The sequence below is a fragment of the Silene latifolia genome, chromosome 7 (genome assembly GCF_048544455.1).
Source record: "Silene latifolia isolate original U9 population chromosome 7, ASM4854445v1, whole genome shotgun sequence".
NCBI classification, from domain to species: Eukaryota; Viridiplantae; Streptophyta; class Magnoliopsida; order Caryophyllales; family Caryophyllaceae; genus Silene; species Silene latifolia.
In genome coordinates, this window is record NC_133532.1 from 1,250,272 (window position 1) to 1,322,360 (window position 72,089).

The 72,089-nt window shown below is 43.7% G+C and overlaps 1 non-coding gene across 1 annotated transcript; it reads right to left on the reverse strand.

The window, feature by feature from the left end:
* Positions 1 to 39,009: 39,009 nt before the first annotated feature.
* On the reverse strand, positions 39,010 to 39,116 carry LOC141593436 (small nucleolar RNA R71). Its single transcript, XR_012521518.1, has one exon. It is a non-coding gene; the product is annotated as a small nucleolar RNA R71 (small nucleolar RNA).
* Positions 39,117 to 72,089: the final 32,973 nt, after the last annotated feature.

Here is a 72,089-nt window from a genome sequence, read left to right on the forward strand (position 1 = left end):
AGCGCTCTTCACGCCATCTATTACATAAGCAAGACTCTCGACCCTTCCCAAGTGAACTATGATACAACCGAGAAGGAGCTTCTTGCCATTGTCTATGCTTTGGATAAATTCCGTTCCTACTTGCTTGGATCCAAGGTGATTGTATTTTCGGATCACCGTGCTCTCCGACATCTCTTGATAAAGAAGGAGGCAAAACCAAGATTGTTGAGATGGATTTTTCTTCTTCAAGAATTTGACATGGAAATAAGAGACAAGAAAGGAGCCGAGAATGTAGTGGCGGATCATTTGTCAAGGATCCGGTTTCATGATGAAAATGGAGAAACCCCGATCAACGACTCATTTCCCGACGATATTTTGATGGCTATTCAAATACAACTTGAAAGGCACATCACCCCATGGTTTGCCGATTATGCTAATTATATTGTTGGAAAGGTACTCCCTCCAAATTTGAACCACAACCAAAGGAAGAGATTCCTATTCGAAGTGAAGAGGTACTTTTGGGATGACCCAAACCTCTACAAGGAGTGTAGTGATGGGCTCTACCGGAGATGCATCCCTCAATGGGAAATGCAAGGGATCTTGGAAGGATGTCACTCATCACCTTACGGTGGGCACCATGGAGCAAGGAGAACCATTTCAAAAATTCTTCAATCGGGCTTCTATTGGCCTACAAAGTTTCAAGATACGAGAGAATTCATTATTCATTGCGATGCTTGTCAAAGAACGGGGAATATCGCTTGGAGGAACGAAATGCCACAAAGGGGCATTCTAGAGGTGGAGATCTTCGATGTTTGGGGAATCGACTACCAAGGTCCCTTTGTGACATCCAATGGGAATAAGTACATCCTTGTGACCGTAGACTACGTCTCAAAATGGGTGGAGGCAATTGCCACCCCAAATGATGATGCAAAAACGGTCACCAAGCTCTTCAAGAAGATAATCTTCCCAAGATTTGGAGTTCCTAGAGCAATCATTAGTGATGGAGGAACGCATTTCCATGAGAAGAAACTTGCATCTCTTTTGACCAAATATGGTGTACAACATAGAACCGGCTTGGGATATCATCCTCAAACAAGCGGTCAAGTTGAGATTTCAAATAGAGAGATCAAGCAAATCCTTGAGAAAGTTGTGAACAAGACTCGGAAAGATTGGAGCACAAAGCTTGATGATGCTCTTTGGGCTTATAGGACGGCCTATAAGACTCCCATAGGAGCCTCCCCTTACAAGCTTGTCTATGGAAAAGCATGTCATTTGCCAATCGAATTGGAGTACAAAGCTTATTGGGCAATCCGAGCACTTAATCTTGATCTCAAATTGAGCGGTCGAAAGAGGATGATTCAAATTCAAGAGTTGGAGGAATTCCGACTACAATCATATGAGAATGCAAAGATTTACAAAGAAAGAACAAAATTGCTTCATGATAAGAGAATTAGACAAAAGGCCTTGCATAAAGGAGACAAAGTCCTTCTATTCAATTCCCGCTACCGACTTTTTCCGGGAAAATTGAACTCTAGATGGATGGGTCCCTATGTGATAACCGAAGTTGGAAAATATGGAGATTTCGAACTCAAGGCGGAAGATCGAAGCAAGTTCAAGGTAAATGGTCAAAGGTTGAAGCCATACTATGAGGGAGCGTTTGTTGGAGTAGTCGAGGTCACCTACCTCGGGCCTCCTCACCCTTGAAAGGACCATCTAAGGGAGAGTTTGGTGGAGTCCTCCCTAAACCACCACTTGTAAATATACTAACCCTCTGACTTGTATTTATTGTTTTATTGCATTTCTTTTAATAATTTGCATGAACTCTTTTCATGAGCATAAGTGAGGGAGGGTTACTAATGAATTTTGAATGAAGGAAGGAACCAATTTTCAAGTGTGGGGACGCATATAAGAGAGGAGAGAAAGTCAAGGGATGAACTCACAGCTGGAACCCGTGCGTTTTCCCTGGAATCCGACCGTCTTGCTGGAATCCGGGCGGCCTGAGGAGAATCCGTCCGTCCTGCTACGCTGAGAATTTGAAAACTATTGGACTGAAGGTGAATCCGAGCATCCCAGAAGGAAAAACGCCCGTCCTGAAGAAACCGGCCGGCTTTGCAGAAAGACGCCCGTCTTTCTACCTGTGCATTTCAAGGAAAATCGCTATAAAGGAATCCGTCCGTCTTCAGAAGAAAACGCCCGTCCCGATGAAAAAGAATCCGAGCGTCTCAAGCTCGGGACGCCCGTCTTTGAGGCGTCAACTTTTGGAAATTTAGCTGTGACAGAATCCGGGCGTAATACCCCGAATCCGCCCGTCCCGAGAAGCATGAATCCGAGCGTCTTCTGCTCGAATCCGCTCGTCCTCCCACGGTGTTTTGACCCGACTTCTCCTAATTAAATTACACCCCACCACACATTCAGTGACACATCACTACTCCTTCCACTTTCATTATAAAACCCACCCCCTTATGACTCCCATACATATCCAAATCACTCTCTTAACCCACAAAATCAAAAAGCCCCAATTTTCTAGGGTTTCCAAAGGCAACACTCAATCAACAAGGAGCATCTTTATTCCTTCACAAATCAAAAGAATTCAACTCTATAATCAAGGAATGGCACCAAGGAGATCCTCTTTTAGGAATGGAAGGAGACCAAGGATGAGGGGAAGTTCTTCCACCTCCCATGTCAACACATTAAGAAGGGAGCATGAAGATATTGTCGATCTCACAAGGCTTGATGACTTCTCAAATGTGGAATTTGTCAATGATGTGCAAAGATTAGTCTTCCACCGGCTTCTAAGTAAGAACATTCTTCCCACTAAGTTTTTATGTCATGATACCTTGAGGAAACTTAGGATTTATCACCAAGTAGAAGCTCTCTTTGAAGTATTTGGTCTCTCTACCCTTTTTCACATGTATGAACCAACTTATCGATCTCTTGTGCTTGAGTTTTTGAGCTTTTTGAAGATTGCAACCTTGAACAAAACAATTTACATAGAGTTTAGGCTAGAAAATGTTTCAAGGATGATGACCCTTGTAGAATTCGCAAATGTGTTCGGACTCGATGTTTCGCCTACCCGAACATCGAAGCCAAAGAAATACAGTGTTGAGCCTTTGTGGAGGGCCATGACCGGCCGGGATTTCGTACACAACAAGGAATGCCTCGCTTTTCATATTCAAAATACGATCTTGAGACTTACTTATCGATTCCTCTCGGGCACTCTCTTTGCTCGCCGAGATCCGGCGATCGTGAACCAATTAGACCTTGTGTTTATGGAATCCTACCTCAATATTCAAGGAAGAAATGTGTACCACCTCAATGCACCTCTAGTGCTAGTCGAGAAATGGGCAAAGTTTAGGAATGGTGACGATGATGGAATGAAACACATTGTGAATGGAGGACTCATTACTAGGCTTGCGAAGCATTTCAACCCAAGATTCAATGAGAATAATGAGTAGGCTCCTCTTTTGGGAAACACGAGGATAAATGAAGATCTTCTTCTCATTCAACATCATTGGATAACCCTTGAGGGGGTTGACAAGCGCATCAAGTGGATAACGAAAGGATGTGATCCGATTTTTCTTCCAATGAATGGCTTACCACGAATTTCTCCGAGAAGAGGACATTTGTCTCCAATCCCATCCTACCTCATCCCTCCAAATCCAACCCAACCAAGGCAAGCACCACCACCTCAAAATCCACCACCACAACAACAAGAACAACAAACTCAAGATGAGAAGATCAAAGTGCCTCCCTACCCATTTCCTTACCAACCGTACAACCATCCAAATCCCTTCATCCTCCCCCGTGACAACTTTGTCACGGGAATCTTACAAGATTTACACTACCGTCAATACGAAACCTCCATGGACACTTACTATGCCCTCTACCCTCAATATCACGAGATGGTACGAAGAGGACGGATTAGTGAGGAAGGAGCATTTCCCTCATGGGCTCAATTGGATTTGCTCTTCCCCAATTCGGAGAGAGCTAATAAAGGAGCAAACGGAAGACAAGAGGAGGGAAGCAACAATTCTTGTGGAGGAGACACGGTGGAGCTTGAAAGTGAAGAAGACGAATTCATGGACCCAAGTTTGAGTGATGCATCAAAGGAGATATGGGACAGCGATGTAGAGGGAGATGATGCCGATGTCTAGAAGACTACTTCATAGCTAGGTGGAGGGGGCAAGAGGCACCCACCTAAGTTTAAGTGAAGTTTTCTCATCTCCCCTCTTTATTTTTCAAAGTTTCATGAAAAGAAGTTTGTGTCTTGTTAACTTGTACTTTATTAATCTTTATCATTGTTGGAGTAGTCCTAGCACCATTAAGGACTCACACCTCGGTACTTTTTGAGGTGTTCTCATTTTATTGTTCCCACTTTCAAAATCCAAAATGACAAATTAGTTTCATGCATTGCATAGTGTGTGCATGAACTACACCCATCCTTGGACATTAGCAATAATGTCTAGATCGGTTTGGGGAAGTTAATGCATACACAACGGGAGGTAATCCAAATTATCCTCTCCGGCATAAACAAAAATCATGCATCATGTAGTATAGACTAGTGTAGATTGCATTTAGTGTAGAAATCATGCATCATGTTTGCATAATTTCCCATCATTTTGGCCATTGAGGACAATGCCCATATTAGTGTGGGGATGGGGAATTCTAACTTAACTTTTATTCAAAAATCCAAAAAATCGAAAAATTTCGAAAAACCATAAAAATTTAAAAATTGAAAAACCCAAAAACATGTTTATTCCTTTTATAGTTATATATATTGTATATATTGTGTTTGTTCTATCCTTGTTCACATTGATTGACTACGCCACATCCGAGACATGAGGATCATGAAGACCGCATGGTATGATCTTTCCAATCTCCTTTTTCCTCTTTATGTTAATGACTATGTGGCTTTATTTTGATTAATGCGGTATAACAATGTGAACTTAGGACTTGCATTTAGTTTATATGCCATATTAGTTGATAGAATCACTTGCATTAGGATGTATATATTAGTTGCATCATTGCATGTAGTTGCATTTAGACAAAAAGTTTTGAAAAATGACTAATTGAGAACTTTGACAAGAGCAACTAAGCCATTACAAATACTTTTTCAACTTAAGACTTTGCCTACTAGAATGGTTGTAAAACACCCTAGATAGTGTTATACTTGTGTCTTTTGACCCATGACCCAAAGCCTAGTCAAGGGTTTGCATGTGAGTCACCTATCCAACCCCGTGATGCGATGTGGACTTGGTTAACTTGTCTAGGTGACCTTGATTGACCTTGTGGTAAGGCAACCCAAAAATATTTTCTATCAATAAGCTTGAAGTGCTCATTTCAAAGAATTTTGTCATGTGGAAGTAATTTAATGCCAAGGAAACCTCAAATGTTATGAAATGTTGAAATGTTGAGAAATTTAATTATTTTGATGGAGGCGTACCACATCGATGTGCTTTGGAGCGGGATCCATTGAATTGGGCCCCCACATGGTTGTGAATTCGGCCGCCCAGAGACAGAGTGACTATCACCCCAAAAAGCTATTGTCTAGAGGTTAACCGGTTGCCTAATAAGCGATTGGCGAAAGCAAAAGACACTAGCCCGGAAGGGACAAACCCCATCTTAAATTTTTGAAATGTGAAAGTGAAATGAGGACAATTTTGAATACTAGTCATATCCACCCTTTGTGTATAAAGATTTGAGCATTTCATTCCCAAAAAGCCTTTTGTCAAGCCACTTTGTCGAGCTTTGGACGATCCATGACCTTTACTTTTGTAGAGAATTCGAGACTTGTCATGTCATATGCTACTAGCATCATAGGGATCATCATTCCACCACCATCCGATCGCTCTTGACGAAAGCATTTGGAAATTGAGGACGAAAGTAGTCTAGTTTAACACCATTTGGAGGTGATTTAGTGCCATCCTCTTAGCCTTAGTAATTTGTTGAACTAGTATTTGTGAAGGATTACATGCTCTTAAATTTGTTCTCTTTTAGTTGCCTCCGCCACTTGATGAGGAAGTGGCTATTCCTTTTGTAGATGCATCCATTATTTGATTTTGTGTGCTTAATGTTTGGATGTGTCGCCATTTTGGCAAGACCCACCTTGCCTTAAAAGAAGGCATCCTACCTCATGGTTGTCTTGTTGTGAGTTGAAGGAGCGGAGTGAGACCCGCTAATTGTCTCATATTGGCTATGTTATTAGGTTAGTTTAAATAATGGTCCTAGTCTTTATCACCTCTTTACTCGGGACGAGCAAAGGTCCGGTTTGGGGATATTTGATGTGACCATAATTAGCACATATTTAGCCCCCGAATTAGCCTTGTTCCCATGCTTTTTAGTGCATATTTGGGTCATTTATTGTCTTTAGTTCTTTGTTTTGCATATTCTTTGAGATTTTGATCCCTTGGTAGGAAAGGAGTGCAAATCTTACATTTTCATGGCAAAACGAAACTAAATTGATTGAATTCAATGACCAAGCATCAAGGAGAGACAAGATTAGAAGGCCTTTGTACATATGATAGTAGATGAGCAATGTTGAAGAAAGGATCCTTGAGTTCCCAAGGAAATCCCCAAGGAATTTATGAAGAAAAGGGAAGAAAAGAAGAAGAAATGTTGCTGAGGTACAATCCGTGCGGATTGTCTACAATCCGGCCGTCTCCCCAAGCACAATCCGAGCGGATTCCTCCAAAGACGCTCGGATTAGAAGCCACCAGAATCCGCCCGGATTCACCTGAAGCCGCCCGTGTTCCACCGCCAGAATCCGCCCGTCCCGACTCCAAAACGCACGGATTCCTGTATAACGCAATTTCGTCTTCTCCAAGCTACAAAGAAAGAAGCCCTTCCTTCGAAAAATACCGGCTCCTCCTTGCTCAATCTAAAAAGTGTAATTACTAGTTTAGCCCTCAGTTAACCCTAATGCATCCACCTAATTTCCACTATAAATACCCCATTAGTCTAATTAGAAGAGCATGTTCTTCTTATCAATAATTAGAGTAGTTAATAACAATCAAATCTCTCTTTAGTATTGTAATCAACAATTAATCAAGTTCTAATACAAGTTTTATTTCCTTAATCTCTCTTTTGTTCATCCTTTATTTTGGGTAATTGAAGATTATTTGGGTTATTATTGGGAGATTGACAACCTCTCAATCAAGCATCAAGTACTTCTTTTATCTTTGCTTTATTATTGGAATCATTAGTAGGTATAATTCTCTTAATCCCTCTTTAATTATTGTTAATTACTTTCATTTATTCATCATGTTTCCTTTTGTTGGTATGATTGACAACCTTGCTAGCATGATCAACATGATAATGAGTGAGTAGTCTCTTAGCTAGGGTTAATGGGTGATTAGGGGAAACCAACATGGGGAATGATTCATGCTTAAATTAATATGCTTTCATGGTTTATTTGCTTGCTTGTTTTGATCTCAACTCTTGCACATGTTATGTTTGATGAAATGCTAAGCCTATGCATCCTTGCATTTACTACCATCTCCTATCTTTTCAATGAGACTTGTAAGACATAAACCAACTCGAGTCTCATTAGACCATGCATGTTGTTGAGTAGGGAAGACTAAGTCGACTTGTAGGTGTTGTATAATCTAATCGATTCGGCTCCGGGACCCAAACTTTCCTAGGATTGTAAGATATAACCCAACTCAATCCATCACAACAATAATTGCTTGCTTATAATTTGAGAACATGTTTGTATGATCAATTCCCATGATTCCCCTATGACCCCATGACACCCTAGTGCTTCTTATCAATTGTTTACAACCCTTTTAATTCATCTTGCTTGTTTATTTCCATTGCTATTTAGTTTAGTGACCTTCTACATCAACCCAAATTGTGACACCCCTAAGACACCACTAGTTTCAATAGAAATCTCATCTCAATTCCCGTCCCTTTGGATCCGACCTTTACTTGCCTCTTAACTAATTGTAGAGTTGTTTGTGAAGCTATAAATTGTGTTTTGATTCGGACGTGACCCAACGACCACATCTATTTAATTGTGAACACGAAACGGACCGATCACTTCTCTAGGTACATCACTCTGAATCCTACTGTCGATGCTACGTTGAAAGGGTATCTAGCAGGATTGTCAACTACCAACGTGGGGTGACAAGGCACATGGCACTCCAACATGCCTAACTTATTTTCTCCACAAGGAGCACCCTCACCAGGCGGACTGTGGAACATATGAAAGGGAGCCTGGTTGACAGCTAAACACGCTTACCCAGCTACCCCTGATACCACCCCCTGGATGTAGCTCGCACTAATCACAATTAATTAGGGCCCCAACATGCATGCTCATATATGGAACGTAGGGATCTCAGCGCTACTAGAATCCTGCAGCGTCCCATTGGTCCTAGAACGACTATAAACTTGCCTAAATTACGCCCCTGTTGGCTTTAAACGTGATGAACACACCTTGCGTCATGAACAAGGTTAAGTAGTCCAAAATCGCAAAGATACGCCTAAATCGGCCATTAGGTCGACACGGCTTAGCTTAGTTACGGATCGGCCTCTTGGTGACCAGATCGTTTAAATCAGCCTCTCAGGTTGACACGGCCACTCCTCCTTACATTGCGGCATATGTCTAAATCAGCCATCTGGCTGAAATGACAGCTAGCTAAGTCAGAAAGTCAGCCTCTTCAGGATGACAGGACTCGCCTAAATCAGCCACCAGGCTGACACGACAACTTTCTAAACAAAGGAAACCTAAGAAACTAGCACACAGGATATAAACTAAAACCTTTCCAAACTACGGCAAGGGATGTTCCCAAAATATGGCCAAAGTACGGCCCCTGAGTTTAACCGCCACCTTGGCGGAACAACCAAAAGAGTTTAAAAAACTTACAAGTCTGCCACCTCTGGGCCAGACTACCAAAAAAGTCCATTTAACATAAAAAATACTTAGTTATCGGTCACATTAATGACCTCCACTTCTGGCATCTCCTCTGCCTGCTGACCCTCTGTTTCAGGTACCGCACCAGCTTGCACACCCTCAGCTGCGATAGCATCCAGAGCTCACGGCGACATCTTGAGGCATTTCAAAGATCTCCACCGGCGAAATGCTCGGCCAAATAAGCGGAGAATTCACCTCCCCAACTTCGGGCATCAATGCACACTCGGATCGGGTTGGGTGGGGTAGAGCATCTCCACTGTCTCTCCTCCTCCTCTATAGCTTGGCTGGGTGGGAGCCTCCTCAAGAGCAGCACGCATCCCGCTGATGTTTCCCCGCCAGGTAGCATAGGCGACGACATTGGTGACCAGGGAGATCAGCTCACTGATATTCTCATCAGAACGCTTGAGGGAGTCAGAGAAGGTGCTGCACACCCCGTGAGTACGTGCCAGCTGATCAGCCCCTTTCTTCAGCTTCTTCTTGATAACAACAAGCTCAGCCTTCAATTCCACCACTCGCTCCTTCAGATCAGATCGCTGCTGTGCCAAGTCGGCAACTGTCCCTTTTAGCTCTTGGTTTTTGGCGTTGGTGGCACGACTGGTGGTCTGCACTATGTTGATCATCTTCCTATTTTAAAGAGCAGACTGCAGGGTCTGGGGCAGGAAAAGTCAGAAGATAGCAAGAGAAGTCAAAGGTTGAAATTTAGAACAGGTAGAAGATGAAGATTGTTCACCGTGAAGGCATTGTGCACATCGTTTTCAGCCATCTCCTCTGGAGAGAATTCTGAGAAAGCCTCTTTCAGAGGTGGGAAAAGCAGCTGGTCGATCTCTGGCCAGTACGACACCTTATTAACATTCCCAAAACTAACTGGGAAGTGAGCAATAGTGCCTCCACTAGCTGAGGCACGAGGACTGGCAGGAGGAGTAGGCGGATGGCGAGACAACGGGTCAACCTCTAAGGGCTCAGGCCTAGCAGAACTGGAGTATGTAGGAGGGGTCTGGAAAGAGGCAGCAGGAGCATTCTTCTTGGAGGCGGATGCCATGTCAGAACTGGCAGAAGATCTCATTCTTTTTGCGCTCTAGAGGATGATTTATAAAGGATCATATTTTGAACCTGCAAGCAGATATAATCTCAGGCGTCAAGGCAATTAAAGCGTTAGTAAACGCTGCATGAAAACTGGAACAATTGTGGGAAGCTTACCAGAAGACATGCTGTGAGCTGACTAAAGAGGGTTGGAGGAGGTATCAGGTGAAAAACCAGGAAGCAGGTCAGGGAACTTTCTCTCGGATTCAGAGATATAGAATAACTTGCTGTAGGCAGGGGTCTTGGCACCAATGCGAGTCAGGTCGCAGGGCCTGCACGAGGACGATTAAGTAAGCTAGTAAGCAGTGAGATAAATAAATCAGGTGACAGGGAGGCTACTTACTCGAAGTTATGACCCATTTCTCGATAATGTAATCAGCAGGCGGCTGGATGGAGTCCTTCCTCACAAAGAAGAAGTCCTCAAACCATTTCTCATCTCGGGATTTGGACACATGCCTGAAGGGAGCCTCTCCACGGCCCCGGAGTGAGAATTGGCCCCTACCCAGAGACCTGATGTTGTACATATGGGCCAGATCGCCCAGGGAGATGGAATTACCGATGTTTTGACCAGCAGCCAAAGAGTAAAGGAGAACCCTCCAGACAGTGGCAGAGATTTGTGCCATGGCAAAGTTATTCGTAAAGATGAAGTCTTGGATGAGTTTGGAAAAAGGGAAATGCAGGCCATATCTAAACGGGTACAGATAAAAACAAACCCATTCGGGACGAAGGGCATCAACTTTCTGACCCGGTTCAGGGATGGTGATATCCACCCCATCACCAAGACCAAGCAAACCCTTGATCATGGGAATGTCAGCAGGAGTCAAGATGGAGTCACAGTCGTGGGGGTAAGTGAAGAGTCCCCGAGAAGGAAAGACTGGGTCAGGGTTGTGGTCGGCAGGAGCGGAAGTCGATGACGATTTTCGAATTTTACCCATAGTGAAGAAAGGGAAAATGAAAATTAAGAAGCAAAAGGGGAAGAATACCTGGAGGAACAGTGGAACAGTGGAGCCGGCGAGGTGAGAGAAGAGGAAGGTTGAGGGTTTAGAGAGAGGGAGAGTTTTTGGAAATAATTTGAAATTAATGGAAGTGAAAGGTAGAGGTTGAGGTTATAAAGGAAGAGAGAGGGAGTAGGGTGCGAGAAAAGAGGAGGTGGGCGGCTGAAATGATGAGGTTGCATGAAAGGGAGTGTAAATGACGGCTTAGGGTTTTAGCGTTCGATTGCGTAAAATTCCTTGCTCGACACCTCGAAGCGTACTTCACAAGAAATTTGGGGCAAACTGTTTGGGCCAAAAATCACCCAATAAAGGAAGGCCCACTTAATAAATAAATGGATCTAATGAGAAGGAGGGGAGCCCACGGTTGGAATAAGCGCGAAGAAGAGGAATGAGCCGGCATGCTCGCTGGAGAAGACTGGAGCCCGTTGAAGGACGCGCCTGGAATTAGGAAAGGGGGAGTCAGGGAGAAGTTAGGGAGAAGTCAGGGAGATCAGGGAGAATTGAGGGAGAGGACCAAACATGGAAAGAGTTATTATAGAAGTTATATTCCCTTTCCATAATCAAGGTAGGACATACCTAGGGTTCTTACCCTAGATATAGCCGTGGAAGCAATCAACAGAAGGACACACACACACATCCACATTCTCATCAAGATATCAACTCATTCATCCGAGATCTCATCAACATGGTACCTCGTGTTAGCGAGACTAGCATTACGATACAATTGTAATCATCCTCCCATTCAAGCATAGTACAATATTTGGCAGGGTACCGTCCCTCCCGCGGTTGTTCTCACATTGGGTTTTCCGCGTCACTAAATCTTATGTGTTAATTTATATTTCGTACTTTATTTACTTATTCAAGCATCATCATACAAACAATCACTCAATTAACCAACGAGTAAGACCACATTGACGCGAATCAATCAATTCGGTAAAAAATACCTAAACAATACACTTATGTGTTACCCAGGGTGAAACCTGAACGAGGTTAGGGAATAGTTTATACGAGGTTGTCGGTTTTGATTACTTGACCTTCTTAGGCCGTTTTATTCGGCCTTTCTAGTCTTAACCCAACCTATTCGACCAATCGTCCCGTATGGACGGTCCAAATTCTTATCTAGGCCTAAAGATGGATAGCGATTGACGTCAACCATACCACGATGCTTACTCATATTTGTATCAAGGGCTTTCACTACTCGAGGGAATGGACTAGGGACCGACCTTACTCATGTTTGGCATGGACCTCTCCACAGACCAGGGTTTGATTGCTTGGTATGGCAACTCACCTTTTTAAGCCAAAACCCTTTAAATGCACTCAACATACCGTTATAATGTCTGTACGAATGTATGTATCATATATGTGATCATCGTTTTGTAAATAAAACCATGACGAAATTTTGTAAAATAAAATCCTTTTCAAAATGTAAACATTTTCAAAGATGGCCTAACGCAGCGCAAAATAAAGCCGAAACGTTGTCCAAATACCGAGTCAAAATTGAGGCCTCAAACCCATTTTAAACCTCACTTCTAGTCAGCACTCCTACAACTACACTACAGTTGTCTAGGACCAACATTTTAAAACTTGTCATTTTCAAACCTCACTTGACACAGTGGCACAACACCCACTTTACGAGTCAAGTCCTTTTTTTGAGTAAGTGTGCTAAAATGGTCGATCGTGTTTTGATTCGTCGTCGATCTCTTATACTCAGTTCCAAAATGGTGGGAACTAGTCATGGAAGCGTTAATGGTCAGTCTGAACAACCCGGAAATGGTAATGATCAAATCCTGGCTGTGCTCATTCGTCTCCAAACATGCCAAGACCAAGCTTATGCTCGCCTCGACACCATCGAAGGTCGTATTGTCGCTGTAGAAGCTAGACTTTCTCCTGAAGAGAATGACATTCCCGACATGGTCATACATGATAACCTTCCACCCTTTCTTAGACAACCGGAAGTCAATCTTCCACCAGGTCCTATTGAAGTTGGAAAGCGACTCCAATATTTGGAGGAACAACTAATTTACCTCAAGAGGGATGACATCTACAGGGAAAACAATCGCAAGTATGAGGCAGTAAATGCTCAACTACCAACTAACTTCAACATGACTGACATCCCGAAATTTAAAGGGCATGAAATCCCGTTGAACCATATTCGTGCTTTCAAGGATTACATGTCTATCAAAGGCATCAAGCCAGAGATGTTCCTATGGATCTTTTCTCTCTCGATACTATCCCTAAACAATGGTTATACTCCTTGGAACACAAGAAGATTGCTACCTGGGATGATGCTACAATTGAATTGACCAAACAGTACGCAGATAATGCTGAAATTCAAGTCAATATGCGCACTCTAGAGGTTCTTACCCAAAATGAGAAGGAAGGATTCACCGACTTCCTAAGTAGATGGAGAAAGACTAGCACACAACTTGTCGAACACCCAGACGAGGCTACTCTTGTTGAAAGGTTCGTGGACAAATTAAGACCAATCTATGCGAACCACCTAAGATACCAAAACATAAAGTCCTTCAAAGACTTAACTGTATTAGGCACAAGAATTGAAGACGACGTCCGCAAAGGGCTCTTGTCCAAAACAATAGGTCGCGTATATAAAGGCACAACGAGTCGTTCTTATGGCTCTTCTAGCAAGATCGACGAGGTAAACCTTGTCAAATCATCTACCAAGAAGAATAACCCACAAAGGAAGTTTACCAATGTTGGTGACTCATATTCCAACGCTCTAAAAATACTGATGAAACAGGGTAAGCTCCAACCTATAGGACCTACACCTGACCCAGAGAAGAAGTCTAAATTCTGATATGAGAATGCCTACTACGAGTACCATAGAGGCAAAGGGCGTGATACAGAGAAATGTTTCAAATTAAAACATGCCATTCAAGATATGATTGAGGATGGGTGCCTGCCTATACCTCCTGCAAGTAAGCCTAACAATACTCAGAATCCTCTTGGAATTCTGATGATCACAGATGAGGAATCTACCTTGGATTGCTCACACCTCATATCTCCAGCTAAAGATGAGGTCAATGCACTAGAAAATGAAGAGATTTATTCCACCATCTCCCCTACTAATGATGATTTCATCGCATGGGCAAAGAGTGTGAGTAAACAAGTTTCAGAGCTAGAAGCTATAGTGGCATCCCTATGCAATCCAAGCACTATACCTAGGGAAAACATACAAGTGGTTCCAACCATATCTCAAGAATCCACAATGGAATAAGTGATCGCAGTGATCGACGATTAGTCGAGCAAATAATCAACCTAGAGGCTGACATCATAAGTCTAAGAGAGCTCAGTATCGTCAATGGAGTTTGGGAGGATGATGATGAAGATATTTATCTCACATAACACCCTATAGTCAAGGCTAGTGAAGATCAAGATGTGGACCATCTTACTCGCTCAGGACGTCCATATCAAAATGTCACTCAAACAAATGGTCCAGTTACTACTAATACCAATGTCATCACACCAAATAATAACGAAGATACCTCTCCTGACCATTTATTGAAGCAACTTCAAAAGACAAAGGCTGATCTTTCAGTCTGGCAATTAGTTGCAAGTTCATTTCCTTATCACCAGGCTTTACTGCAAGCATTGGCTAAATTGAATGTGGCATCTAACTCTACACCTGACGACATCGTCAACCTAGTCTTTCAAGACCCAGTCAAACTAAGCAACCCAGTTACTTTCTCAGATGAAGACTTGCCTCCCTTTGGCGTCACCCATAACCTTGCTCTATACATCACAGTCACATGCTTGAAGAAGAATGTACCAATGACTTTGGTGGATGATGGCTCCGCATTCAATGTCATACCACTAAAAACAGCATACAAGCTAGGCATGAATGAATCAGACTGGACTCCTACTAACTAAGGCATTCGCGCATACGATGGGACGCGGCGTAAAGTAATGGGGCTAGTTAATCTCAGTGTGGCCACAGGGCCAACTGAGCGAAAGGTTAATTTTTAGATAGTGGACATAGAGGCGTCCTTCAATACACTTTTGGGTAGGCCCTGGATTCACTGTTCCAAAGCAGTGACATCAACCTTACACCAGAAGATCAAGATCCCTCTAAATGGCAAGGTAGTAACGATCACTTCGTCGCCTATTAAGGCCGTGATAGAGAATATATCAAGCAACCAAGTGATTGCAGACCCAGCGTATAAGCTTGGAGGATTTCAAATCATAAACCTTGTATAGAGCGAGCTGGCTCCCTTATGCTTTAATTCATACTCCAACTTAGTGGTCAACCATATAATAAAATCCCAGGGATACTTCCCAGAGATGCCATTAAACCCCATCAGGAAGAATACCTTTGCACCTTTTAAGGAAGGAGAATCCCAAAGGATACCACTAGGCTTGGGGTACAAACCCACGAAAGCCAAAACCCTTGAAATGCTTACTCAAGTGCGAAATCGCAAAAATAAGGGAGTCCAAATGCAACCCTATCTCCCCACACTAAATGGCTACTTCGTCAGAGAGGGGGGCTGTGAAAATATTTATGCATTTCCCGAACCTTAGAAGTACAAAGGCATTCAACTTGCTGGAATCGAGGTCTTCCATGATTGCTACTTCATTTCTCCAATAACGGTTCCTACGTCAAAAGTCGTCAGACACCTTGTCTCGACGAACAGGCTGTTAGCCTCCTGTTTGGAGAAGATCAATTCGTCAGGGTAGCACAGGAAGAGATCATTACCATAATACTTCAAGACGACCATTTCAACCCTACAACATTGATCACCGACACCAACTCAAATCAACAGAAAGGATGGAGAAAGTCGATCAAATGGACCAACAATCAAGGAAAACTCTTCAAGGTCACTACTGGAGAAGGAGAGATGTTCAAACAAGAACCCGAGGACGATGAATTCGAGTTAGAGTCGGAATCAGAGTCGGAGTCGGAACCTAAGTCTAGAGAAGTCGCTAGAGAGTCTCCTCCTATCGTCACTCCCCACCCCTCTATTTCTCCTAGCATAGCGTCACCTAGTAACAGTAGCTTGGGTCATGTCCCAGCAACTGTCCCTTTACCGCCACTGACTACCGCACAGATGAGTTCTTTGTTTCAGCTGTTTTTAAATTTTAATATGAATAAATCGGATTCTGGTTACTCCTTGTGTTATTCTGAATGCAATTCTATTTACGATGATAATGAGGATGATCCTGACCCAGATTCAATCGAATTACCTCCCCACATAGTCAAAGAAACACTAGAAGAGGGGAAAGGGGCACCTGTTGTTTAGGTATTTTTTTACCGAATTGATTGATTCGGGTCATTGTGGTCTTACTCGTTGGTTAATTGAGTGATTGTTTGTATGATGATGCTTGAATAAGGAAATAAAGTACGAAATATAAATTAACACGTAAGATTTGGTGACGGGGAAAACCCAATGTGGGAACAACCGCGGGAGAGACGGTACCCTGCCAAATATTGTACTATGCTTGAATGGGAGGATGATTACAATCGTATCGTAATGCTAGTCTCGCTAACACGAGGTACCGCGTTGATGAGATCTCGGATGAATGAGTTGATATCTTGATAAGAATGTGGATGTGTGTGTGTCTCCTTTCTGTTGATTGCTTCCACGACTATTTATAGGGTAAGAATCCTAGGTATGTCCTACCTTGATTATGGAAAGGGAATATAACTTCTATAATAACTCTTTCCATGTTTTGTCCTGTCCCTTAATTCTCCCTGATCTCCCTGACTTCTCCCTGACTCCCCCTTTCCTAATTCCAGACGCCTCCTTCAACGGGCTCCAGTCTTCTCCAGCGAGCATGCCGGCCCATTCCCCTTCTTCGCGCTTATTCCAACTGTGGGATCCCCTCCTTCTCATTAGATCCATTTATTTATTAAGTGGGCCTTCCTTTATTAGGTGATTTTTGGCCCAAACAGTTTGCCCCAAATTTCTTGTGAAGTACGCTTCGAGGTGTCGAGCAAGGAATTTTACGTCATCGAACGCTAAAACCCTAAGCCGTCATTTACACTCCCTTTCATGCAACCCCATCATTTCAACCGCCCACCTCCTCTTTTCTCGCACCCTACTCCCTCTCTCTTCCTTTATAACCTCAACCTCCACCTTTCACTTCCATTAATTTCAAATTATTTCCAAAAACTATCCCTCTCTCTAAACCCTCAACCTTCCTCTTCTCTCACCTCGCCTGCTCCACTATTCCACTGTTCCTCCAGGTATTCTTCCCCTTTTTCTGCTTAATTTTCATTTTCTCTTTCTTCATTATGGGTAAAATTCGACAATCGTCATCGACTTCCGCTCCTACCGACCGCAACCCTGACCCAGTCTTTACTTCTCGGTGACTCTTCACTTACCCCCACGACAGTGACTCCGTCTTGACTCCTGCTGACATTCCCATGATCAAGGGTTTGCTTGGTCTTGGTGATGGGGTGGATATCACCATCCCTGAACCGGGTCAGAAAGCTGATGCCCTTCGTCCCGGATGGGTTTGTTTTTAACTGTACCCGTTTAGATATGGCCTGCGTTTCCATTTTCCCAAACTCATCCAAGACTTCATCTTTACGAATAACTTTGCCATGGGACAAATCTCTGCCACTGTCTGGAGGGTTATCCTTTACTCTTTGGCTGCTGGTCAAAACACCGGTAATTCCATCTCCCTGGGCGATCTGGCCCATATGTACAACATCAGGTCTCTGGGTAGGGGCCAATTCTCACTCCGAGGCCGTGGAGAGGCTCTCTTCAGGCATGTGTCCAAATCCCGAGATGAGAAATGGTTTAAGGACTTCTTCTTCGTGAGGAAGGACTCCATCCAGCCGCCTGCTGATTACAACTTCGAGAAATGGGTCATAACTTCGAGTAAGTAGCCTCCCTGTCACCTGATTTATTTATCTCACTGCTTACTAGCTTACTTAATCGTCCTCGTGCAGGCCCTGCGACCTGACTCGCATTGGTGCAAAGACCCCTGCCTGCAGCAAGTTATTATGTATCTCTGAATCCGAGAGAAAGTTCCCTGACCTGCTTCCTGGTTTTTCACCTGCTACCTCCTCCAACCCTCTTCAGTCAGCTCACAGCATGTCTTCTGGTAAGCTTCCCACAATTGTTCCAGTTTTCATGCAGCTTTTACTAACGCTTTAATTGCCTTGACGCCTGAGATTATATCTGCTTGCAGGTTTAAAAGCTGATCCTTTAGAAATCATCCTCCAAAGCACAAAAAGAAAGAGATCGTCTACCAGTCCTGACATGGCATCCGCCTCCATGAAGAGTGCTCCTGCTGCCTCTTTCCAGACCCCTCCTACGTACTCCTGTTCTGCTAGGCCTGAGCCCTTAGAGGTTGACCCGTTGTCTCGCCATCCGCCTACTCCTCCTGCCAGTCCTCATGCCTCAGCTAGTGGAGGCATTATTACTCACTTCCCAGAAGGTTTTGGGAATGTTGATAAGGCGTCGTACTGGCCAGAGATCGACCAGCTGCTTTTCCCTCCTCTAAAAGAGGCTTTCTCAGAATTCTCTGCAGAGGAGATGGCTGAAAACGATGTGCACAGTGCCTTCACGGTGAGCAATCTTCATCTTCTACCTGTTCTAAATTTTAACCTTTGACTTCTCTTGCTATCTTCTGACTTTTCCTGCCCTAGACCTTGCAGTCTGCTCTTTACAATAGGAAGATGATCAACATAGTGCAGATCACCAGTCGTGCCACCAACGCCAAAAACCAAGAGCTGAAAGGGACAGTTGCCGACTTGGCACAGCAGCGATCTGATCTGAAGAAGCGCGTGGTGGAATTGAAGGCTGAGCTTGCTGTTACAAAGAAGAAGCTGAAGAAAGGGGCTGATCAACTAGCACGTACTCAGGAGGTGTGCAGCACCTTCTTTGACTCCCTCAAGCGTTCTGATGAGAAGATTAATAAGCTGATCTCCCTGTTCACCAATGTCTTTGCGTATGCTACCTGGCGGGGAAAAATCAGCGGGATGCGTGCTGCTCTTGAGGAGGCTCCCACTTAGCAAGCTATAGAGGAGGAGGAGAGACAGCTGGAGATGCTCTACCCCACCCAACCTGATCTGAGTGCATTGATGCCTGAAGTTGGGGAGGTGAATTCTCCTGCACTGGCTGAGAAAGCTGCTCGTGGAGACGCTGAAATGCCCCAAGATGCTGCTGACGGAGCTCTGGATGCTTTGGCAGCTGAGGGTGTGCAAGCTGGTGCGGTACCTAAAACAGAGGGTCAGCAGGCAGAGGAGATGCCAGAAGTGGAGGTCATTAATGTGACTTACAGTTAAGTATTTTTTGTGTTTAACGGACTTTTTTGGTAGTCTGGCCCAAAGGTGGCAGACTTGTAAGTTTTTTAAACTCTTTTGGTTGTTCCGCCAAGTTGGCGGTTAAACTCGGGGGCCGTACTTTGGCCATATTTTGGGAACATCCCTTGCCGCAGTTTGGCAAGGTTTTAGTTTATATCCTGTGTGCTTGTTTCTTAGGTTTCCTTAGTTTAGGAAGTTGTCGTGTCAGCCTGCTGGCTGATTTAGGCGAGTCCTGTCATCCTGAAGAGGCTGACTTTCTAACTCGACTAGTCGTTTCACTGATGGCTGATTTAGGCATATGCCGCAATGTAAGGAGGAGTGGCCGTGTCAACCTAAGAGGTGATTTAGACCGATCTGTCGGCTGAAGAGGCTGATCCAGACTAAGCTAGATGCCGTGTCAGCTTGATGGCTGATTTAGGCGTATGCTGCAGTTTTGGACTACTTAACCTTGTTCATGACGCAAGGTGTGTTCATCACATTTAAAGCCAACAGGGGCGTAATTTAGGCAAGTTTATCGCCATTCTAGGACCAATGGGACGCTGCAGGATTCTGGTAGCGTAGAGATCCCTACGTTCCATATATGTGCATGCATGCTGGGGCCCTGATTATTTGCGATTAGTGCGAGCTACGTCCAGGGGGTGGTATCAAGGGTAGCTGGGTAAGCGTGTTTAACCGTCAACCAGGCTCCCTTTCGTATGTTGCACAGTCTGCCTGGTAAGGGTGCTCATTATGGAGAAAATAGGTTAGGCATATTGGAGTGCCATGTGCCTTGTCACCCCGCGTTGGCAGTTGACAGTCCTGCTAGATACCCTTTCAACGTACCATAGACACTAGGATTCAGAGTGATGTACCTAGAGATGTCTGAAAATAGGAAAATCTATTAAAATGATGTGAAGTACCTGTCGCCATCTCATAGGGTACCAGAGCAATTGTGGTCCCAGGACGCTGCCAGACCACACCATCTAATAGCAGTTTAATATCTTAAAATAGTTAGAGACACCATAAATAGGAGTGAAATTGGCAGTATGCCTACTACCGGATTTTTATTTTTATTTCAAAATGATTTGGCTTTTCATAGTACATCATCCTGAAGGCTAAAATCTACTTATTATTAAAAGTAATATCTCTTCAGGTGAAGTATGTTCCATGGGCGTTGTATGATTTGACCGTCCATAGTCATCAGTCTGTATGCACCATGGCCAACAACTCCTTCTACCTGGTATGGTCCTTCCCATTTGTAGGCGAATTTGTCTGCCTTTCAATTTTTAGTGTTTTGAAACACCTCTCGGAGAACCAGGTCTCCTACCTCCAGGAGCCTGACTTTCACATTCTTGTTGTAACTCCTGGCCACTGACAGCTTGTAGGCAGCCAGACGTATTTTTGCGCTTGCTCGCAGCTCGTCAACTCTGTCCAGGCTTCTGACCATCTCTGCATTGTTTAGTTCCCCTGTCATACGTCCATACCTGTGGGTGGGAACTAGAACTTCTGATGGAATGACTGCTTCTGCGCCAAACACCAGGCTGAAGGGTGTTTGACCTATTACTATCTTTGGCGTCGTTCTATCTGACCATAATACTAGTGGCAATTCATTTGCCCACTTTCCTCCTAACTCCTGTAACCTCCTTCTCAGATTATCCAAGATGATTTTGTTGCTAGACTCAGCTTGCCCGTTGGAATTTGGAGTCCTGGGTGCTGACTTTTTTAGGGTGATGTTCCACCTAGCACAGTATCCCTCGGTATCGTTGGAGATGAATTGTGAGCCATTGTCACATATGATTTATGATGGGATACCAAACCTGCAAATAATGTTTCGTTTTATAAACGAAATAACTTGTTTGTCCTTTAGTTCTGTGAATGCTTATGCCTCTATCCACTTGGAGAAGTAATCTGTCATCTCCAGCATCCATGTTCTGTTCCCCGTGGCTCTTGGCAGAGGTCATACAATGTCCATGCCCCATGCCATGACTGGCCAGGGAGAAATGATGGGGTGCAAGGGTTCTGCTGGCTGATGGATCATTGGTGCTGAGCGCTGGCAGGCGTCACACTTGCGCGCATATTCTGCTTCATCTGCCTTCATCGTGGGCCGGAAGTATGAATCTGGAGGCCTTCACTCTGAAAGCTCTCACTTCCTTCTTGTCATCTGGTAGCTTGTTATAGCGCAGCCAATCTAGGTAAGGTTTGCGCCAGTCGTCTGCCTGATCGGCTACTTGGTCTGGTGTCCGCCTGTTTGGCTGAGAGCTTTCACCTTCCTTTGTAACTGCTCGGATTTCTTTATCGCTTTGTGGATCCTCCAGTTCACCTCTGTCTATTTCGTCCGCCTTCTGAATAGACGGTTCCAACATGTGTGCTATTGGAATACTGGATAGCTCTGTTGGTTTAAATGTTGCCCCCAGGGTTGCTAGGGCGTCTGTTTCCACGTTCTGATCTCTAGGGATCTGTTTAAGCTTGCAAGTTTCGAATTTATGTTTTAACTCCTTTGCCACTTTTAGGTATGCAATCATCTTCGAATCTCTGGCTATAAACTCGTCATTCACGTGGTTGACTATTAATAGAGAGTCACCGTATATGAGCAGGTGCCTGACCCCTAACTCCAAAGCTAGCTTCATTCCTAATATCAAGGCCTCATATTCTGTTTCATTGTTGGTTGCCTTGAATTCACATCTCACTGCTTGTGCTATCAGGTCTCCCTGTGGTGACCGCATGATTTATCCTACGCCTGCCCCCCTTTGGTTGGAGGCTCCGTCAATATGCATCCGCGGACTTACGCCTCCTTGCTTCCTTCTAAGGTGAGGATCTCTTTATCTCGCTAAATTCGGATGGCGGGATCAAGTCGACACGAAGTCGGCCAATGCTTGTGATTTGATTGCTGTTCTGGGGTCATATTTGATGTCGTACCCACTGAGGTGTATAGACCATTTCGACATTCTGCCTGACAGTTCAGGCTTCCTCATGATAGCTTTTAGTGGGTAATTGGTCACGACATGTACAATGTGGGACTCAAAATAGGGGCGCAGTTTGCGAGATGCCACTACCAATGCTAGTCCTAACTTTTCAAGGTTTGTGTACCTGGTCTCTGCCGGTAGCAGAGACTTGCTCACGTAGTATACTGGCTTCTGCTCCCTTTCTTGCTCTCTAACCAGGACAACACCCACTGCTACCTCTGTGACGGCTAGGTATAGGAATAGTGGTTCTCCTGGCTCCCGCTTCGACAAAGGCGGCGGGCGGGTGAGGTAATGCTTCACTCTCTAAAGGCTTGCTCGTGCTCGTAGGTCCATTCAAACTTCGGCTTTTCCTTAGTACGTCGTAAAATGCTGCATTTATCGAAGATCTTGAAATGAACCCTGTTCAGTGGTCGCTACCTTCCCGCTAGTCTTTGAACATCCTTGGGCTTCTCGGGTGACTCCAGTGCAAGATGGCTTTGATCTGCTCGATGCTGGCCTCTATACCTCTTTGAGTTACGATATAGCCCAGGAATTTGCCAGAAGATACTCCGAAGGTGCATTTAGATGGATTTAGCTTCATCTTGTATTCCCTGAGGGTGCTGAATGTTTCTGCCAGATGCCGCATGTGATCTTTGGCCTTCTCTAATTTCACTACCATGTCATCAATATACACCTCCATTGTTCTTCCTATCTGTTCTTTGAACATTCTGTTAACAAGCCTTTGATATGTGGAGCCTGCATTCTTTATGCCGAATGGCAGGACGTTGTAGCAATATATTCCTCTTTCAGACATAAATGCCATCTTCTCTTGATCTGCAGGATCCATCTTTATCTGATTGTATCCACTCCATGCGTCCAGGAATGTTAACATCTCATGTCCAGCTATTGCGTCCACCATTGCATCAATATGAGACAACGGGAATGGATCTTTAGGGCATGCTTTGTTGAGATCGGTTAAGTCCACACATACTCTCCACTTCCCATTCTTCTTAGGCACCACCACTACGTTGGACAACAATTCTGGATATTTCACTTCTCTTATTTTCTTCGCTGCCAGCAGGCTATCTACTTCCTGGTTGATTACCTTATTTCTCTCTGCTGCACTTCTCTATTGGACGGGCTTACACTTTGGGTCCACACTAAGCTTATGTGTTATGATGGACGGATCTATTCCTGTCATGTCATCATGTGACCATGCAAAACAATCCATGTTATCCTCTAGGAACTTGACTAGCTGTTGTCTTAAGCTTCCTGTACATCCTGCTCCAATGAGCACGGTTCGTTCTGGATGCAGCTTATCCAGGTTGATTTGATCCAGCTCTTCTGCTGGAGGTTCGATGTATTCGTCCTGGATAGGCTGCTTATGTAATTTCTATGCGGGGGGGCTGGCAGTGCACTTGAGTGCCTTCTTATAGCAGCCTCTAGCTTCCTCCTGATCGCCTCTTATCGTTTCTACTCCCCATGGGGTGGGGAATTTTATGCAATGGTGGTATGTTGAGGGGACTGTCTTCATTTGGTGCAACCATGGTCTTCCCAAGATGACGTTGTAAGTAGAGGGGCCATCTATAACCAGGTACCTGACTTGCTTGTTGACTCCCCCCACATAGGTTGGGATGACTATCTCTCCTAGCGAGCTGGCTGTTTCCCCACTGAAGCCTACTAGCGGAATAGTCTTCTTCTGCAAATACTGCTCGCTGAATCCCTATTTTCTATAGTTTTTAGCATGATCAAGTTGACCGAGCTTCCTGTATCTACCAAGACTTTTCTAACTGTGCGATTGGCCATTGATAAGGTTATAATAAGTGCGTCATGATGTTCTCGCTCATCGTATGCATCTCCTTCATCAAAGCCGACTGCTGGCAGGTCACTGTGAGAAATTCTGCACGAGTTGGCTGGCCTATCTCCTTTGGTCTCTGTAGCATGTCTCTTAGCTGCTGAATATGTCAGCCCGCTCAAGTCTGAGCCGCATGTTATCACGTTTATAATTTTGGCGCATGTGAGTGGGTCTGCCAGTTTGGCGGAGCCTACCTTATCTTCCTGCTTGCCCCCACGTGGTAATAGGTGGCTCAGCTTCCCCTGTTCGTACAGGCGCTTGATCTCTCTTCGTAATGTGTAGCAATCCTCAGTGTTGTGCCCAATATCCCGGTGGAATTCACACTTCTTCTTGTTGTCCTTCCTCCATGCTTGCTCTCCTACTGGTGGGTTGGGCCACCTGACTCCATCTCCCATCTCCCTGAGTGCCTTCAAGATTCCTCTGATTCCTGTGGTGAATCCGTATTCGCGCCGAGTGGGAGTAGCCGATTTTCTTCGATTCTGTGACTCCCCTCCCGTATGGTCCGTACCTCTCATCCTTCTTCTTTGGTGGTTTGCTTTCTTCCCGATTTCTCCACGGTGAGGTAATCGGAGATACTAGGCGTGCTTAGCAAGTCGCTCGCTAAGACATCTTCCTCCAACTTTGATTACGCGGCAGCTTCTTCTCCTCTGTCTTGCTTGAAACTATGGCATGAATGCATGGTTAACTGCTTGTATAGGTCGGAGTCGCGGTGAAGGCCTCTTCTGAAGGCTTCTACTACTGTTGAGACATCACATTCTCGTACTGCCACCTTCTCATTGTTGAATCTAGTATTGTATTCTCCAATGCTCTCTCCCGCCCTACGGACGATTCTCGTATAGGTCTCCTGCGTGCTTCGTGGCTTTCTGCGCTTGCGAATCTGTGAGTAAATGCGTTCACCAATTCAGCAAATGTAGATATCGACCTATTGGGCAGGCTCACAAACCATCGAAGTGCCAGTCCTGTTAGGGTAGACCCGAATCCTTTGCACATGCAAGCCTCCTTGACTTGCCCTATAGCTGTTACCGTCATAATTTTCTGCTTGTACTGGCTGATATGATCAAAGGGATGTGCCGTGCCGTCGAAGAGAGGCATATTTGGATTTGTGAATCCCTTTGGCATGGCTGTGATGGATATCGTGTCCACGAATGGTGAGTCGGCGTAACTGTCTAGAGCTGCTTTCTCGAGCGGGGGTGGTAGCCACAGGACCACGCCATCATCTCCTTTAGTTCAATCTTCGATTGGTTATCTTGGTGAATCGGGGTCCGCTAGTCAGCTGCCTGCATATTTCCTCCTGATTCGGGTTCTTGACGGCTCTGATAGGCTCCGACAGCCAGGGGGGTAGTAGCAACGATGGTCCCCTGCTGCCAGTTCATTTGCTGGTTTGACTCGGATCTCGCTACGGTGTGCTCAAATTGTTGCGGGGTGGCGGCGACGGGGAGGCCACTGTTTGTGTCCATATGCGGTTGGCCGCATTTGCCTATCTGGTGTGAGGTATCCTAACCCTCGTGGGGTTATTCTTCCATCTGATGGTACTGTAGCCAAATCTAACCTTGTTATTAGTTCAGCTGGTATCTTCCTTCACCTGTCCCACTTACCGGAGTGACAGACTGCTGTTTCAGGATATCAATCTGTGCCCAGAGCTCTCTGTCTCTCCTTCTCGCCTCAGCATCTGCTCTCCTCTGGTCTTCTCTCATGTTTTCCATAGCTTTCTGAAGATTTTCCACGCTGGTGAGTAAGATTTGTGTGGGACTAGGTGGCGGAGTGGTGCCTGAACTTGCTGTTCCCTTTTCTGACCTGGCCTGGGTCACGACAGCAGGAGTCCTGGGAGGTAGAGAGGCTTTTGTTGTTGGTATGATTCTTGAGGTATGTCCGGGAGCCTGCGTGACCACTGTTGATGTTGGATTTTGGGTAGACGGTGGTGGTGGTGATGGTTGCCTGCTCCATGACACGGCTTCAGATGCTTGCTTTTCCATTGTATATCTAAAATATCAACGATTGACGACCACAATGCCACACGGTGGGCGCCAAACTGTTTAGGTATTTTTATCCAAGTCGATTAATTAGGGTCAATGTAGTCTATATTCGTTGGTTGGATGTATGTTCGCTCGTATGTAAATAAGTAAATAGAAAAATAAAGTGCGTAATGTAAATTAACACGTGAGATTTGGTGACGCGGAAAACCCAATGTGGGAACAACCGCGGGAGGGACGGTACCCTGCCAAGTATTGCACTATATGAATAGGAGGATGATTACAATTACGACACAAAGCTAATCCTGCTGGCCCTAGGCGTTAGGCCTGCAAGATCTTGGACGAACGTTTTATATGTTGAGATGTGATCTTGAGTGTTGGTATATATATGCGGGTGTTCAATGAATGTCTTCTTGATTTGCTTCCTTGGCTATTTATAGGGTAAGAACCCTAGATATGTCCTACCTCGAATATGGAAAGGGAATATAATTTCCATAAGGACTCTTTCCAAACCCGGACTCCCTTGCCAATTCTCCCTGATCTCCCTAACTTCTCCCTGACTTCTCCCTGACGCTTCTTTCCTTAATGCGGACGTCTCCTATGATGGGCTCCTAATCTTCCTCAAGCCCGTTTCCCTTTTCTCCAACCGCGGGCTTCCTTCCTCCTCATCACTTCTTTCATAGTCTTTACTTTATTAAGTGGGCCTTCTTTATTGTGCTATTTTTAGCCCAAACATATATCGTCAATAAGTATGAACCTGGAGGCCTTCACTATGAAAGCCCTTACTTCCTTCTTGTCATCCGGTAGCTTGCTATGACGCAGCCAGTCTAGGTAGGGTGTGTGCCAATCCTAGTCGTCTTCCTGTTTGGCTGGCTGAGAATCCTCACCTACCTGTGTAGCTGCCTGGACTTCCTCTTCGTTCTGTGGATCCTCCAATTCTTCTTTGTCTATTTCATCTGCCTTCTGGATAGAAGGCTCTAGCATGTGTGCTATGGGGATGCTGGATAATTCTGTTGGTTTGAATGTTGCCCCCAGATTTGCTAAGGCATCTCCTTCCACAGTCTGATCCCTGGGGATCTGCTTAAGCTTGCAAGTTTCGAATTTCTGTTTTAACTCCTTTGCTACTTTTTAAGTATGCAACCATTTCCGAATCTCTGGCTATAAACTCATCATTCACGTGATTGACTATTAAAACATAGTCATTGTATATGAGCAGGTGCCTGACTCCTAACTATAGAGCTAGCTTCATTTCTAATATCAAGGCCTCGTACTCTGTTTCATTGTTGGTTGCCTTGAATTCACATCTCACCGCTTGTGCTATTAGGTCTCCCTGTGGTGACCGCAGGATTAACTCTACTCCTGCCCCCCTTTGGTTGGAGGCTCCGTCAATATGCATCTGCCAGACCTCTGCCTCCTTGTTCCCCTCTTGGGTGAGGATTTCCTCATCTGCCAGATTTTGGATGGCTGGGCTGAAGTCTGACACAAAGTCGGCCAATACTTGCGATTTGATTGCTGTTCTGGGGTCATACTGGATATCGTATCCACTGAGGTGTACAGACCTCTTCGACATTCTGCCTGACAGTTCAGGCTTCCTCATGATAGATTTCAGCAGGTAGTTGGTCACAACATGTATGGTGTGGGACCCAAAATAGGGGCGCAACTTGCGAGATGCTACTACCAGTGCTAGTACTAATTTTTCAAGAGATGTGTACCTGGTCTCTGCCGGCAGCAGAGACTTGCTTACGTAGTACACTGGCTTTTGCTCCTTTTCCTGCTCTCTGACCAAACCAGCGCTCACTGCCACCTCTGTGACGTCCTGGTATAGGAATAGTGGTTTTTCTGGTTCCGGCTTCGACAGTAGTGGTGGGCTGCTGAGGTAGTGCTTCAGCTCTCTGAAAGCTTGCTCGTGATCCACGGTCCACTCAAACTTCTGACTCTTTCTTAGTATGTCGTAAAACAGCCTGCACTTATCTAAGGATCTTGAGATGACCTGCTTAAGGCTGCTACCTTTCCAGCTAGTCTTTGAACATCTTTAGGCTTTTCAGGTGACTCTAGTTGTAAGACGGCCTTGATCTGCTCGATGCTAGCTTCTATCCCTCTTTGAGTTACAATGTAGCCTAAGAATTTGCCAGAGGATACCCCGAAGGTACATTTAGATGGATTTAGCTTCATTTTGTATTCCCTCAAGGTGCTGAATGTTTCTGCCAGGTGCCGCATGTGATCTTTGGCTTTCTCTGATTTTACCACCATGTCATCAATATATACCTCCATAGTTCTTCCTATCTGCTCTTTGAAATTGCGGTTAACCAGCCTCTGATATGTGGAGCCTGCGTTCTTTAGGCCGAATGGCATGACATTGTAGCAATATATTCCTCTCTCAGACATGAATGCCGTTTTCTCTTGATCTGCAGGATCCATGTTGATCTGATTGTATCCACTCCATGCGTCCAGGAATGTCAATATCTCATGTCCAGCTGTCGCATCTACCATTGAATCAATATGAGGCAGCGAGAAGGGATCTTTAGGGCATGCCTTGTTGAGGTCGGGGAAGTCCACACAAACTCTCCACTTTCCAATCTCTAGGCATCACCACCACGTTAGAGAACCATTCTGGATATTTTACTTCTCTTATTTTCTTTGATGCCAGCAGACTATCTACCTCTTGGTTAATCACCTTGTTTCTTTCTGCAGCAAACTTTCTTCTTCTCTGCTGGATGGGTTTACACTTTGGGTCCACACTAAGCTTATGCGTTATGATTGACGGATCTATTCCTATCATGTCATCGTGTGACCATGCGAAACAAACCATGTTATCCTGCAGGAATTTAATTAGCTGCTATCTCAAGTTTCCTGTGCATCCTGCTCTAATTAGCACAGTTCTTTCTGGGTGCAGCTTGTCCATGTTAATTTGATCTAGCTCTTCTGCCGGGGCTCGATGTATTCGTCCTGGACAAGCTGCTTCTGTAATTGCTATGCGGGAGGGCTGGCAGTACATTTTAGTGCCTTTTTATAGCAGCCTCTAGCTTCCTCCTGATCTCCTCTTATTGTCTCTACTCCCCATGGTGTGAAGAACTTTATGCATTGGTGATATGTTGAGGGGACTGCTTTCATCTGGTGTAGCCACGACCTTCCCAGAATGACATTGTACGTGGAAGGTCCATCTATAACTAGATACCTGACTTGCTTGTTGACTCCTCCCACATAAGTTGGGATGACTATCTCGCCTAGTGAGTTGGCTGTCTCCCCACGGAAGCCTACTAGCGGAATAGTCTTCTTCTGCAAATCCTTCTCGCTGAATCCCATGTTTTCTATGGTCTTGACATGATCGGAGATTGACCGAGCCGCTGTATCTACCAGGACCTTTCTAACTGTGCAATTGGCCATTGATAGAGTGATAATAAGTGCGTCATGATGCTCTCGTTCGTCGTATGTATCTCCTTCATCAAAGCTAACAGCTGGTAAGTCGTTGTGAGAAATTCTGCAAGAATTTGCTGGCTTATCTCTTTTGGTCTCGGTAGCATGTCTCTTAGCTGCTGAGTATGTCAGCCCACTTAGGTCTGAGCCGCCTGTTATCACGTTTATGATTTTGGTGCATGTGGGTGGGGTTGCAGGTTTGGTGGTGCATACCTTATCCTGTTACTTGCCCCCACATGGTAATAGGTGGCTCAGCTTTCCTTGTTCATATAGGCGCTTGATCTCTCTCCGTAATGTTTAGCAATCCTCAGTATTGTGCCCAATATCACGGTGGAACTCACACTTCTTTTTTCTATCCTTTCTCCATGCTTGTCCCTTTACTGGTGGGTTGGGCCACCTGACTCCATCTTCCATCTCCCTGAGTGCCTTCAGGATTCCTCCGACACCCGTAGTGAATCCATATTCTTCCAGAGTAGGGAGTTGCTGATTTTCCTCGATACTGTTGACTCCCCTTCCATATGGCCTGTATCTCTCATCCTTCTTGCTGGTGGGTTTGTTTCTTCCTGATTTCTCTACGGCTGAGGTACTAGAAACACTTGGTGTATTAGGTTGGTTGGCTCTAGCTAGGATGTCTTCTTCTAGTTTGATTGCGGCAGCTGCCTTTTCTTGTACTTCCTCAAAACAATGGCAGGGGTGCATAGTCAGCTGCTTGTATAGGTCGGAGTCATGGTGGAGGCCTCTCCTGAAGGCTCCTACTGCTGTCGAAACGTCGCACTCTCGTACTGCTACCTTCTTATTGTTGGACCTAGTATTGTATTCTCCAATGGTCTCTCCTGCCCCCTGGACGATTCTGTACAGATCTCCTGCAAGCTTCTGCGGCTTCCTGCTGCTTGCAAATTGTTGAGTGAATGCATTCACTAATTCAGCAAATGTGGATATCGACCTGTTGGGCAGGCTCACGAACCATAGAAGTGCCGATCCTGTTAAGGTGGATCAAATCCTTTGCACATGCAAACCTCCTTGACTTGCCCTACGGCTGTTACTGTCATCATCTTCTGCTTGTACTGCTTATATGGTCAAAGGGATCTGTTGTGCCGTCAAAGAGACACATATTTGGATTTGTGAATCCATTTGGCATGGCTGCGATGGATATGGTGTCCACGAATGGTAAGTCGGCATTGCTGTCTAGTGCTGCTTTCTTGAGTGGGGGTGGCGACCACAGGACCCGCTCGCATTTTTCTTTTAGCTTCAATCTGCTTTTGATTTGTTATGCTTTGCTGAATCTGGGTCCGCCCGTCGGCGCCTTCTTTGGTTCAATATAGTGCCTCCCGACCCGAGCTCTTGAAGGTTGACGATGTGTCCCAAGGCTAGAGGGGGTTGAAGTAACGATTGCCCCCTCTTGCCGCTTCACTTGCTGGTTCCACTCGGATCTGTTCCAGTGTCGATCGATCGGCTGAAATCTGGCTTTGACGAGGATGCCACCTATTCGTGCCTCCGCACAGCTGGCTGATGGCCAGGTGTCTGGTGTGAGGTACCCCAGCCCCTGTGGGGTTATTCTTCCATCCGTCGTTACTGTAGTTAGATCCAACCTTGTTACCAGTTCGGCTGGTATCTGTCGAAGTGGATTCTTGTTGCCTGACGCCCCCTGCGTCAGATCTACTAGTGTAGACCTTCCTTCCCCTGCCCTGCTCATCGGGGTGGCAGACTGCTGTTTCAGGATGTCTATATGCGCCCAGAGCTCTCTGTCCCTCTTCCTTGCTTCCGCTTCTACTTTCTTCTGGTCTCCTCTTATGTTTTCCATGGCTTTCTGGAGGTTCTCCACGCCAGTGAGTAAGATTTGGGTGGGACTAGGTGGCGGGGTGAGGCCTGAGCTTGCTGCTCCCTTATCTGATTTGGCTTGGGTTGTGACAACAAGAGTCTTTAGAGGTAGACAGGTTTTTGCTGTTGGTGTTGTTCTCGGAGTATGTCCGGGAGCCTGTGTTGCCACTGTTGATGCTGCATTTTGAGTATAAGTGTGTGGTGGCGACGGTTGTCTACTCCCTGACACGGCGTCCGATGCTTGCTTATCCATCGTGTATTAGAGTATCAACTATTGACGACCACAATGCCCCACGGTGGGCGCCAAACTGTTTAAGTATTTTTACTGAATTGATTGATTCGGGTCAATGTTGTCTTAGTCGTTGGTTAATTGAGTGATTGTTTGTATGATGATGCTTGAATAAGGAAATAAAGTACGAAATATAAATTAACACGTAAGATTTGGTGACGCGGAAAACCCAATATGGGAACAACCATGGGAGCGATGGTACCCTGCCAAATATTGTACTATACTTGAATGGGAGGATGATTACAATCGTATCGTAATGCTAGTCTCGCTAACACGAGGTACCGTGTTGATGAGATCTCGAATGAATGAGTTGATATCTTGATGAGAATGTGGATGTGTGTCTGTCTCCTTTCAGTTGATTGCTTCCACGGCTATTTATAGGGTAAGAACCCTTGGTATGTCCTACCTTGATTATGGAAAGGGAATATAACTTCTATAATAACTCTTTCCATGTTTGGTCGTCTCCCTCAATTCTACCTAATCTCCCTGACTTCTCCCTGACTCCCGCTTTCCGAATTCCAGATGCCTCCTTCAACGGGCTCCAGTCTTCGCCAACGAGCATGCCGGCCCATTCCCCTTCTTCGCGCTTATTCCAACAGTGGGCTCCCCTCCTTCTCATTAGATCCATTTATTTATTAAGTGGGCCTTTCTTTATTAGGTGATTTTTGGCCCAAACACCAGTTATAGAAGACACTGAACCAATCAACGTAGGAACGGAATTAGAACCCCAAGAACTTAGGATAGGGACGACCCTAGACCCAATTGAAAGGGCCAATTTCATCAACCTCCTACACGAGTTCAAAGACGTCTTTGCTTGGTCTTACAAGGAATTGCCAGGGATCGACAGGAGTATTGCAGAACACCGCATTCCAATCAAGCCAGGTTACAAACCTGTAAAAAAGAAGCTTCGTCGGATGAGGACAGAGTGTGCTCTTAAAATTAAAGAAGAAGTCGATAAACAATTCAAAGCTGGATTCATCAAAGTTTTCGAGTATTCAGACTTGGTGGCTAACATAGTCCCCATACCCAAAAAGGATGGGCAAATCCGGGTTTGTGTTGATTTCAGAGACTTGAACAAGGCGAGTCCTAAAGCTGATTTCCCTCTACCACACATCGACATATTGGTAGACAATACAACTGATCACGCGTTGTTATCCTTCATGGACGGGTATGCAGGGTATAACCAGATTAAAATGGCCGTAGAAGACATGCACAAAACAGCCTTCGTCACTCAGTGGAGGTACATACTGTTATACCGTTATGCCATTTGGGCTAATCAATGCTGGGGCTACATACCAACGCACTGCGACCACGTTGCTACATGACATGATGCATAAAGAAGTAGAGGTGTACGTTGATGATATGATTGTCAAGTCCAAAGATAGGAAAGGGCACATCGATAACTTTCGCAAATTCTTCCTCAGATTGCGCAAGTACAACATGAGGCTCAATCCTCATAAATGTGCGTCCAGGGTAACATCATGCAAGCTTCTAAGATATGTCACCAGCCAGAGGGGAATAGAAATTGATCCATCCAAGATCAAGGCCTTAGTCGAAATGCCGCAACCCCAGACAGAAAAGGAGGTTAGAGGATTCCTGGGCAAAGTACAATACAGAAGTCGATTCATATCAAAGCTCACCATGATCTGCGAACCTATCTTCAAAAAGCTCAAGAAAATGGACCATACCATATGGGACGAAGACTGTCAAAAGGCATTTGACAAGATAAAGGAGATATTGGCTAAGCCACCCGTGCTAATGCCTCCTCAACGAGATCAACCTCTTGGTTTATATCTCACCGTCACCGAAACACCCATGGGGGCTATGCTCGCGCAGACTATTGGAATGTAAGAAAGGGCTATCTACTACCTTAGTAAGAAGTTCTTAGAGTACGAGTGTAAGTATAAACCTCTCGAGAAGATGTGCCTCGCTCTTGTATGGGCAACAAAGAAGCTACGCCATTACATGCTTAGCTACTCCGTCAAGGTGTACTCTAAAATGGATCCCGTCAAATAGCTCTTCGAGAAACCTGTTCTCAACGGACGCTTAGCAAGATGGACCTTAATGCTCTCAGAATTCGATCTCAAATACGTACCTTTGAAAGTCATAAAGGGACGTACCGTGGCTGAATTCTTTGAAGACAATCCGATCAACGACACGCAAGCAATAGACACATGGTCATTTCCAGATGAGGATATTTTACAAAACAGTATGGATTCTTGGGACCTTTACTTTGATGGGGCATCTAATTTGAGAGGATTCGGAATAAGAGTGTTGCTCATTTCTCCTGAAGGTGAGCATACACCACTTTCAGTCAAACTCGACTTCGAGGTGACAAATAATGCAGCAGAATATGAAGCTTGCCTCATTGGTATACAAGCAGCAGTAAGTTTAGGCATCAAGAATCTTCGAGTTCATAGGGACTCATCCTTAATCATTAACCAAATTACTGGATCTTGGAAAATACGAAGTGAAAGTTTAGCACCTTATCAGGCTAGGATAGATCAAGTCGCTCAATTCTTCGACCAGGTTACTTATCTACACCTACCTCGCGTAGAAAATCAGTTTGTGAACACTCATGTAAAACTCGCATCCCTAATTAATATGCCCGACAAAATGGTTGAAATGCCCTTGTGCATTGAACGGCGATCGGAACCAACCTATGTACACTTCCTTACAAATGAAGAAGAAAATCAAGAAGAGCCTTGGTTCTAAGCCATTCTCAACTTCAAACTCAATGGTACATACCCACCAGACACGGATAAGAGGGGACCTCACGCCATATGCCTACTCGCCTCTCAATACCTCCTCATGCAGGGAGAGTTGTACAAAAGAACACCTCACGGTGTTGTCTTGCGTTGCCTTGATCGTTCACAGGCACATAAAGTAATAGAAGAAGTTCATGATGGAGAATACGGTCCTCACATGAGTGGACCTATGATGGCAAAGAAGATCACGCGTCTTGGATATTACTGGATGACAATGGAGTCTGATTGCATCAAATATGTTAGGCATTGTCACAACTGCCAAATCTTCGGGAATGTGCAACATGTCCCTCCTTCAATGCTATATACCATGACATCTCCTTGGCCATTTTCTGCTTGGGGAATAGACATCATCGGAAATATCACTCCAGCTGGGACAGGAGGCCACTGTTTCATTTTACTGGCTATCGACTATTTCACCAAATGGGTCGAAGCAGCATCTTACACTAGCTTCACAGCCAAACATGTGGCAAAGTTCATACAAACCAATCTCATCTGTCGATATGGTTGCCCACATGAAATCATTAGTGATAATGGATCACATTTCCAGGCCGAAGCTGCACAATTGTTAGCCAAATACAAGATCAAGCATCACCATTCCTCGCCATACATACCTCAAACTAATGGCGCGGTGGAGGCAGCTAACAAAAATGTCGTCACAATCCTCAAGAAAATGATTGACAATTATCGCGATTGGCCTAGTAAAATACCCTTTGCATTGTGGGGATATCACACATCAGTTAGGACCCCCACTGGGGCCACTCATTTTTACTTGACTTACGACATGGAAGTTGTACAACCAGTGGAGCTAGAGATCCCATCTCTACGCATCTTACTCAAAAGTCAAATTCTAGAAGCTGATTGGAAAAGAGATAAGTATGACGAACTCGTCCTCTTGGACGAACGAAGCCTACGCGCATTGCATAATGTGCAGACATATCTAGTACTTAAGTCAGTCAGAGCTCTCTTACCTGTCGATCCACGAGGAAAATTTAAGCCTAAATGGGCAGGACCATTCTTAGTCAACTCAATACTTCCAGGGGGTGCGGTTAAGATTACAGACCTAGACGGGAATGAGTTTTCTAACCCCACCAACCTAGACCAATTAAAACGGTACTACCCTTAGAAATAGGATAAAAGGCGCCTCGCATGACCCATGTGCCGCTCATGCGACATGAAATAAAACCGGCCCCTGGCCAGCTAAAAACTCATGACATTTCGCTCTTTCATTTTGACATTTCGACATCCTCATATCCTCAAATAAATTAAATTGCACTTCCTTAGGAGTAAGTAAAGCACATACTTTTTTTTTAAGTTCACTACAAGCTCTTGCTTCGAACATTTATTCTTTTACATTTTCTCGAACTACGCATAGGGTTTGATTTCATTTTTTTTCTAATGAATACGTAGGCAATCCTTCACCGGATACAACCCGTCATTTCATTTAAGATGTAAATTAAAGGACATTTGCATTTGCATTTGAAATTCGACAAAAATAAATGAAGGAAATTCATGACAGTTTCTTAACTAATAAAATCTTTTTTCGTTGTTTCATAAATAAATAATAATAATATGCCACAGACATATAAATTTTAAATGCTGGAATTTTAAAATGCTAGGCTAGGATTCTAAAACCCCACCATTTATTACAACTTAAATAATAATAAATAATACTAGTATAAATGACTAAGGCTATCCTTCCATTTTCCCTTTGCCTTTGTCACCCTTATCATATTTCTTGTCTCGACCACGAGCGGGGCGCTCTTGCGTTATCTCCGACCTAATCACCAACGGTCGTTCTCGCGGTCTAGCATTTCCTTTTCGATCCACCATAATCTTCTCGGCAGGAGCATTCTTTGGTTTCTTCAATGGACGAACAACCCGATACCCGACCTCTTCTTCTTCTTTCTCAGGCAAATACCTCTAGTTTTCCTTCGCCACTTCACGGATTTTGCATTCAACAGGCTCGTGCTTCCTTAGCTTCTCACGTTCCTCGGGAGTACTAGTTTTCCTCCATTGCAGATATGAATCAGATACCCATAATGAGCCAACCGGGACGGGTATGAACCACATGTTCCTCTAGGCCCAACAAATAGCCCACTCCAGACAAGATCCTGCAGTATGCGCCAAGGCAGTTTGAGGGACAGTGTCTAGTTTCGGGATTTGCTGCCTAAAGCCACTTGCCTCATCAATCTCTCCGGGAATGTATGAAGCATGAATTCAAGCCAGGAACGTGAATGGACCGCGTCTGATCCAGGGATGATACTCCAGTTGATGTGACCATAATTAGCGCATATTTAGCCCCCGAATTAGCCTTGTTCCCATGCTTTTTTAGTGCATATTTGGGTCATTTCTTATCTTTAGTTCTTTGTTTTGCATATTCTTTGAGATTTTGATCCCTTGGTAGGAAAGGAGTAAGAATCTTGCATTTTCATGGCAAAACAAGACTAAATTGATCGAATTCAATGACCAAGCATCAAGGAGAGACAAGATTAGAAGGCCTTTGTACATATGATAGTAGATGAGCAATGTTGAGAAAGGATCCTTGAGTCCCCAAGGAAATCCCCAAGGAATTTATGAAGAAAAGGGAAGAAAAGAAGAAGAAGCCTTGCTGAGACACAATCCGTGCGGATTGTCCCCAATCCGGCCGTCCTCCAGCTGCAGAATCCGTGCAGCTTTCCACCAAGACGCTCGGATCCTACCTCCATAATCCGCCTGGATTCTCTTGAATCCGCTCGGATTCCATCGCCAGAATCCGCCCGTCCCGACCTTAATCCGCCCAGATTCCAGCACAGCGCGATTTCCTTTTCTCCAAGCTACGAAGAAAGAAGCCCTTCCTTCGGAAAATACCGGCTCCTCCCTGCTCAATCTAAAAAGTATAATTACTAGTTTAGCCCTTACTTAACCCTAATGCATCCCCCTAATTTCCACTATAAATACCCCATTAGTCTAATTAGAAGAGGATGTTCTGCTTATCAACAATTAGAGTAGTTAATACCAATCAAATCTCTCTTTAGTTTTGTAATCAACAATTAATCAAGTCCTAATACAAGTTTTATTTCCTTAATCTCTCTTTTGTTCATTCTTTATTTTGGGTAATTGAAGATTATTTGGGTTATTATTGGGAGATTGACAACCTCTTAATCAAGCATTCAAGTACTTCTTTTATCTTTGCTTTATTATTGGAATCATTAGTAGGTATAATTCTCTTAATCCCTTTTTAATTATTGTTAATTACTTTCATTTGTTCATCATGTTTCATTTTATTGGTATGATTGACAACTTTGCTAGCATGATCAACATGATAATGAATGAGTAGTCTATTAGCTAGGGTTAATGGGTGATTAGGGGAAACCAACATGGGGAATGATTCATGCTTAAATTAATATGCTTTCATGTTTTATTTGCTTGCTTGTTTTGATCTTAACTCATGCACATGTTATATTTGATGAAATGCTAAGCCTATGAATCCTTGCATTTACTACCATCTTCTATCTTTTCAATGAGACTTGTAAGACATAACCCAACTCGAGTCTCATTAGACCATGCATGTTGTTGAGTAGGGAAGATTAAGTCAACTTGTAGGTGTTGTACAATCTAATCGATTCGGCTCCGGGACCCAAACTTTCCTAGGATTGTAAGATATAACCCAACTCAATCCATCACAACAATAATTGCTTGCTTATAATTTGAGAACATGTTTGTATGATCAATTCCCATGATTCCCCTATGATCCCATGACACCCTAGTGCTTTTTAATCAATTGTTTACACCCCTTTTAATTCATCTTGATAGTTTATTTTCATTGCTATTTTAGTTAGTGACCTTCTACATCAACCCAATTTGTGACACCCCCAAGACACTACTAGTTTCAATAGAAATCTCATCTCAATTCCCGTCCCTTGGAATCCGACCTTTACTTGCCTCTTTACTAATTGTAGAGTTGTTTGTGAAGCTATAAATTGTGTTTTGATTCGGACGTGACCCAACGACCACACCTTTAATTGTGTACACGAAACGGACCGATAAAAAATGGCGCCGTTTCCGGGGACGGTGTTTGTTTGATTTAGATTTCCTTTTTATTGTTATTAGTTGTGTCTTTCTTCGCCTTGGGGAAGTAAAACTCCTCAAGGTTTGTTCTAATTGTTTTCGAGTTATTTGATATTTTGCATGTCTAGAAGGTCACAAGGTGATTTGTTACCTTTTGACCGTGAAATCGAAAGAACCTTGACGTACAATAGGAGACTTGTTAGGAGGAATTTAAGAGGTATTAGTGAAGTTGTTCAACCAACTATTGAGTTCGTCAACCCTTTCGCAATAGAAGGAGAGGAGAACCCATTACACAATACCCCACAAAATCAACCTACAATGCCTAAATTCTCGTCACACTCCGTACCCACCGAGGAGAACCTACCAAATGGTACTCCTACACCGCAACATCTAACCGGAAATTTTATTGCCATATCCGCCTTCATCCAATTAGTTGAAAGGAGCCAATTTGGGGGGATTCCTAGTGAAGACCCTCATTCTCATATGGAAACCTTTTGCGACTATTGTGATGCAATCTCTCAAACGGGTGTGACTCAAGACCAAATTAGATGGGTCTTATTTCCTTTTTCTCTAATCGGCACCGCGAAGCAATGGTTAAAGGGCCTTGACAAGGCCACCCTCGGAATAGATTCTTGGAAGAAGTTGGCTCTAGCTTTCTACAAAAAATTCTACCCACCGGAGAAGACTAACATGCTAAGAGCTCAAATTACGGGTTTTAAGCAAAGGGATGAAGAATTTTTGTATGAAGCTTGGGAGCGGTTCAAGGGAATTTGTCGCTCATGTCCTCACCATAGACTTAGCGAATGGTTTTTGGTACAACAATTTTGGAATGGTCTATATGAGGATTCAAGGAACATTCTCAACATGGGATCAAATGGAATGTTCACCGAAGTTGATGACAATCAAACATGGAACAAGATTGAGGAAATGGCGGTCCATAACTCGCAATATAGTAGACCTCGCAAGGCTACTAGAGGAGGAAAGCATGAAGTGGACTCCGTTACTCAATTGGGTGCTCAACTTAGTGCTCATATTGACACAATCAATTTGAAGTTTGAAAAAGCTATGGCTAGACTTGAAGAAGTCTCAAAATCACCAAAGCATCATGTTAATGCCATGACGGCATCCTCATAATCCCAAGTGGGATATGTGAGAATTGTGGAACTTTGGGACATGACCAAGGTGAATGTAGGGGAACAAATGAACAAGTGAATGTTTTCCAAGCATACAAGAGTGGTACCCCTTATTCCAACTATTACAATGAAAACACCAAATTCCATCCAAATCTATCATACAAAAGCCAAAATGTTCAAAACCCTCAAACAACATACACTCCACCACCCATGAGAAACCAAAATCAAAGACCCTTCTACAATCAAAACCAAGGTTACCAAAATCAAAATCCATATAATCACCAAAATGACCAAGGTTTTGATGTCCAGAAAGCGGTCCTCCAAATGCAAAAGAATCAACAAGAATTTTTCACTCAAATGCAAAAAGATAGCCAAGCAAAGGAAACCACCATCAACAACATCCTAGCTCACACCAAGATGTTGGAAACACAATTGACTCAACTAGCATCTTCAAGCTCACAAAGACAAAAGGGGCAATTACCGCCTCAAAGTAATCCCCCTAGACATGAAACGGTTAGTGCCATTCACTTGAGAAGTGGTACAAGGTATGAAGCACCAAGGAAGCAAGCTGAGGATGAAGTTGTGGAAGCTAGTGAAAAGGAAGAAATTGTGCAAAGCTCCAAAGATGGAGAATCATCAAAAGAAGAAAGTTCAAAGAAAAATGAAGACAAGGTCAAGGAGAAGGAGCCCATTGTGATTAGACTTCCTTTTCCAAGTCGTCAAGCCAAGCCCAAATTTGATGATCAACTTGGAAAGTTCATGGAAATTGTGAAGAATTTGGAAGTCTCAATTCCTTTCACGGAATTAATCAATCACGTGCCAGCCTATGCGAAGTACATGAAAGATATCCTCACAAAGAAGAAGTCGATCCGGAAGCTTGAGACTATCGCCTTCACTAAGGTGAGTAGTGCAATACTTCAAGGGAGTTCACCTCCAAAGCTAAAGGATCCGGGAAGCTTCTCAATACCGTGTACCATTGGCGACACAACGATCAACAAAGCCTTATGTGATCTAGGGGCTAGTTTGAGTGTCATGCCGTACTCGGTGAGTAAAAGGTTGGGGATGGGAGAGCTTAAATGCACCAACATCACACTCCAAATGGCCGATAGATCGACAAAGACACCATTAGGGATATGGGAAGATGTCCCCGTCATTTAATTGGGAAGTTTTTCATCCCGGTGGACTTTGTCATTGTTGATATGGAGGAAGATTCCAACATTTCAATCATTCTAGGAAGACCTTTCCTACACACCGCGGGTGCGGTGATTGATGTGAAATATGGTGAGCTCACTCTAGAAGTGGGAGATGAAAGCATAACCTTTAATCTTGACAAGACTATGAGAGCTCCTCATTTGCATGAACCATGTTTTATGATTGATCATTATAGCCGAAAGGATGAAGGGAAGAAATCGGAACTCCAATGGAAGAAAAAAAGTGAAGATGCTCCATTCAAAGAGCAAGTGAATTGTGACAAGGAGAGCTTGCAAAGCTCGTCAAAATCAACCAAAGAAGAAGAGGATGGCCTCTTTGGCCAAGAGAAGAATTTGGGAGAGTTGTCTCCATCAAATCAAGAGATTTTCAATGATCAACATAATGAAGTTTGTGGTCTTTGGGACGACGAATTTGAAGGGATTTTTAATCCCTACATTGGTAATGCCATTGATCAAGACCGACAACAAGGGCCAAGGTCTATTGAAGACCTCTACCATAATAATGAACAAGCTTTCGATTACTTTTTCAAGGTGTTGAGCAACATCAACAACACCTTGGACATGCCCCCTTGACATCTCATCAAGAATGAGAGTTTGGTAGAGTCCTCCCTAAACCACCATTTGTAAATATTTCTAACTCCCTAACTCGCATTTCAATTCTTGTATTGCATTTTCGTCATCTTTGGATTTTTATTTGCTTTGATCAAGATATTTGTCATGTTTGAGCTGAGAGAAGTGAGGGAGGGACTAACAATCTCAAATTGATGTTTAGTGCTTTCGCTTAGTGTGGGGATGGCAATTGCCTAGGCTATCCGTGTCTTAGTAGTGCCCCCACAATGAAGAAAACAAGATTTGAAGAAGAATAGAAGGTTGATAAGAGATATGCACTGTACACGGATGGAACTGAATCCGGGTACAAGGGGAAGAATCCGAACGGATTGGGGAGAAGACGCCCGTCTTCATGCAATCCGAGCGTACTGGGATGAAGACGCACGTCCCTATAAGCTGAAATTTTGAAAGATTTTTTACTGTAAGAGAATCTGGGCGTCCTGAACTGTAATACGCCCGTCTCTGATAATCCGCCCGTCTTGGATAGAAGACGCCCGTCTTCTCTGCTGAGGAAAACAAGGAAAATTTCCTGGACTGAAATCCGTCCGTCTTCAGGCAAATCCGCCCGTCCCGTATCAAGCAAATCCGTGCGTCTTCTTCTGAATCCGCCCGTCTTTAGGCGAGTTTTATCAAACCCATAAAGTGCAGAATCCGCCCGTATTGGGCAGAATCCGCACGGATTGCCCCTGCAGTTCGAATTTTTCGGTCTTTATAAAATCCCTCCCACCTTCATTCATTCATTCATTCATTCATTCATAACACTACTTCAAAACATCAAAACCCTCATCCTCTCCATCACAAAAACAAAATCCCTCAACAACATTCACCAAAATCAAATCAAATCATCCTTCTAACAACAAATCAATCACTCCTTTTTCAATAAAAATCAAAACCAAGAGCAAAATCTTCAACCTTTGAAGTCGATTTTTGAATTCCTAAAGGCAAATCCTTTCACCTTTAAATCGATTTGGGTACACTACAAATTGAAGATTTTTCATTCTTTTCTTGGTTAGTTCATCAATGGCAAGGACTAAGGGAGCAACAAAGGCAACAAAAGAACCAAAGGCACTTTCGCAAAGGCAAAAGGCTCTTCAAGCAAAGAAAGCATTGGCTATGGTGGTAGCAACACCAAACTTGGAAGTGCAACAACAACAACAACCTTCTATGGGAGCAACAACATCTTCTACTCCGGAAATCGATCAACTTTTGCAATATCCGGAGGTAACTTTTATTTCCAAAACCCATAGAGATACTTTTGCCAAGTTTGCTAGGAAATCAATTCAATCCACCAAATTTATTTGTGAAGACACCTTGGGAAAGTTTGGTGTCCTTGAGCAAACTAGCGCCTTTTTCAAAGCCATGGGGTTAGAGAAATTGTTTGAATCAAAAGAATTGACATACCCCTCCCTTACCTTGGAATTTTTGAGTTCTTTGAAAGTCACCAAAGTTGAGAGTAGGGAGAATCTCGAGTTTCGTCTAGCTAATGTTAGTAGACGCATTTCCTTTAGAGAATTGGGTGAAATTTTGGGTCTTAGTGATAAACCAAGTTATTTTAAGAATTATGGAAAGTATGACCCCGACCCTCTTTGGGAGGCAATTTCCGGGAGGAAATTTGAGGACTTTCATGCGAGTCGTGCTCTTTTAGTCCACCATCCGGGCATAAGAGTATGGCACAAGGTCATAGGAAACACCATTATTGCAAGGAAAGATACCAACCATTTCACCAAACTTGATTTTATTCTTCTTGAATCGGCTTTGAACATTGGAAGAGTACACACCAAGCCTTTCAACTCTTTGAGGCTTTTGGTAGATAGATGGCTCAACATTGATTGTGGGAAGAAGGGCACTACCGTTATTGTCAATGGCGGCCTAGTCACTATCCTAGCTAAGTACTTTGATCCTAACTTCAATAAGGATAACAAGTATAAAGCAAAGGAGGGTGGTCATCTTGTTGATTTGCATACTATGATACACAAGTACAAGTGGGTTGCTCATAACCCTCTTGATACCAAGTATGGATGGCTCACTAGTGAAGCTAGATCGTTCACCTTGCCTTCAAAGATTTGTCGTCTAAGCGTCCACGGGACCAATTATCTACATCCCCTTTCTAAAGAGGCCGAGTATATTATTCAACAACAAAAGGGTGAACTTGAAATGCCCTCCTCTTCCATTGTCATACCACCCTACCCCTTTGAGTATCAAGAGTTCAAGCCGGAAGGAGTTGAAGCTAAAAATGATTATTTGACTCTTCTCATGCAAGCAATGCACAAGCAAGCCTTTGAGGACCGGAAAAATGCTTACTTGGCTCAATATCCACCCCTCCTACACTTAGCTAGGCAAGGACTACTTGACCCATCATGTCCTTTGCCTAGTTGGGCGGATAGAGAAGTCCTATTTCCGGGTGCACCTAGGGCCGTTTCGGGTGACAATGAGGTTGTTGGTAATGAAGAAGTTGATGATAACATTGATGAGGAAGCAAGTGAAGAAGGAGAAAAGGATGATGAGCAAGATGAAGAGGCAAATGAAGAGGGAAGTGGCATTGAGACCACTTCTAATGAGGAAAGTGATAATGGTGATGATATGATGGAAGATTAGCAAGCCTTGGAGGCTCCTACCCTCTCATGGTTTGTCTATTTCTCTCTTTGTTTTAATTATAATTTTGATCATTGTTGGAGTAGTCCTAGCACCATAGAGGACTCACACCTCGGTACCATTGAGGTGTTCTCATTTTATTGTTCCCATTTTCAAAATCCAAAATGACAAATTAGTTTCATGCATTGCATAGTGTGTGCATGAACTACACCCATCCTTGGACATTAGAAATAATGTCTAACTCGGTTTGGGGAAGTTAATGCATAAACAACGGGAGGTAATCTAAATTATCCTCTCCGTCATAACAAAAACCATGCATCATGTAGTGTAGCTTAGTATAGATTGCATTTAGTATAGAAATCATGCATCATCTTTGCATAATTTCCATCATTTTGGCCATTGAGGACAATGCCCATGTTAGTGTGGGGATGAGAATTCTAACATTTAAACTCTCATTCAAAAATCCAAAAAAATTGAAAAAGTTCGAAAATCATAAAAATTTAAAAATTGAAAAACCCAAAAACATGTTTATTTCCCTTTATAGTCTTGTGTATATATTGTGTTTGTTCTATACTTCTTCACATTGATTGACTACGCCACATCCGAGACATGAGGATAATGAAGACCGCATGGTATGATCTTTCCAATCTCCTTTTTCCTCTTTATGTTAATGACTATGTGGCTTTATTTTGATTGATGCGTTATAACAATGTGAACTTAGGACTTGCACTTAGTTTATATTAGTTGCATCATGGCATGTAGTTGCATGTTAGAAATGTTTTGAAAAATGCCTAATTAGGAACATTGACAAGAGCAACTAAGCTATTACAAATACTTGTTCAACTTAAGACTTTGCCTACTAGAATGGTTGTAAAACACCCTAGATAGTGTCATACTAGTGTCTTTTGACCCATGAGCCAAGGCCTAGTCAAGGGTTTGCATGTGAATCATCTATCCAACCCCGTGATGCGATGTGGACTTGGTTAACTTGTCTAGGTGACCTTGATTGACCTTGTGGTAAGGCAACCCAAAAATATTTTCTATCAATAAGCTTGAAGTGCTCATTTCAAAGAATTTTGTCATGTGGAAGTAATTTAATGCCAAGGAACCCTCAAATGTTATGAATTGTTGAATGTTGAGAAATTTAAGTTGTTTTGATGGAGGCGTACCACTTCGATGTGCTTTGGTGCGGGATCCATTGAATTGGTCCCCCACACGGTTGTGAATTCGGCCGCCCAGAGACAGAGTGACTATCACCCCGAAAAGCTATTGTCTAGAGGTTAACCGGTTGCCTAATAAGCGATTGGCGAAAGCAAAGGACACTAGCCCGGAAGGGACAATCCCCGTCTTAAATTTTTGAAATGTGAAAGTGAAATGAGGACAATTTTGAATACTAGTCATATCCACCCGTTGTGAATAAAGATTTGAGCATTTCATTCCCAAAAAGCCTTTTGTCAAGCCACTTGGTCGAGCTTGGGATGATCCATGACCTTTACTTTTGTAGAGAATTCGAGACTTGTCATGTCATATGCTACTAGCATCATAGGGATCATCATTCCACCACCATCCGATCGCTCTTGACGAAAGCATTTGGAAATTGAGGACGAAAGTAGTCTAGTTTAACACCATTTGGAGGTGATTTAGTGCCATCCTCTTAGCCTCAGTAATTTGTTGAACTAGTATTTGTGAAGGATTACATGCTCTTAAATTTGTTCCTCTTTAGTGCCTCCGCCACTTGATGAGGAAGTGGCTATTCCTTTTGTAGATGCATCCATTATGTGATTTTGTGTGCTTAATGTTTGGATGTGTCGCCATTTTGGCAAGACCCACCTTGCCTTGCAAGAAGGCATCCTACCTCTTGGTTGTCTTGTTGTGAGTTGAAGGGGCGGAGTGAGACCCGCTAATTGTCTCATATCGGCTATGTTATTAGGTTAGTTTAAATAATGGTCCTAGTCTTTGTCACCTCTTTACTAAGGACGAGCAAAGGTTCGGTTTGGGGATATTTGATGTGACCATAATTAGCGCATATTTAGCCCCCGAATTAGCCTTATTCTCATGCTTTTTCGTGCATATTTGGGTCATTTCTTATCTTTAGTTCTTTGTTTTGCATATTCTTTGAGATTTTGATCCCTTGGTAGGAAAGGAGTAAGAATCTTGCATTTTCATGGCAAAACAAGACTAAATTGATCGAATTCAATGACCAAGCATCAAGGAGAGACAAGATTAGAAGGCCTTTGTACATATGATAGTAGATGAGCAATGTTGAGAAAGGATCCTTGAGTCCCCAAGGAAATCCCCAAGGAATTTATGAAGAAAAGGGAAGAAAAGAAGAAGAAGCCTTGCAGGGGCACAATCCATGCGGATTGTCCCCAATCCAGCCGTCCTCCAGCTGCAGAATCCGTCCGGCTTTCCACCAAGACGCTCGGATCCCACCTCCACAATCCGCCCGGATTCTCTTGAATCCGCTCGGATTCCATCTCCAGAATCCGCCCGTCCCGACCTTAATCCGCCCGAATTCCAGCACAGCGCGATTTCCTCTTCTCCAAGCTATGAAGAAAGAAGCCCTTCCTTCGGAAAATACCGGCTCCTCCCTGCTAAATCTAAAAAGTGTAATTACTAGTTTAGCCCTTAGTTAACCCTAATGCATCCCCCTAATTTCCACTATAAATACCCCATTAGTCTAATTAGAAGAGGATGTTCTTCTTATCAACAATTAGAGTAGTTAATACCAATCAAATCTCTCTTTAGTTTTGTAATCAACAATTAATCAAGTCCTAATAGAAGTTTTATTTCCTTAATCTCTCTTTTGTTCATTCTTTATTTTGGGTAATTGAAGATTATTTGGGTTATTATTGGGAGATTGACAACCTCTTAATCAAGCATTCAAGTACTTCTTTTATCTTTGCTTTATTTTTGGAATCATTAGTAGGTATAATTCCCTTAATCCCTTTTTAATTATTGTTAATTACTTTTATTTGTTCATCATGTTTCATTTTGTTGGTATGATTGACAACCTTGCTAGCATGATCAACATGATAATGAGTGAGTAGTCTATTAGCTAGGGTTAATGGGTGATTAGGGGAAACAACCATGGGGAATGATTCATGCTTAAATTAATATGCTTTCATGTTTTATTTGCTTGCTTGTTTTGATCTCAACTCATGCACATGTTATATTTGATGAAATGCTAAGCCTATGAATCCTTGCATTTACTACAATCTTCTATCTTTTCAATGAGACTTGTAAGACATAACCCAACTCGAGTCTCATTAGACCATGCATGTTGTTGAGTAGGGAAGATTAAGTCGACTTGTAGGTGTTGTACAATCTAATCGATTCGGCTCCGGGACCCAAACTTTCCTAGGATTGTAAGATATAACCCAACTCAATCCATCACAACAATAATTGCTTGCTTATAATTTGAGAACATGTTTGTATGATCAATTCCCATGATTCCCCTATGATCCCATGACACCCTAGTGCTTTTTAATCAATTGTTTAATCCCCTTTTAATTCATCTTGCTAGTTTATTTTCATTGCTATTTTAGTTAGTGACCTTCTACATCAACCCAATTTGTGACACCCCCAAGACACCACTAGTTTCAATAGAAATCTCATTTCAATACCCGTCCCTTGGGATCCGACCTTTACTTGCCTCTTTACTAATTGTAGAGTTGTTTGTGAAGCTATAAATTGTGTTTTGATTCGGACGTGACCCAACGACCACACCTTTAATTGTGAACACGAAACGGACCGATCACCAGTAACGAACCTGAGATGGCACCATGGCACTATCGACCTGATCAAGGGCCCACCTTCACTCTTCAATTTGTTTTTCCAATAATCGCATACTCGAGTGAAGTCCACCATATACAGCCTCGTTCTCATCGCAATCGATTGGGAATGATATCCTGCCACATCAACTGGGGGCTCGATCAACTGCAGCCTCCCCATCAGCCAAATCTGCAAAGAAAAGAGATGGGACTCAGTCCCACTTTTGGCAAAAAAAAAAAAACGAAAATAGTAAAAAACGGCCGAATAAGACAAAGATGGGTTCTTACCTGTAAAATGATAGGACTCCCAAGATAGGGAAGCTCGCGGTTCGCCTTCCTGTTATCCAAAACATGGATGGTCTCCCCTAGAATCAAGCATGCTAGGCTCCTGTATAGCTCCATTTGCTCAACTATGCCTAGGAATCGATGATCACCCCTCATCTCCTGGTCCTAATGCCTTCGAAAGATATAACAATGAAGAAGGCAGAATCCATAAGCTCGGCACCTCACCACATAGGAGATAGTACAGTCCTCCCTATTTATAAAACTATCAACAAAGTCAAACATGCGGACTCCTTTTGAGGTCACGAGACGGTCCACCTAAGCCTTGGTCAACCTAAGAAAGTCCCTAAATTTGTTTTTGTATCCTTGAGAGCTAGGGGGTATGACTGGAACACCTTTGCGTCCCATCCTCCAACCGCAGCAATTTCTTTAGGAAAAGGGCAAATGTCGCCTCCCGGGAAGGCAAAAACGTGGAAATTTGGATCCCAATATTCAAGACAAGCGTCCAAAAAGGCCCCCACGATCTTCACTAGTTTTAAACTTATGATTGATCCCAAATTGAAAGCACCCATGTCGTGTTTCTCCACATTTGTGAATTCATTCGTCCACTCCTTAATGCGATTTTCAAAGGCATCCATATTTTATTGGAAAAATTGGAAGAGTTTATAAGAGATTTTATGTAACAGACGAAGACGATAAAGAGAGAATTCTGAGAATAGACTCTCAACCGAGGTCTCTATTTATACTATTCGTTGTTTCCTAATTTCAGTTGAGGACGGATCAGCTGGGGAAATGACGCAGCAAATGCTGCGCCACTTCGAAGGATCGCAGCTCCAGCTGCACCTCTTCCCCATGTCCCTTTCCTCGTTTTGACGCTCGTGGATCTTTCCTAATTCCGTTTTAGTTAAACTTTCCTATTCCTATGAGGATTTAAGTTGGTAATTCCGTGTAATTGCCTAATTCGCGTTTCCTAATCACTACGACTTCGCTTTTCAAGGCAAAATAAACATTTCTGCCATATATGCACACTTACTCATTTTTATTTTCTTTTTCTTTTCGGGGAATCATTTCACTCCCTATGTTCAAAATATTTCTCATACACTTAGACATTTCTTTTAATTTCTTTTTTAGGGGTAGCCCTCCCTACCGTCCGGTCGCGTCATTTTTGTCCATTTTCGGACACTTTTCCCATTTTTGTCCATTTTCGGGTACTTTTTTGTTTTTTTCGCGCTTATTTAGGCCATTTATTCCTTTTAAGTCTTTTATCATATGCTTTGCTATACGATTTTCTGCGTAAATTTCGGCAGCATGACGGCGCAAACTGTCTCATGCCAAACCTGTTTTCTAAGCTCACCTACAGATACAATAAACGCCCAGCAGCAAAGGCACACATGCCATCATATATACAGCCAAAAAAGCAAATGTATATCGAAAGTGCGGGCTCATGCCCAAAGTGACGTCTAAAATGTAAAAATGTACAACAAACAGCAAACAAACTAGTCCAGACGACCCCTCAACTCAGCTACTGTCGCCTCAAGAGCGGCGATCTCGGCATCTCTGGTCTCGAGCTCCCCCAACAAGCGGGCCATCTTCTCCTGGGACTCCACCAGCTCACGCTCCAGGCCACACTCCATCTACACACACAAGAAAAGATAAGATATTTTACTCCACTTTCCTTCACAAGTTTGGAAGTAGTAAAGATAAGGAGCAACAAACGGGAAGAAAAGGTTCATACCTGCCTCCTAGAGCCACCAGCAACGGCCTCGATAGCTGTAGCTAGCAGCCGGTTGGCCAACCTCCACAGCGCCACATGACTGGACGGTGCCACCTTCATTCGAATACAGAAAAGGTTCAAACAAATGCATTCATATGTAAATAAGACATCAAAGAATAAAGACATCCAAAGCTGGGGGCTTACCCTCCTCACGATGTGCTGCCACTCGTCCAAGCTAGCGTCGGTCACCACTTCGCCGAAGTCGCGGATCTCCGAGATCGTCGTCATGCCCGTCGCGTTAGTGTACTCTAATGTCTCTGGAAAAGCTATCGTCTCGAAGCCCGCTACCTCGATCTCCTGCAAAGCTCAAATCATTTGTTATTTTGATGATCATTCATCATTTATTGGTTTTCTCAAAAATGACAAGTAGGTAGGCTTACCATGATCGGCCAGTACGCCAACTTCTAACGAACAAACTCCGCGTACTCCGCACCAGGAAGAAAGAGGGCGTCACCACTCGCACCAGCTAGGTCTGTCGTCCTCTCAGCCTCCGAAGGCTCCCTAAACATCGTCCGTGGAGGATCGATGGGAACCGTGAAAGCGTCGCGGGAGCACTGTCGAGCAAAACGCTCACCCAAGTACCACACGGGCCCCATGTGCGTCGTCAACAACAACCGACTCGAACTCCAAGGACAAAGGACCTTAGCCACGAAAGCAGGAGCTCCAGTGTAGCTCTCCCAGGGCCGGGGCACCCACGAAATCAAGAGGATGGGGGGTCATTCCTATGATCGTCTCCAAACAAAAGAAAAAATATAAATGAAAATCAAGATACTTACGCTGTCCAAGCTCAGGGCGTTCACGCCCCTCCAGCAGACGTCGTACGAAGACCGCTGACTCTTCCGACAGCACACGATTTAGTCTCTGATGACAGGGTACTCCCTCGAAACGTCCGCCGCCCTCTTGCGCGTGAAACTGGGAAAGTAAAAGTACACCCACGCCTGTATACAAAAATAGTGATTACAAATTTATTCCCTACAAAGTGATCTTTCATGTGTTCAAAAAATAAATGGAACAAATAAACAAAATAATGATCTTTCATAATTGCAAGGAAGGTTCGTACCTTCAACAGAAGTCCAGGACCGACAGTGGCAGGAGAAGTCTCCTTCTCCATCAACTCCGGACGAACCATGGCCCTCATGTAGCAAGTGAGGACCGCAAAGCTAGGAGTAACCCAGTCCCAATGACCTAGGCTATCCAAGTCACCAAGGAATGGAAGAAGCTTCATCGACAGCCTCTCCCCCTTGTCTCCAAAGTAAATCGAAGACAAGAACCACCAAAGCCACAGACGAGCCCTCTGCTAAGTAATACAAGGAAGTGGAGGCACCATCCGCCCGTCCATCCTCACCCTCGCCTGAATCCTGCCGCCAAAGTAGTCACGCGTCTACTCTCATGGCCATCGACGGCCACACCACTGGCTCCTCTCCACACGGCAGACTCGAAATCATGCCGTAGTCCTCCACAATGACCCCGATCTCTCCAAAAGGCATATGGAAAGTCGAGGTCGTGTCCCAAAACCGATCAAGAAAGGCTCGAATCAGGCAAAGGTTGGCCCGAATCTTCCTTTCCTTGATCTCTCTCCAAGCCTGCACCAAGGCACCAAAAGCTCCCTGCTCGATGATGGCATGCTCTCCCCCGTTAGCTTCCCAAAGGCATCCATCATCATCGTGTAGCCGGAAAAGGACCTCATGTTCCCAGCCACCTGCGTCAATTTAAGAGAAAGTTTTATTAAGCATAGCAAATGACGAGGAATGAATGAACAAGAAGGGAATGAGAAGTGAATGAACAAGGATATGTACAACGAGAAATGAACAAAAGAAATGACAAACGAAAGACTCTCCATACTCCTTGCCGTTCTGTACGACAAGTGGCTCTCTCCTGCCCAAATGAGATATCTGCCATCCTATTTCTCGGCCCCCTCTGGCGCTCCTGCGAGCTGGTGGCCGCCTCGTCCCTGGTTAGCCCTCTGTGGGGCCTCGTCCTCCTCCTCCTCTAAGTCCTCCTCCATCGCCTGAATGGTGGAAGGCTCAACGTCGACTTCGGTCTCCATGAAGTCTCTCCCCGACGTAGAAGGGACATCCTCTGCAATCAAAGCAATATAAAGCAAGATTTGAAGCATTTTCAAGCATTTTTTTCGAGCATTTTTTATCGTAAAAATGGCATTTCTCGCCATCTTTGGCCGCGCTTTGCAATGTCTAACCACTCGTGTGGTAACATGGGTCGAGAATAGTCCAAGTCTGAGCCTAGTTACGCGTTTGAGCCGAAAATTCGGCAGCATTTCACTACAAGGTTAAAAATGCCATATAAAAGTGTCCCGGAGGAGTTGTCACAAATCAAAAATACGACATGATAGCAAGTTTACCCACTACTCAAGGGTTCCAGAACACTAAGTTTCATCAAAAATAGGCTAGTATAGGGCCATTTTCGAAGGGTTTTATGGTTTAGCGGAGAAACCGTCATATTTCGCCCTCAAATCCTTAATACTCGACGAAAATTCGTAAGGGATATATGGTTGTGTTCCTAACATTGGCAATTACTCATTTGTAATGTCAATTTCATGAGGCAAATTCATTTGAGGCAAAAGCCCCAAATTTTCGAGTATAAGGGTATTAAAAACCCTATTTTTTCGACCTAAAATCAAGCTCAAATGCGAATTAAAGCAAGACCGAGACACATACCCTGATTTGTCATGATTTATGGCAAGATTCGATCAAGTTTTCGACGGAATTTGGTTGGGTTTTGATAAAGGAATGAAGAATTGTGTTTTTGAAATGAAAATAACACACGACTGAAAGTCGGGTTTTTACCCAGACAAGAACGAGCTTAGGAAAGGACGCAGCACTAGCCGCGCCTCTTCCAAAGGTCGCAGCTCTTGATGCGCCTTTTCCTCAACAAGTTTTTCTAAAAAATTGTTAAAATTCGTTATAAATTCGTTATTTGTGCGCCCGGACTTTGTGCGCCTCTTCCTCAACATATGGCTCCATTTTGGCGTTCACTTGGTCCAGATCAGCATTTTGTTCAATAGGTTACAAGACAACCACGACATTTACTTTTCTTCAGCGATGCTAAGGACGCGTTGTTGTTGATTTATTCTCTTCAACGATGCTAAGGACGCGTTGTTGTTGATTTATTCTCTTCAACGATGCTAAGGACGTGCCGTTGTTGATTCGATACTTTTTATCTTTCTCCCCAGCGGTGCCAATGGCGCCCCGTTGTCGATCACAGCGAGAGTTTGCTTGAGGATAGAGACAGGCAGATTCCCCAAAGTCATCTATATTTTCCCCGGCGAGAGTATCCTTAAGGACAGAGACATGCATATTCCCCAAAGTCATCTATATGTTTCCCAGCGAGAGTTTGCGTGAGGACAGAGAGAGGCAGATTTCCCAAAGTCATCTATTTGTTTTCTAGCGAGAGTTTGCTTGACGACAGAGACAGGCAGATTCTCCAGGTATGGTTTCTTCTTATGGTTGGCGAGCTTCCTTTACGTAGTCTAATGGACTTTAAACGACCCTCCCCGATAGTCGACAGACTCTAAAATGTTCCCGATGATAGGTCCTTGGCTCAAACCCCTTGAGCCGCCTCGCGTCGCCATAGTAGTCAGGTTGTAATCTTCGATTGACCTGATGGCTATAATTTCACTTTCGCCTTGTCCAAGCCTCAGTCAAAGTGGGGGCTCTGTAGATACCTCATTGCTGCACCTCCCGCCAGCCACCCAGTGATGATTGGGCCGCATGTTAGATACGCGGAGCGATTTTATGACGGTTCGTAAGTTCATCGACAAGTGACAGCTCAAACACTCGAGTCAACCTCATGGTCGTCATTTACGCGCCGATACGGTCGTTTTGACAGTAATTAGAGTTCATTTGGAGTCGGGGTCAAAAACCGCTTTATTTTCTAATAAACCGTTTAAATGCCGAGTCGGAATGTTCCGGAATATTCTAGAATTCTCTGGATATTTATTCCTAGTTTTATTTTAATATCTTTAAGAAATTATCTTCCGTATATTGTGTTTTGTGGAATAAAGAAGTATAGATCTACCGAAATTCCATAACAAAACGCGGAAATCTAGCTTGCAGAGGAGGAAACCTCTGGGGAAATGATGCAGCAGGTGCTGCGCCTCTTCCAAGAGTCGCAGTGGCTGCTGCGCCTCATCCCCAGCCCTCTTTCCATGCTTTTCAGAATATTTCCGTAATTTGTTTCCGTATCCGTGCCATACCTAAACTCCTTCATGTGTTTAGTATAAATAGAGACCTTCGGCCTCCATATTTGGTACACGAGTGTCTGCCCTTCTCTTCTCCATTTGCATTCTAGATCACGCTCTTCGCTTTCTACGCCTACGTGCTTGATCAATCGACCACGTAAGCTCAGATCATTCTGAGTCCCAGTCACGTTGCATTGACCGACCAATTTGACCAACTCCACTTAATAAATCTAATCAATCTTTTAAATCCTTTAACAAGGGCACTTTCATATTCGCATATTCGAGTCGAGCAATCACTAAACGATAACTTAGTCAATCTCGTTTCATCAAACATGTAAGTCTGACGGTGTAAAAACCTATTTTATTTATTGTAATTTTATTTCGTATCATTAATGTAAGGTTTATAACATAAGCACTTTCAAAACTGTCTTTAAAAGACTTTCTTTAAAACCGTATTTACAAATCAGGGGAGGTCTAACGTCGAGAAGAAACGCAGCAGCAGTTGCGCCTCTTCGAAGGGTCGCAGCATCTGCTGTGCCTCTTCTTAAGGTTGCCGCTGCTCCTGCTCTTCTTCTTCTTCTTCCTCGATCTTCTGAAACTTTCTGTTTTTCTTATTTTCTTTCGTTTTCTTTCGTTCATATCAGTATATAATCGTGTGTTAATTAATCCTTTTCAAATTATAATGTTTTATCGGCTTAAATCCCTTATAATTCCATATTTGCGGGTTTTTGTCACTTATTCAAACCCGGATTTAAGAGGCTCGGTTCATTCATATCAAGTCTCTTGAATTCGTCTTTGATACATGTTTTAATTCTGTTTTTTTCATTAATTTGTAATCTTTTGTTTCCGCCTCTAACTTCAAGTTTGTATATAAACCCGTTTCCGACGTCGTATTAATATTAATCATGTAAATCGCCGTAAATTCTCACCTTTAATTCATTTTATGATGGTTCCAGATGCATGTAATTTGTTAAATCACTTCAACTTGAGTCGTATATCAATAATCGATCCTAAAATTTACCAATGAATATTAAAAATCCGCGGTTCTGACTTCACAGACAGAGTCCAACTCAATAACAGACGCAGGAGGAGTTGCGCCTCTTCCAGAGGACGCAACAGATGCTGCGCCTGTTCTGGGTTGGCTTCTGTCCCTGAACTTCTTTCTAGCTTTGTCGTAGCTTCTAATTACCTATTAAATCGTCTATTAATCTTATTATCACCTCTAATCTGACGTAGTTTTCACCTTTTAATCCTAATTCTTTTCTTCTTCAAAATTCCGTTTTGAGTGTGCTTTTGACATAAATCAATTATCCATTGTAATCCATTGTAATTTTAATTATTGTAATTTAGTATAGCTTATTTATCTTTTATGTATGGTTTATTTACTTGATTTTTCACATGTAATTAATCTAACTTCCAACTTCGACCCCAATTTGTGTGCTAAAATACGTGTTCACCGACATAGTTTAATTCACATGCTAGGATTAACCTATTGTTTGTTGCATTGCATGCATATAATCGACAACATATCAACTATGAACGATTTTCCTAATCATTAGTAGAGGCCGCTATCGAGGCTGGCGGGATTAGGTGTTCAATTAAAGAGCTTCCTAATATGTACCCTCACCCCTTACTCCAGATCTCTGTGAACATCCGTGTTCATTGGCATCCACGAGAGTCATTCTAGACATAGAATGCTAAGGGTAACGAATTCTTAGTGTTCATGTCACTACTTTGTGTCTTGACATGGCACGAGGTATTTGAACGGTTCCAATTTCCCGTAAAAATTGGTGGCAACTCCACAAATGCAGGCTTATTCAAGCCCCTTCCGCGCGCGCCGCGGGTGGCCCATGTCCACATCATGACAATAAATCAAACAAGATCTCACATGACTCCATTTTATCTTATAGATTAAGAATAATATCAAAGATTCTCTACGATCATAAATAATGTCAAAAAGCAAGTGTTACCTTTGGTTTGGATGGGAGGGAGTACAATAGTAAAGCAAATTGGTTTCATTGAACATTTTAGGAATTGCTCATCGACCAAAAGATTTGAATAAGTCGTCTACAAACATTCGTATTTTGACCCTAGAATAAAATACGTAAATGATGAGCAAAAAATTCACATGAAGATTAAAAAAAATGTGGTAAGAATGGAAATCAAGATTTAAACTGGCAAAACCAACCCGATTTGAAACGGCTGACTAGAGACCCAAAATTGACCTGAAACACAACCCTCGAATTTGACCCGAAAATGACCCGAGTCTGAAATAACCCGGCCCGCTTTGACTCGAAACTGACCCGGACAACCATACCCGAAAAACACTTGAAATCCGAAACAACCCGAACTAGCACGATAATATGACATACTCGAACTGACCCGATCGGCCGACCCGGTTTACCATTTTACCAGGTCTAAATTTAAGATAATATAGTTATATAGTAAAACTAGGTGCTATCCCGCGTTTCGCGTGGCCTGTTTGAAAGATTTATCAATATAATTGAAGATAAATAATATAATTCATATATACCATTTAATATCTTTACCTACAAATAAAAACTTTCTCAACTCTTATTTTCTTAGGTTTAACTTCAATATCTTAAAATAAAAAACATACAATTTTAATTTTATTATTATAAATAGTGATATTTAGCTATTCATGATAAACTTTATTATATAAACAACTTTGTGACTTATCAAATATCATATTAGTTAAAATAAATGTATTCGAATAATGCAACAATCAACATTAAGTTCTTAAGTTAGATCATTTCATGATACGTTATGTTCCTAATCAATTAATATTTGTTCAAAACAATGTGAATAAAATTTGATGCATTTTTCAATTTTTAATGTATAACGTGTGATGCTTATGTATCAAATATATAGGGTCAAAGCTCAACTTATTCGAAATGTTTTGGTTGTGTATGTCTTGCATATGCTATGTGTCAAACAACACATATAAAATAGGGTTAATTGATAAACAGTACCAATATAAGGACCCTTTTTCATAATCGGTACCAACATAATCAATAATTATTAACCAGTGTTTAGGTATTTTTACCCAAGTCGATTAATTAGGGTCAATGTAGTTGGTCGGTTGTATGATCGTTCGTATGTCAATAAGTAAATAGAAAAATAAAGCGCGTAATGTAAATTGACACGTAAGATTTGATGACGCGGAAAACCCAATGTGGGAACAACCGCGGGAGGGACGGTACCCTGCCAAGTATTGTACTATATGAATAGGAGGATGATTACAATTGTGGCACAAATCTAATCCTGCTGGCCCTAGGCGTCAGGCCTGCAAGATCCTAGACGAACGTATATTTGAGTATAATATGTCGAGGTGTGATCTTGAATGTGGATGTGTGAATACGGGTGTGTTGAATGTCCTTCTTGATTTGCTTCCTTGGCTATTTATAGGGTAAGAACCCAAGATATTTCCTACTTTGAATATGGAAAGGGAATATTATTTCCATAAGAACTCTTTCCATACTTGGCCGCCTTTCCCAATTCTCCCTGATCTCCCTAACTTCTCCCTAACTTCTATTTCCTTAGTCCGAAAACCCTCTATGATGGGCTCCTGATCTCTCTTTAGCCCGTTCCCCCTTCCTCCATCCGCGGGCTTCCTTCCTCCTTATCACTCCTTCCATTGCTTTTATTTTATTAAGTGGGCCTCCTTTGTTGTGCTAATTTTAGCCCAAACAGTTTGCCCCAAATTTCTTGTGAAGTACGCTTCTAGATATCGAGAAAGGAATTTAGGTAATCGAATGCTAAAAACCCTAAGCCGTCTTTTACACTCCTTCCCATGCAATCCATCATGTCAGCCGCCCTACTCCTCTTTTCTCGCACCCAACTCTCTCCCTCCTCTTTATAACTCCAACCTCCACCTTCCACTTTTCATTAATCATTTCAAAAAAAACATACTCTTCTCTCTTAAACCCTCAACCTTCCTTCTTTTTATCCTTTGCCGGCTTCACTATTCCTCTTCCCCGTCTTTCTCATCAGGTAATCCACCCTCTTTTCTTCTTTTAATTTTCGTTTCCTCCCTCCACCATGGGCAAAACTCGTCAATCCACCACACCTTCTGACCGTAATCTCGACCCCACTTTTCCTTCTCGGGGACTTTTTAAGCACCCCCACGACTGTGACTCTGCCTTGATTGCGGTCGATATTCCCACGATCAAGAATCTGCTTGGTCTTGGTGATGGGGTGGATATTGCCATTCCTGAACCGGGACAGAAAGACGACACCCTCCGCCCAGGGTGGGTTAGTTTTTACCTGTACCCATTTAGATACGGCCTCCGTTTTCCTTTTCCTAAACTTGTTCCAGACTTCATCTTCACCAACAACTTTGCCATGGCACAAATTTTTGCTGCCATTTGGAGAGTTCTTCTCTATTCTCTTTCCGCCGGTCAGAATACTGGTAAATCTGTCACTCTGGGCGACGTAGCCCATATGTACAACATCAGATCCCTGGGCAGGGGTCAATTCTCATTCCGGGGCCGTGGAGAGGCTCCCTTCAGACACGTGTCAAAATCCCGTGATGAGAAATGATTTGAGGACTTCTTCTACGTGAGGAAGGACTCCATCCAGCCTCCTGCTGATTATATTTTCGAGAAATGGGTTCTAACTTCGAGTAAGTAGCCTTCCTATCACCTGATTTATTTTATCTCGCTGCTTACTAGCTTACTTCATCGTCTTCGTGCAGGCCCCTGTGACCTTACCCGTATTGGTGCAAAGATCTCTACTCGCAAAAACCGTTCAAAGATCTCCGAATCTCGAGAGAAAGTTCCCAGACCTGCTTCCTGGTTTTTCACCTACTTCCTCCTCCAATCCTCCTCAGTCGACTCACAGTATGTCTTCTAGTAAGGCTTCTACAGCCGTTTTAATTTGCATGCTGTTTCTGCTGATGTTTTAAGCATTTTGTCGTCTGAGACTGTATATGCTTGCAGGTTCAAAAGTTGATCAATTGGAAATCATCCTCCAAAGTGCCAAAAGAATGAGACCTTCTGCCAGCCCTGATGTGGCCTCTGTCTCCAAGAGGAGTGCTCCTGCTGCCTCCCTCCAGAATCCTCCCACAGTTTCCAGTTCTGTTGCACGTGAGCCCTTGGAGGTCGACCCGTTATCTCGCCACCCGCCTACTCCTCCTGCCAGTCCTCGTGCTTCGTCCAACGGAGGCATTATTGCTCATTTCCCAGATGGCTTTGGGAATGTGGACAAGGTGCCGTACTGGCCGGAGATTGACCAGCTGCTCTTCCCTCCTGTTAAGGAGACATTTTCGGAGTTCTCCCCAGAGGAGATGGCTGAGAATGACGTGCACAATGCCTTTATGGTAAATATTCTTCGTCCTCTACCTATTTGTCTTCTCTTGTTTAGATTTTATCTTTCAACTTTCTTGCTGACTTCTGATTTTTCCTGCCCCAGACCCTCCAGTCTGCACTCTACAACAGGAAAATGATCAACATAGTGCAGACCACTTGCCGTGCTACCAGCATCAAGAACCAGGAGCTGAAGGGGACTATTACTAATCTGGCGCAGCAGCGGGCTGATCTAAAGGAGCGAGTGGTGGAGCTGAAGACTGAGCTTGCTGTCACCAAGAAGAAGTCAAGGAGAGGGGTCGATCACCGGCTCGCACTTAGGCGGTGTGCAACACTTTCTCGACTCCCTCAAGAGCTCGATGAGAAGATCGGTGTCGATCTCCCGGCCACCAACGTTGTTGCCTATGCTACCGGCGGGGAAAGATCACCGGATGCGTGCGCCCTCGTGGAGGCTCCTACCAAAGAGGCTATAGAGGAAGAGGAGAAGCAGCTGGAGATGCTCTACCCCACCCAACCTGATTTGAGTGTGATGATGCCTGAAGTTGGGGAGGTGAATTCTCCTGCACTAGCCGAGCAAGTGGGGGGATGGAGCCGGAATGTCCCAGGATGCTTCGCCGACGAGCTAAGGAAGCTATGGCAGCTGAGGATGTGCAAGCTGGTGCGGTACCTGAAACGGGAGGTCAGCAGGCAGAGGAGATGCCAGAGGTGGAGGTCATTAATGTGACCGATAATTAAGTATTTTTATGTTTTGATGATCTTTTTTGGCAGTCTGGCCCAGAGGTGGTAGTGTTTGTAAGTTTTGAAAATTTTTTTCCGTGGTTGCTCCGCCAAGGTGGCGGTTAAACTTGGGGCCGTGTTTTGGCCATGTTTTGAAATGCCCCTTGTCATAGTTTGGCAAGGTTTTAGTTTTACATGTCGTATTCTTGTTACTTGCTTTCCCTGTTTTTAGGAAGTTTGCCGTGTCAGCCTGCTTGACTTATTTAGGCGAGCCCTCAACAACCCGAAAAGGTGACATTCTCGACTCAATAGTCCGTGTCGTGTGATTTGGCCGATTTAGGCATATGCCGCAATGTATGTAGGAGATGTGGCCGTGTCAACCTAGGAGGTCGATTTAGACCGGCTGGTCACCGAATAGGCGATCCGCATTTAAGCTAGTCCGTGTCAGCCGGATGGCTGATTTAGGCGTATGCCGCAGTTTTGGACTACTTAATCTTGTTCATGACGCAAGGTGTGTTCATCACGTTTAAAGCCAGCAGGGGCGTCATTGAGGAAAGTTTATCGTCATTCTAGGACCGATGGGACATTGTAGGATTCTGGTAGCGCAGATATCCCTACGTTCCATGTTCGTGTGCATGCATGCTGGGGCCCTGATTAAATGCGATTAGTGCGAGCTACGTCCAGGGGGTGGTATCAGGGGTAGCTGGATAAGCGTATTCAGCTGTCAACCAGGCTCCCTTTCGTATGTTCCACAGTCCGTCTGGTGAGGGTGCTCCTTGTGGAGAAAATACGTTAGGCATGTTGGAGTGTTGTGTGTCTTGTCACCCCGCGTTGGCAGTTGACAGTCCTGCTAGACATTCTTTCAAAGTACCATAAACACTAGGATTCAGAGTGATGTACTTAGAAAAGCCTGAAATACGAAAATCTATTAAAATGATGTAAAGTACCTGTCGCCATCTCATGGGGTACCAGAGCAATTGTGGTCCCAGGACGCTGCCAGACCACACCATCTAATAGTAGTTTAAAGTTTTAAAAAATAACTAGAGACACCAGAAATAAAAGTGAAATTGGCAATATGCCTACTACCAGATTTTTATTTTAACTTTAAAAAGTGATTTGGCTTTTCATAGTACATTATTCTGAAAGCTAGTCTACTTATTATTAAAAGTAATATCTCTTCAGGTGTAGTATGTTCCATGGGCATTGTATGATTTGACCGTCCATAGTCATCAGTCTATATGCACCATGGCCAACAACTCCTTCTACCTGGTATGGTCCTTCTCATTTGTAGGCGAATTTGCCTGCTTTTCGATTCTTGGTGTTTTGAAACACTTCTCGGAGGACCATGTCTCCTACCTCCAGGAGCCTGACATTCAAATTCTTGTTATAACTCCTGGCCACCGACTGTTTGTAGGCAGCCAGACGGATTTTTGCGCTTGCTCGCAGCTTCAATCAGTGTGTGTCCAGGCTTCGATCATCTCTCGTATTGTTCAGTTCCCCTGTCATATTTTCATACCCGTGAGTGGGATCTAGAACTTCTAACGGAATGATCGTTTCTTCTGCGCCAAACACCAGTCAAGGGTGTTTGACTGTTGCTATCTTTGGTGTCGTTCTGTCTGACCATAACACTAGTGGCAATTCATCTGCCCACTTTCCTCCTAACTCCTGTAACCTCCTTCTCAGATTGTCCATAATGATTTTAGTGCTGGATTCAGCTTGCCCGTTGGACTTCGGAGTCCTAGGTGCTGACTTTTTTAAGGTGATGTTCCACCTGGCACAGTATCCCTCGGTATCGTTGGAGATGAATTGTGAGCCATTGTCACATATGATTTCTGATGGGATACCAAACCTATAAATGATGTTCCGTTTTATAAACGAAATGACCTGTTTATCTTTTACCTCTGTGAATGCTTCTGCCTCTATCCACTTGGAGAAGTAATATGTCATTGCTAGCATCCAGGTTCTGTTTCCTGTGGCCCGTGGTAGAGGGCCTACTATGTCCATGCCCCATGCCATGAATGGTCAGGGGGAATGATAGGGTGCAGGGGCTCTACTGGCTGATGGATCATTGGTGCTGAGCGCTGGCGGGCGTCATATTTACGTGTGTACTCTGCTGCATCTGCCTTCATTGTAGGCCAATAATATCCCTGTCTGAGGGCTTTATTTGCCAGACTCCTGCCCCCTGCATGGTTTCCACATTCACCACTGTGGAGAGCATGTAACACAGTCCGTGCTTCTTCCTTGTCCAGGCACCGTAGGTAGAGGCCTGCTAGTGATTTTCTGAATAATATATCATCAATAAGTATGAATCTGGAGGTCTTCACTCTGAAAGCTCTCACTTCCTTCTTGTCATCTGGTAGCTTGTTATGGCGTAGCCAGTCTAGGTAAGGTGTGCGCCAGTCGCCTGCTTGTTCGGCAGTTTGGTCAGGCGTCTGCCTGTTTGGTTGGGAGGTCTCACCTTCCTCTGTAACTGCCTGGACATCTTTCTCGCTCTGTGGGTCCTCCAGTTCACCTTTATCTATTTCATCTGCCTTCTGGATGGAAGGCTCCAGCATGTGTGCTATTGGAATGTTGGATAGTTCTGTTGGTTTAAATGTTACCCCTAGGGTTGTCAGGGCGTCTGCTTCCACATTCTGATCTCTGGGGATCTGCTTAAGCTTGCAAGTTTCGAATTTCTATTTTAACTCCTTTGCTACTTTTAGGTATGCAATCATCTTTGAATCTCTGGCTATAAACTCATCATTCACGTGGTTGACTATTAATAGAGAGTCACTGGATATGAGCAGGTGCCTGACCCCTAACTCCAAAGCTAGCTTCATTCCTAATATCAAGGCCTCATACTCTGTTTCATTGTTGGTTGCCTTGAATTCACATCTTACTGCTTGCGCTATCAGGTCTCCCCGTGGTGACCGCAGATTAATCCCACGCCTGTCCCCCTTTGGTTGGAGGCTCCGTCAATATGCATCTGCCAGACTTCTGTCTCCTTGCTTCCTTCTAATGTGAGGATCTCCGTATCTGCCAGATTCTGGATGGCTGGGCTGAAGTCTGATACGAAGTCGGTCAGTGCTTGCGATTTGATTGCTGTTCTGGGGTCATATTCGATATCATACCCACTGAGGTGTACAGACCATTTTGACATTCTGCCTGATAGTTCAGGCTTCCTCATGATAGATTTTAGCGGGTAGTTGGTCACGACATGTATGATGTGGGACTCAAAATAGGGGCGCAGTTTGCAAGATGCTACTACCAATGCTAGTACTAACTTTTCAAGAGATGTGTACCTGGTCTCTGCCGGCAGCAGAGACTTGCTCACGTAGTATACTGGCTTCTGCTCCTTTTCTTGCTCTCTGACCAGGACAACACTCACTGCCACTTCTGTGACGGCTAGGTATAGGAATAATGGTTCTCCTGGCTTTGGCTTTGACAGCAGCGGCGGGCTGCTGAGGTAGTGCTTCAGCTCTCTGAAGGCTTGCTCGTGCTCAAAGGTCCATTCAAACTTCTGGCTTTTCCTTAGTACGTCGTAAAACAGCCTGCATTTATCTGAAGATCTTGAAATGAACCTGTTTAGGGCTGCTACCTTTCCAAATAGTCTTTGAACATCCTTAGGCTTCTCGGGTGACTCCAGTGCAAGACAGCTTTGATCCGCTTCGATCTTGGCCTCTATTCCTCTTTGGGTTACTATATAGCCTAAGAATTCGCCAGAAGATACTCCGAAAATGCACTTAGATGGATTTAGCTTCATTTTGTATTCTCTGAGGGTGCTGAATGTTTCTGCCAGATGCCGCATATGATCTTTGGCCTTTTCTGATTTCACCACCATGTCATCAATATACACCTCTATTGTTCTTCCTATCTGTTGTTTGAACATTCGGTTAACCAGCCTTTGATATGTGGAGCATGCGTTCTTTAGGCCGAATGGCATGACGTTGTAGCAGTATATTCCTCTTTCAGACATAAATGCCATCTTCTCTTGATCTGCAGGATCCATCTTGATCTGATTGTATCCACTCCATGCGTCCAGGAATGTTAACATCTCATGTCCAGCTGTCACATCTACCATTGCGTCAATATGAGGCAGCGGGAAGGGATCTTTAGGGCATGCTTTGTTGAGATCGGTGAAGTCCACACATACTCTCCACTTCCCATTCTTCTTAGGCACCACCACTACGTTAGACAGCCACTCTGGATATTTTACTTCTCTTATTTTCTTCACTGCCCGTGCTATCTACCTCCTGGTTGATCACCTTATTTCTCTCTCTTTATGACTTTCTTCTTCTCTCATTGGATGGGTTTACTCTTTGGGTCCAAACTAAGCTTATGTGTTATGATGGACGGATCTATTCCTATCATGTCATCGTGTGACCATGCAAAATAATCCATGTTATCCTGTAAGAACTTGACTAGTTGTTTTCTTAAGTTTCCTGTGCATCCTGCTCCAATGAGCACGGTTCGTTCTGGGTGTAGCTTGTCCAGGTTGATTTGATCTAGCTCTTCTGCTGGGGGTTCGATGTATTCGTCCTGGATAGGCTGCTTCTGTAATTGCTATGCGGAAGGGCTGGCAGTGCACTTGAGTGCCTTCTTATAGCAGCCTCTAGCTTCCTCCTGATCTCCTCCTATTGTTTCTACTCCCCATGGTGTGGGGAATTTTATGCACTGGTGGTATGTTGAGGGGACTGCTTTCATCTGGTGCAACCATGGTCTTCCCAAGATGACGTTGTAGGTGGAGGGGCGTCTATAACCAGGTACCTGACTTGCTTGTTGACTCCTCCTACATAGGTTGGAATGACTATCTCGCCTAGTAAGCTGGCTGTTTCTCCGCTGAAGCCTACTAGCGGAATAGTCTTCTTCTACAAATCCTTCTCGCTGAATCCCATATTTTCTATAGTTTTCAGCATGATTAGGTTGACCGAGCTTCCTGTATCTACCAAGACCTTTCTAACTGTGAAATTGGTCATCGATAAGGTGATAATAAGTGCGTCATGATGTTCTCGCTCGTCGTATGTATCTCCTTCATCAAAACTGACCACTAGCAGGTCACTGTGTGAAATTCTGCAAGAATTGGCTGGCCTGTCTCCTTTGATCTCGATGGCACGTCTTTTAGCTGCTGAGTATGTCAGTCCGCTTATGTCTGAGCCGCCTGTTATCACGTTTATGATTTTGGTGCATGTGGGTGGGTCTGCCGGTTTAGCGGAGCCTACCTTATCTTGTTGCTTGCCCCCCACGTGGTAATAGGTGGCTCAGCTTTCCTTGTTCGTATAGGCGCTTGATCTCTCTTCGTAATGTGTAGCAGTCCTCAGTGTTGTGCCCAATATCACGGTGGAACTCACACTTCTTCTTGCTATCCTTTCTCCAAGCTTGTTCTCCTACTGGTGGGTTGGGCCACCTGACTCCATCTCCCATCTCCCCGAGTGCCTTCGAGGATTCCTCCGATACCGTAGTGAATCCATACTCGCCGAGTGGGGAGTAGCCGATTTTCCTCGATTTTGTTGACTTCCTCCCATATGGCCTCGTATCTCTCATCCTTCTTGCTGGTGGTTTGCTTTCTTCCCGATTTCTCCACGGCTGAGGTACTAGAGATACTTGGCGTGCTTAGTAAGCTGGCTCGGGTCCGAGATATCTTCCTCCAACTCGATTGCGGTAGTCGCCTTCTCTGTACCGCCTCGAAACTATGGCATGGATGCATGGTTAGCTGCTTATATAGGTCGGAGTCGTGGTGGAGGCCTCTTCTGAAGGCTTCTACCGTTGTTGAGACATCATACTCTCGTACTGCTACCTTCTCATTGTTAAACCTGGTATTGTATTCTCCAATGCTCTCTCCCCGCCCGGACGATTCTCGTACGCATCTCCCGCATGCTTCGTGGTTTTCTCGCGCTTGCGAACTCGTTGAGTGAATGCGTTCACCAATTCAGCAAATGTGGATATCGACCTGTTGGGCAGGCTCACAAACCATCGAAGTCCTGGTCCTGTTAGGGTGGACCCGAACCCTTTGCACATGCAAGCCTTCTTGACTTGCCCTACAGCTGTTACTGTCATCATTTTCTGCTTGTATTAGCTTATATGATCAAAGAGATCCGCCGTGCCATCAAAGAGAGGCATATTTGGATTTGTGAATCCCTTTGGCATTCTTTGTGATGGATATGGTGTCCACGAATGGTGAGTCGGCGTAGCTTGTCTGTGAGCCGCTTTCTCGAGTGGGGTGGCAACCCCGGACCCCGCCGCATTTCTTTTAACTCCAATCACTGCTGATTTGTTATCTTTGCTCGAATTGGGTCCGCCCTTTGTCGTCGGCTTTGGTTTAATATATTGCCTCCTGATCCGAGCTCTTGATGGTTCTGATGTGTTCCAGCGGCTAGAGGAGTTGTTGTAACGATTGTCCCCTGCTGCCAGTCCATTTGTTGGTTTGACTCGGATCCTGCTCCAGGCGTCTGATCGATCATTACGGGGCTGCTAACAGGGATGCCACTTGCTCGTACTTCCATACAGCTAGCTGCGAGCCAGTTATCTGGCGTGAGGTATCCCAGCCCTTGTGGGGTTATCCTTCCATCTAATGGTATCGTGGATAGATCCAATCTTGTTATTAATTCAGCCGGTACCTGTCGAAGTGAATTCCTGCTGCCTGATGCCCCCTGCGTCAGATCTACTAGTGTAGGCCTTCCCACGTCTATTCTGCGTGCTAGGGTGACAAACTGCTGTTTTAGGATGTCTATCTGCGCCCAGAGTTCTCTGTCCCTCTTTCTTGCTTCATTTTCAGCTTTCCTCTGGTCTTCTCTCATGTTTTCCATAGCTTTCTGAAGATTTTCCACGTCGGTGAGCAAGATTTGTGTGGGACTAGGTGGCGGAGGGAGGCCTGAACCTGCTGTTCCTTTATCTGATCTGGCTTGGGCCGCGACAACAGGAGCCTTAGAAGGTAAAGAGGTTTTTGTTGTCGGTATGATTCTTGAGGTGTGTCCGGGAGCCTGCGTGGCCACTGCTGATGTTGGATTTTGAGTAGATGGTGGCGGTGGCGATGGTTGCCTGCTCCCTGACACGACTTCAGATGCTTGCTTATCCATTGTGTATCTAGATTATCAACGATTGACGACCACAATGCCCCACGGTGGGCGCCAAAGTGTTTAGGTATTTTTACCCAAGTCGATTAATTAGGGTCAATGAAGTCTTACTCGTTGGTCGGTTGTATGATCGTTCGTATGACAATAAGTAAATAGAAAAATAAAGCGCGTAATGTAAATTGACACGTAAGATTTGGTGACGTGGAAAACCCAATGTGGGAACAACCGCGGGAGGGACAGTACCCTGCGAAGTATTGCACTATATGAATAGGAGGATGATTACAATTGTGGCACAAAGCTAATCCTGCTGGCCCTAGGCGTCAGGCCTGCAAGATCCTGGACGAACGTATATTTGAGTATAATATGTCGAGGTGTGATCTTGAATATGGATGTGTGAATACGGGTGTGTTGAATGTCCTTCTTGATTTGCTTCCTTGGCTATTTATAGGGTAAGAACCCTAGATATGTCCTACTTTGAATATGGAAAGGGAATATTATTTCCATAAGAACTCTTTCCATACTTGGCCGCCTTTCCCAATTCTCCCCGATCTCCCTAACTTCTCCCTAACTTCTATTTCCTTAGTCCGGACGCCCTCTATGATGGGCTCCTGATCTCCCTTTAGTCCGTTCCCCCTTCCTCCATCCGCGGGCTTCCTTCCTCCTTATCACTCCTTCCATAGCTTTTATTTTATTAAGTGGGCCTCCTTCATTGTGCTAATTTTAGCCCAAACAACCAGTACCAAAATATTAACTATTTTCTACATTAATTATCAAGTCGCCTGAAAATCATATCTTAACCTACTCGAAAAAGTCCAAAACGCCATCATTCAAGTAAAAATCTTCATTCGTTATCACATTATTTAAAACCTCTTAAATCTCAAATGTATTTAATTTGTTCAATGTAACGTATTGTGAGACACTCACTTTAATCATCTATACATATCAAAATATTTCAATAAATATAATGGAAAGTATACTCAATTTAAAGTAGTTTTCGCACTAAAGGTACTGATTTACATTTTAGGATTTTTATCAAAAAAAAAATTAATATAAATTTAAAATCAAATCACCGTAATTATTATATGTAATTTTATAATACATTTATTAAATTCTAATTAATATTTTATTGAGATTTATATAGCATTTATTATGTTTATATTTAATGTTCAGCTATAATTAATACTTGTATTTAAGGCTGAGTTGACACGTGGCGCATCCACAGCGCTTCAACCCAGTTTTTTATACACTGGATAGTATCCCGCGCTTCGTGTGGCCTGTTTGAAAATTTTATTATTATAATTTAAGAAAAATAATATAATTCTGTAGATACCTTATTTCTGCACCTCCCGCCAACCACCCACTGATGATTGGGCCGCATGTTTGATACGTGGAACGATTTTATGACAGTTCGTAAGTTCATCGACAAGTGATAGCTCAAACACTCGAGTCAACCTCATGGTCGAGTCAACCTACCGTTTTGACAGTAATTAGAGTTCATTTGGAGTCCGGGTCAAAAACCGCTTCATTTTCTAAGAAACCGTTCTGGATATTTATTCCTAATTGAATTTAATATTTTTAAGTAAATATCTTCCGTATATTGTGTTTCATGGAATAAGGAAGTGTATATCTACCGAAATTCCATAAAAAAAACGCGGAAATCTTTCTTACCGAGGAGGAAACCTCTGGGGAAATGACGCAGCAGGTGCTGCGCGTCTTCCAAGGGTCGTAGTGGCTGGTGCGCCTATTCCCCAACCCTCTTTCCATGCTTTCCAGAATCTTTCCGTGATTTGTTTCCGTATTCGTGCCATACCTAAACTCCATCGTGTGTTTAGTATAAATAGAGACCTTCGGTTTCCATATTTGGCACGCGAGTGTCCGCCCTTCTCTTCTCTCTTTGCATTCTAGACCACGGTTTTGCTTTCGACGCCTACGTACTTGATCAATCGACCACGTAAGCTCAGATCATTCTGAGTCTCAGTCACGTTGCATAGACCGGCTAATTTGACCAACTCCACTTAATAAATCTAATCAATCTTTTAAATCCTTTAACAAGGGCACTTTCCACACATATTTGAGTCGAGCAATCACTAAACGATAACTTTAGTCAATCTTGTTTCGTCAAACATGTAAGTCTGAGGGTGTAAATCCTATTTTATTTATTGTACTTTTATTTTTAATGTAAGTTTTATATCAAAAGCACGTTCAAAACCGTCTTAAAAACCTTCTTTCAAAACCGTATTTACAAAACAGCGGAGGTCTAGCGTTGAGAAGAAACGCAGCAGCAGCTGCGCCTCTTCCTGAGACTGCCGCTGCTCCTGCTCTTCTTCTTCTTCCTCAACCTTCTCCAATCTTTCTTATTTTTCTTATTTCTTTCTTTCCTTTTTTCGTATCAGTACATAAATCATGTCTTAATTAATCCTTTCAAATTATAACGTTTAAATCTGTTTAGGTGATTTTTACCAAGTTAACTGTATTAGGTCAATGCGGTCTTACTCATTTGGATGCTTGATTGGTTATTTGTGTTTGATATTTAAATAAGGAAATAAAGTACGAAATAGGAATTGACACGTAAGATTTGGTGACGCGGAAAACCCAATGTGGGAACAACCGCGGGAGGGACGGTACCCTGCCAAGTATTGCACTAGCTTCGAATGAGAGGATGAGTTATACAATTGAGACAGAATGTAAATCTCGCTGGCACAATGTATTATATGTGGGATCTTGAATGTCCTTCTTTGATTGCTTCCTTAGCTATTTATAGGGTAAGAACCCTAGATGTATCCTACCATGTTTATGGAAATGAATATTACTTCCATAACAACTCTTTCCATAACGCGCCATCTCCCTCCATTCTCCCTGATCTCCCTGACTTCTCCCTGACTTCTCCCTAACGTCTTTCCAAAACGTGGGTGCTTCATTCCAGCGGGCTTTGCTTTTCTTCGTACGCTCCCTGGCCCATTTGCTCTTTAGCGGACCTTCCTCCACCCGTGGACTCCCCTTCTCTTATTCCTCCTTCATGGCCCATTTTCTTAATTACTTATCAAGTGGGCTTACCCCATTAGGTTATTATGTAAATTTTGACCCAAATAGTTTGACCCCAATTCCTTGCGAGATACGTTTTGAGGCGTCGAACAAGGAATTTACGTAACTGATTTAAAAAACCTAAGCCGTCATTAACACTCCCCCCCCCATGCACTCATCATTACTCGGCCGCCCACCTCCTCATTTCTCGCTCCCCTCTCTCTCTCTTCCTTTATAATCCCAACCCCCTCTTCACTTCATTAACCACATAATCACTTTTCCTCAAAAACTCCCCTTCTTCCCAGATTCTTTCTCTCCCTTCTCACCTTCCTCGCCGGCTCTCCAGTGTCACTCCCGCCTTTCAATTCACCAGGTATTTCCTCCACTCTTTCTTCCCTTAATTTTTCCTTTTCTCTCTTCAACTATGGGAAAAACCCGACACACCTCTTCGACCTCCACCCCTACTGACCGAAACCCAGACCCCATCTTCCCTTCGTGGAATCGTTTCACTCATCCCCACGATTGTGACTCTGCTCTGACTCCCGCCGACATTCCCTTAATTAAGGGTATGCTTGGTCTTAGTGATGGGGTCAACATAGCCATTCCTGAACCGGGTCAGAAGGCCGACGCTATCCGGCCAGGGTGGGTTTGTCTCTATCTTTACCCATTTAGATACAGCCTCCGTTCCCCTTTTCCAAAGCTTGTTCAACACTTCATTTTTACCAACAATTTCGCCATGGCACAAATTTCTGCCACCGTTTAGAGGGTTCTCCTCTACTCTTTAGCTGCCTGATAGAGTACTGGTAACTCCATCTCCCTGGGTGATCTGGCCCACATGTATGATATCAGGTCCCTGGGAAGAGCCCAGTTGATGTGTGTCCTAAATATGATGTTTTACACCTCATTTTACACGCATTTCAGAGCTCATTTATGTAGTTTATGCTACTATTTGCCCCATTTCGTCTACTTTCGTATTTTCATGTAATATTGCAGATTATTGCGGAAATGAGTAGATATCGAGCCGAATCCATCCCCGAGTATCCAACATTGCATTTGACATGGAGTAGAGACTCGAGAAATGAAGTTGGTGCGCATATCGAGGCCCGAAAGATAAATTCACGAGAATTAGGAGCCAAGTACCAGCTACTTCAGCCGATCGGCTGACCTCTATAGTCGATCGACCAGAGCATGACTTACAGAAGCTACTGTTCAGTGCAGGCCAGTCGATCGTCTGCCTTGCATGGTCGATCGACCATAACACGAGCTGACGCGCAAATTAAAGAAATAGAACGAGAATTCCAAAGCCCAATGTATATTAGGTTTAGGAATAAGTGTTACGTTATATTCCTATATAACGTAACCTGATGTTAGGCAGTTATGGGGAAGTTTTCATTCAGTTTTTAGATTATCATCAAATTTATTAGGGTTCTATATTGAGTTTAGCATTAGGGCATATTTGTTCGAATACAATTTATCTTCGTTCTTGCTTTTCGGATTCTTCCTTTCTCTACAAATCCTTTTACGATATTCTCTGTTCCAATATTCAGTTTTATTGCTTTATTTTGTTCGTAGTATAGAATTGCTAGAATAGTTTCCCGAAAGCCAATTTATCGTCTCATGTTATTTGCTTTTTTAGTTAATTTAATCATGAATTCTATCGCTTTATTAGTTAAATGCATTATTGTTATTGTTTCCAGTATGAGTAGCTAAACCCCATGTGCTAGGATGTAGGGAATCTATAGAAGTAGGCGGCGTAGAATTAGTAGGCTGAAATCGCGCCATGGTCGACTGACTGGGTTCCCTGGTCGATCGACCGGCCACGTGAGATATGTTTCGTTTTAATTAATTTAATTGCTTTGTTTGACGAATCGAGTGCACGCGACTAGTTGAATGTTTAGGAATTGACTGACCCAATAAGATCGAAAGATAGGAGAGGAAAATAGACTGCCTATTTAAGACGACTAAATTAATAAGATCGAGAGATAAGTTAATTTAGACTTTTAAGTCACTTTTCAGGACGAAAGTTAGCATTAGTGATATTAGGGACCTGTAACGAGATCGAAAGATGCTACCTGTTAAGAATG